The 67,122-nt window shown below is 42.6% G+C and overlaps 2 protein-coding genes across 9 annotated transcripts; both read right to left on the reverse strand.

The window, feature by feature from the left end:
- Positions 1-18,916: 18,916 nt before the first annotated feature.
- PRND (prion like protein doppel) lies at positions 18,917-19,453 on the reverse strand. Its single transcript, XM_059037669.1, has one exon. It carries the CDS (start codon positions 19,451-19,453, stop codon positions 18,917-18,919), a length of 537 nt encoding a protein of 178 aa, XP_058893652.1.
- A 17,003-nt stretch (positions 19,454-36,456) lies between these two features.
- On the reverse strand, positions 36,457-48,788 carry PRNP (prion protein (Kanno blood group)). 8 transcript variants are annotated; one of them, XM_059037665.2, is made up of 4 exons: positions 48,501-48,695; positions 45,733-45,831; positions 43,658-44,166; positions 36,457-38,924 (listed from the first exon to the last, which is right to left on the reverse strand). In XM_059037665.2, the coding sequence occupies exon 4, from the start codon at positions 38,912-38,914 to the stop codon at positions 38,135-38,137; it is 780 nt and encodes a 259-aa protein (XP_058893648.1). In that variant the 5' UTR covers positions 38,915-38,924; positions 43,658-44,166; positions 45,733-45,831; positions 48,501-48,695; the 3' UTR covers positions 36,457-38,134. The 8 variants fall into 8 exon arrangements, with proteins under 8 accessions (XP_058893648.1, XP_066869544.1, XP_066869545.1 ...); XM_067013443.1 differs by having other exon boundaries at positions 48,505-48,672; XM_067013444.1 differs by lacking the exon at positions 48,501-48,695 and adding an exon at positions 47,230-47,405.
- Positions 48,789-67,122: the final 18,334 nt, after the last annotated feature.

A 67,122-nucleotide genomic window follows, 5' to 3' on the forward strand; every position in this document is an offset into this window, starting at 1 on the left:
ATGACTGCTAAATGTGCAGATCTTAGAAGTTCTCATCAGAAGAAAAAAATGTAACTATGTGTGGTGATGGATGTTAACTAGACTCCTTATGGTGGTCATTTTGCAATAGGTACAAATATCAAATCATTATGGTGTACTCCTGAAACCAATATAATTGACATTTATTATTCACATGTATTATATGTCAATTACATCTCAAATTAAACATAAAAAAGAATTTCAAGGCAGTAACAGCAGAGCATTGAACCAAGCACAGGGCCCTTCTGATGGCTGCACAGTCCACATGCCCATGAAGCTGACCCTGATGACAGAGGTGTGCCCTGCTTATTCCATTTTCCCGGGATTTCTGAAGCTATTTCTCTGTTTTTGTTTTTTCTTGGAGATATAATCCACATAGTTTAAAATTCATCCTTTTAAAGTGTACATAAAGTTCAGTGGTTCATAGTATATTTGTGAAGCTATGCAACCATCACCACTATCTAATTCCAGAACATTTTCATCACCTTGAAAAGAAACCCCATGCCTACCAACAGTCACTCCTTATCCCTCCCTCCCCCAGCCCTTGGAAATCACTAATCTCCTTTCTGTCTCTATGCATTTGCATATTCTGGACATTTCATATAAATGGAATCATACAGTTATGTGGACTTTTGTGTCTGGTTTCTTTCACTTAGCATAATATTTTCAAGATTCATCCATTTTTCATCCCCCCCTTTCTTTTTTTTTTAATAGTGTTCTTTTTTGGGGGCTGTGTTGGATCTTTGTTGCTGTGCGCGGCAGGGGCTAGTTGTTCTCTAGTTGTGGTGAGCAGGGGTTACTCTTCGTTGTGTTGCACGGGCTTCTTATTGCAGTGGCTTCTGTTGCTTCAGAGCACAGGCTCTGGGTGCGTGGGCTTCAGCAGTTGTGGCCTGTGGGCTCAGTAGTTGTGGCTCGCAGGCTCTAGATATCAGGCTCAGTAATTGTGGCACATGGGCTTAGTTGTTCCGAGGCATGTGGGATCTTCCCGGACCAGGGCTCGAGCCCATGTCCCCTGCATTGGCAGGTGGATTCTTAACCACTGCGCCACCAAGGAAACCCTTCATTCAATTTTATGGCTAAATAATATTCCATTATAAGGAGAGACCACAATTTATGTATTATTCCTTTGTTTTAATGTTTCCTTTTGAAATGTGATCTCCACATGATACAGTGAGTACAGTCAAATGATTCATTTTGTAGTAATTATCCCATATTCGAAGACTCACATATTTCCTCCTTTATAACTTACAAGTAAAGTGCACACAACTTAAGTGTGCACTTGATTAGTTTTTACCTGTGTCTATACCTGAATAACTACTACCCAGATGCAGATATAGAGCATCTTTTCCTCCCATCAGGCTGTCTCAAGCCTCCTCCCAGGGACATCCCCCAATGCCTATTTCTATCATTTTAGATTAATTTTGCCTATCCTTGAACTTCATAGAAGTGGATCCATACAATATGTATTTTTTTTGCATCTGACTTCTTTTTCTCAGCAATAAGTCGGTGAGATTCATTTACATTGTATGTGGCAATAGTTCTTTTTGGTTGCTGTACCATCTAGCTATTCTACTATCAATGGACATTTGGGTTGTTTCCAGTTTGTAGCTACTGTGAATAAAACTTCCATGAACATTTTTGTCATTTGGTGACCATAGCCCTCACTTCTGTTGTGTATTTACCAAGAAGTGGAATTGCTGGGCCTTAAAACAGGTGCATGTTTAGCTTGAATAGATACAGTCAAGAGTCTTCCAAAGTGGGTTGTGCCAGTTCCACTGACAGTCTAGTTGCTCTACATCTTCATCAACATTCAGTAAGGTCAGTCATTCTAGTATGTTATAGTATCTCATCGTAGTTTTAATTTGTATTTCCCTGATGATGAATGAGACGGAACACCTTCCTATGTGGTTGTCGGCCATTGGATATCCACCTATCACTTTTTTTTTCACTCATCATTTTTGAGTCATATTTTTCTTTAGAGTCTGGCAAAGGGAAAATGCCTTTTTTTTTCTGAGTTTTCTTAAAAATTCACTCGTGTTAATTCATATTTAATTACACAAGTTTTATATGAATACATTTTCATTGTTTCCTCACATCCTTGCTAAGACTGCCTATCATCAGTCCTTTAAGCTGTTGAGGGAAATTATCTTATTGATAGTTTAATGTAATGTGAATTTCTGTGATTGTAAGTGAGATTAAGCATTTTTTCTTATGTTTATTGGCCACTGTATTTCTTCTGTGTGCCTTTTCATATCCTTTGTCAATTTTTCTGTTGGATTGTTTATCTTATCCTCATTGATTATGGAAGTTATTCCTACATTCCATATAGAAATCTGTTATGTTATATATTGCAAAGGCTTTCTCTTTTTCTGTTGCTTGTATTTTTCAAGACTTGATTGTCTACAACAGTTTTAGATTTACAGAAAAATTGAGAAGATAGTACAGAGAGTTCCCAATACCCCATATCCAATGTCATCTATTATTAACATCTTATATTATTAGTATGGTATTTTTATTACAATTAATGAAGCAATATTGAGGCATTATTTAGTTGTCTTTTGTTTTTTAGGCTTCTCTTGACAGTGACAGTTTCTCAGACTTTTCCTCTTTTTTGATGATCTTGACAGTTTTGAAGAGTACCGGTCAGATATTTTGTAGAATGTGCCTCTATTGAGTTTGTCTTGGTGTTTTTCTCATGATTAGACTGGAGTTATTATGAATTTTGGGGAGGAAGACCACAGAGGTAAAGTGTCATTTTCTTCACATCATATCAGTAGTACATACTATCAACATGTTTTATCAATGTTCATGTTGACTGTGATCACCTGGGTGAGGTGATGTTTGCCAGGTTTCACACACAACACATATTATGGAAAAAAACCTTGATAACTGAGTAAGGATGGGGTTAACTTGAATTTGTCTGTGGAAGTTCTGTGCTTAACTCCAGGGTTTATCTGGAGCAACAGTGGGCAAGAGACGGATTTTTTTTTTTTGGCTGTCGGGTCTTAGGTGCAGCATGTGGGATCTTCATTGCAGCGCTCGGGCTTCTCTCTAGTTATGGCATGTGGGTTTTCTCTCTCTAATTGTGGCACGCAGGCTCCAGGGCATGTGGGCTCTGTAGTTGTGGCACACGGGCTCCAGAGCGTGTGACCTCTGTACTTTGCAGCACACAGCCTCTCTCGTTGAGGTGCATGAGCTCAATAGTTGTGGCATGTGGGCTTAGTTGCCCCGTAGCTTGTGGGATCTTAGTTCCCTGACCAGGGATTGAACCCGCATGCCCTGCATTGGAAGGTGGATTCTTTACAACTGGACCACCAGGGAAGTCCTGATATGGATTTATTCTTATTGGTGATCTACAAAATGCTTTTTAAAGTCCAAAACTCCCCTGGAGTCATCTTGTACCAGCATGTCCACATTATTTCTTTGACATGTAGCGATTGGTGGTTTGCATTTGGTTTACATGTTTAACTAGCCTGATTTTAGCTATGTGACCAGTAGGTATAAAAGTCCCTCAGTAGACTTGTGCCTTGGTCCCTAAGACCAAGGTATGGCACACATATCAGGAAGAAAATGTTCATATGTGTTTTGAAATGAAAGATGAGATAGAAACATTTCTTTATGGTACTGATAATGCAATAAAGATCATGTATATGCTTTGGAGTGGCTTGCTTACATGATTTCAGCAACACATTCAGTAGTCAAAATAGTTCGAAGTTATGACTTTAGAGCCAAAATAATACGATTTTAAATTCTGTGGATTTGATGACAGGATTTTTTTAAAAAATTTTATTTTATATTGACTTACAATGTTGTGTTAGCTTCAGGTGTACAGCAAAGCTATTAAATTATACATATACATATATCTATTCTTTTTCAGATTCTTTTCCCATATAGGTTATTACAGAGTATTGAGTAGAGTTCCCTGTGCTATATATTATGTCCTTGTTGATTATCTATTTTATATATATTAGTGTGTATATGTTATTCCCAAAGTCTTAATTTATTCCCCCCCTCTCCCCACACTTTCCTCTTTGGTAACCATAAGTTTGTTTTCTAAGTCTGTGAGTCTGTTTCTGTTTTGTAGATAAGTTCATTTGTATCATTTTTTAAGATTTTACATATAAGTGATATCATACGATATTTGTCTTTCTCTGTCTGACTTACTTCACTTAGTATGATAATCTCTAGATCCATCCACGTATAACAGGATATCTTAAGAAAACTGCACTGTGATGCAAATGGTTAAATGTGGAGAATTTGACCCTTTCCCAACATTAGATAATTCTTTTTATTCATCAGAGAAATAAATCTATGGTACATTTAAAAGCATATTTAAAAAACAAGTCCAAATGCTCTAATAGAATACAAAGAACTACTTTCTAGAACTCAAGGCATCAGAGAGGATTAGAAACCCATTTGTTTCTGGGGCTGAGGAGTGGGGGAACTAGGGAGAGGTTAGTTAAAGTGCACAAATTTTCAGCTATATTATGAATAAGGTCTAAGGATCTAATATAAAGCATGGTGGGTATAGTTGATAACACTGTATTATACAATTGAAATTTGCTAAGAGAGTAGAACATTTTAAGTTCTCGCCAAAAAAAAAAAAAAGATAAATACATGAGGTGATGGTTGTATCAATTAACTAGATGGGGGGAATCCTTTCACAATGAATTCTTATATCAAGTTACCACTAGGGGGACTTCCTTGGTGGTGCAGTGGTTAAGAGTCCTCCTGCCAATTCAGGGGACATGGGTTCGAGCCCTGGTCTGGGAGGATCCCACATGCTGTGAAGCAACTAAGCCCGTGTGCCACAACTACTGAGCCTGCGTGACTAGAGCCCATGCTCCGCAACAAAGAGAAGCCATCGCAATGAGAATCCCGTGCACCGCAACGAAGAGTAGCCCCCGCTCGCCGCAACTAGAGAAAGCCCGCACGCAGCAATGAAGACCCAGCGCAGCCAAAAATAAATAAACAAATATATTTTTTAAAAAGGTCACCACTATGTACCCTTTAAATAGCTTACAATTTTATATGTCAATTATACCTCAAGCAAGCCGGAAAAAAACTTTTGCATGTGACAGGCAAAAAAAAAAAAAAAAAAAAATCTTGCTGACTCAGATCTGGTAAAATTGAGAAAAAGTTCTGTAATTTCTGGCCCTCATTTGATTCAAGTATTCAGAACTGACTGACAGAGTTTACTGCCTTTCTGAACAATCCAGGAAGAAGTGAATCAGGATTTTCTTTTTTTTCTTTTTTTTTTTTTTTAAGGATTTTCTAATTTAATAGGAATAATTGGTAAGAGAAGAATCCACCTGGACATGGGAACTGAGGAATGGCTCAATCCATCTTCAGAGGCAGAGAGAGACAACTCTCAGGGAAGGGCCTAGTTTGTGTGTTTCCGCACTGCCCCCTGCTGGCTGTTGCTGGAACATTGTTTCCTCCTGTGGCTCTAGGAAGACCTAGAATGCCATATTGTGGCTCTTGGGAGGCAGGGGGCTCCTCAAACCAAGTGTTGGGCTAGAGGCAGTTGGATCTGGCTGAGACCCTTCCATCAGGGAGAGCCTGGCTTGGGAGGCGGGTTTGAACAGCAGCAGAGGAACATGGGCATGTTATGTTTTTTAGAGCATGTCAAAGTTCTGGTGCTTTCAATACAAGAAGATAGATCTTAGTTGAAGGAAAGAGATTCAGGGCAGTGGAATTCAGGAATCAGACAGGTAGAGGGGCATTGAGGATCCCATTGTGAGGGTTCTAGTTCCTGCAGATAGTCTGACAAGACTGGGGTAGCAGCGGTGTAGAGGAACGCAAGGTGATCAAAACTTATCATTGGGTTTAGAGGCACTCACAGTCCACTATGAGAGATACACATGTAAATAAATAATTACATCACAAAACGACAGGAGATTAGTTATCTTACCCAGAATCTGAGGACAGGTCTCCTGGAGGTCTTGTCTGAGATTGTTCTGAGATGTGAGTAGGAATTCTGCAAAGGGTAAGGGAGGGCTTCAGAGGGCTGGGCAATATGATTGGATTGTGTTTGGGTTGTGGAAGGGGAGCTTAGAGAACAAGACAGGACTGGGTTATGAAGGACCTTGTGCACTTTGTTGAGGTGCCATGACCTTCTTCTGTGCAAAGCAGAATTCCCTCAAAGGGATTTGAATAGATTTGAAGGGCCCTCAAAAACGAAGAACAGGGCTTCCCTGGTGGCGCAGTGGTTGAGAGTCCGCCTGCCAATGCAGGGGATGCGGGTTCGTGCCCCGGTCCGGGAAGATCCCACATGCCGCGGAGCGGCTGGGCGCGTGAGCCGTGGCTGCTGAGCCTGCGCGTCTGGAGCCTGTGCTCCGCAACGGGAGAGGCCACAACAGTGAGAGGCCCACATACAGCGGAAAAAAAAAAAAAAAAACAACAACGAAGAACAGTAGATCCAAAACAGACTGTACAGATCACTTCATTCTGCTTTCCTTGAAGAATCTGAAGTGTTTACAGCCTGGATTGTTTCTGATACATCTGAAGGATGGTCTCAAAAACCTGCCATATCTCTTTTGAGCAATCTTATACTTTGCCTTTTTCATGTGCAGGTAAACCCTTGAGTACTTGGGCTTTTGTGTGAGTGGGAAGGCAAAGAAATTCATCCCAGATAGTTTTGAGCCACTTATATATTGTTGCTATGATACTGGCAGGAATATATGGAGTTCTTTTTTTTTTTTTTTCTTTGTGGTACGCGGGCCTCTCACTGTTGTGGCCTCTCCCGTTGTGGAGCACAGGCTCCGGACGCACAGGCTCAGTGGCCATGGCTCACGGGCCCAGCCGCTCCACGGCATATGGGATCTTTCCGGACCGGGACACGAACCCATGTCCCCTGCATCGGCAGGCGGATTCTCAACTACTGCGCCACCAGGGAAGCCCTGGAGTTCTTTTAAGCCATGATAGAATCTCCTAAGTGGGTGTGGGAGTAGTAGGAAGGAGGGAACTGGGCTTCCATGGGCAAGACAGTATGATTCATTCATTCATTTATTCATTTATTCGGCTGATGCACTCAGCTCTGTGCTAGGTGCTGTGTGGGATAAAAAAGAAGCAGAAATTCCAGTTCTTATCCCTGAGGAATCCATATTCAGCTTGGGAATACGTGGAAGAAGAAGACAATGTCAGCAAAATAAGACAGTACTGTCTGATCTGTAGAGAGGTGTTAAGGACATTTCAATGGGATACAGGAGATCTTTGTGGATTCACAGTGTTGCTAGTTTTGAAGTGATAGAAACAAATGGGTGGAGTGCAACTGGGGAAAATTCCATGCCTGAGGTAGGGTCAAGTACAGATGGATGATCTCATGTAGGAAGCCATCAGGATAAGCACCCCAAATCTAGGAGCTCTGAGACCATAGACAGAGAATCTTTGCTGGCATAGAAATTGCATAGCAGATCAACACTCACCCACAAGCCCAGAGATTCTGTTGCTTCTTGTCTTAGTCAGTTTGGGCTGCTAAAACAAAGTACCACAGACTGGGTGGTTTATAAAAAACAGAAATTTACTTCTCAGAGTTCTGGAGTCTGAGAAATCCAGGATAAAGGCACTGGCAGATTTTGTGTCTGGTGGTGTCATAGTCAATGCCTGGTTCCTAGATAGCTGTCTTCTCTCTGTGTCCTCACACGGAGAAGGATAGGAGGGAGTTGTCAGGGGTCTCTTTTATAAGGGTGAAGCCCTCATGACCTAATCACCTCTCAAAGGCCCCACTTCCTAATATTATCACATTGGGGGGTTAGGATTTTGGTATATGAATTTTGGGAGAGACACAAGCATTCAGTCTTTAGCACATCTCACTCCCCACCTCCAGGCACTTGGGCCTTGCAAATTTGGTCTGTATGAGACAGTAGACTCTGGAGCTGAGACAGTAGACTCTGGAGCTGAGACAGTAGACTCTGGACAGTAGACTCTGGACAGTAGACTCTGTATCTTTATTACCTTTAATACTCACTCAAGATGAGCTGATAAAGCACCTCTTTCCTGAAAGATCTCTATAATTAGAAGTTGAAGCTACTCATCATATGAGTAGATGATGTATATTCAAAGCTTAGATGTATTTTCTTTTGCTAAACAAGAACATCCTTCTCTCCAAACATTTGCCCTAGTTTTTATGTGATTATCCACTCACTTGTTGACGGACATTTAAGTTTTCTCCAGGTTTGGACTATTCTGAAGAGAGCTGCTAGGGACATTTGAAATATGCAAGTTTTTTATGAACATATGTTTTCATTTCTCCTAGGTATACTAGGAGTGGGCTTGCTGGGCCATATGTTGAACTATTAGAAACTACCAAACAGTTTCTCAAAGTGGATGAACCATTTTTCACCCCCACCAGCAGGGTAAGAAAGCTAGGAATGGATTTTGATGTGCCTCACTCATGTAATTCTGCAGGTCTCAGCACAAACATCAACCCTCAGTTTTCATACTCAAACCCCGTTTACTCATGCGTGACACTCATCACATGTGAAATTAATTAATCATATTCATTGTTTAAGTCTGTCTCCAATATTGATCTGCTCTAAGCTCCTTAACTGTGGTCTCCATCACTGTATCCCCAAGGCCTGGCACAGATGCCCAGCACACAAGAGCAGCTCAGTAAATGTTTCCTAACAGGTTGGCCAGTGGGGTGGAGTTTAGTGATCTGGCAGCTTAGCTGCCCTCCTTTTGGTTGGCACACAAGGTTCGTTGTGTCCTGTTCCCTGGTGATCATCCTGTTTCATTTCTCCCCTAATCACAGTGTAGTTTAGAGTTATACCAGGCTGTCTGTAGTGTTCACACTTGTCACCTCTTTCTAGACCTTAAAGCCCTTGGGCATATTATTTCTTACAGGAGCACCCTTCTGTGCTCCATTCTCTTACTTTCTAATGGACTCTACCTGAATCTCATTTCTAATGTCCCCAGGAGCAGAAAATTTGCTCTCCTTTAAGCCACATAGCAGCCTCCCTGGCCCCTTTGAGCCTATGATATTTCCCCACTACTGTGACTGTGAACATTCCAAAGCAATATATCTTAAGATTTGGGGGAATCTCATTATAACACAGGTTTCCCCCATAAAATTCAGTAAAGTTTAATTAGAAAGCATAAATGACCACACTTTAGGTCTTGAATATATACTCTGGGGTCAGCCACTTATAAAGCTAGTGAAATAAATTCTGCCCCTAAATGAACTAACTCTGTTGTATAATAGGACCAAGTGACATTAAGCACACATTTGCCTGAATCTGTAAAGCTGAGTGATCTGTTCAGACTGGCATCCCAGACATGAGAAGATGTCCCGGAGAGCATTTCTGAGGGCTCCAGCATCCCCCTTGGGAAGAGAAACATGTGAGGAAGGCAGTGAGGACAAGGGAGTCAGACAAGGGAGGACAGGCAGGATTCAAATGGAACACCTCAAACTCACCATGTGCCAGGCTTAACCTTCTTCCTTTTGCAGCCCTGGCTGCCTGAAGCCCATTACCTGCCCAGCAACTAGAGCCATCTCTCCATCTTTTTTCTTTTCTTTTTTAAAAAAAAATTTATTTATTTATTTGGCTGTGTCGGATCTTAGTTGTAGTACACAGGATCTTTCGTTGCAGCATGCGGGCTCTTCATTGCAGTGCACAGGCTTCTGTCTAGTTGTGGTGTGGCCTTAGTTGCCCCACGGCAACTGGGATCTTAGTTCCCCAACTAGGGATCGAACTGGCATCCCCTTCATTGCAAGATGGATTCTTAACCACTGGATTACCAGGGAAGTCCCTAGAGCCATCTTTCTAAATGCAAGCCTGATACAGTATTCAAGCCTGATACAGTATTCCTAACACCCTTCAGTGCTCCCCCTTACCTGAACTCTCCTCAAAGCGTGGTCCATGAACCAGTGGTGTTGCACTGGTGGGAGCTGATAGAGCTGCTGAATCTTGAGCCCACCCACCCCAAACCTGCTGAGGCAGAGTCTGCATTTAACCAAGATCCCCAGTAAAGCTTGAGAAGTGCTGCCCTGTAAGATGAGCAGAATAAAGGAACTTTGTTGGTCTTGCCCTTCTTGGTTTCTAGACTCATGGCATCACTCTCCACCATATGCCCCCACATCCCTGCTGGACTGAACAACTTGCAGCTCCTTGAATGTACCATGGTGTTTTTGGTTTTGGTTTTTGCAATAATACTGCCTCTTTCCTATCTTCTTCACCTTGGTACTCTTATTCATCTTTTCAGACTTGCCCTCTCTGGAAACATTTCTTGCTAGTGCCCATGCATAGCACACTACTTTCCCACACTGCTCAGTCATTATCCACTTCCCCATCAGACTGAGACCTGGAAGGCAGCAGTGGTGATTCATTCATTGTGGTATCTGCAGAGCCCCACGGATGGTCAAGCATGTGATAGAGAGTCAATAGAGATTTATTTCTAATTGATCCTGAACTCCAGTGGAGGCCCATGTGCCATCTCTTCTGCTCTGGCCTGGCTCTTCCCAAGCCCACAGACCACTGGGTGTCAATCTGCACGTGGGGAGAGAGATCTAGAGGGCAATCTTCAATCATCTACAGCCCTCAACTTGAAATGACTTCAGCCCTGATTTTAGAGGGCTATAAAATGGCATATGGAGTGAATTAACATGTGTAAAGGTTACAAAGTAAACAGTTAAATTGGTTGTGCTGGAACTAGTCACACACGACTATTGCACATCTCTTCCAGCTCTGCAGTCAGCTGGTAACTTGAGACTAGCCCAGTGTATTAATCATGTTTTTAAAAATTTCTCTATATTGTGATGTTCTGACATCATAAAAATACTTCTCTGGCTGGAGAGAGACTGCTCTCCCAGGGCCAGCCAGTTGTTAGAGATAGCAAAAGGCTCAGCTGAGAGCAGTGGAAGCTGATCTCTATCAGTCTTGTGCTTTAAAGGGCTGGGTATGAAAAAACTAGAGAGCTCCACTATAGCCCAAAGTCCACTGAAATTATTCAGGCTAGCCAGTCCTAAACTGTTTACCCTGCCTTACCCTTCCCGAGGAAACCCCAGTAAAAGCTTCTGACCTAAGCTCTCCCTTCTCTCCTGCTTCTGCTTCCTGACCAAAGTCTGGCATTCATTCTGTGACCCTGTGGTGGTGACAAGCCATGCCTCTCATTTCTAGGGAAAATGTGATCCATGACATTGACTTCTCCAAGCTGTCACTCATCTTTATAAATTAGGACCTGGGCACAGAACACGAGGTCATTATTGATAAAAGGTACAAACCAGTGCTCCCCGCAACTCCCAGAGAGCCGATATAGTAGTTTATCTGTGGTTATATGTGTATGTGTTTATGCCACCAGAAAGTAAAGACCCCAAAAGCAAGGATATTGCCTTACTTGCTCACCATTATAGCTCCAGCACAGAGTAGGCCAACACATAGTAGGAACTCAACAAATATTTGTTGAATGAAGGCATGGATAAAACCACAAAATGTCCAAGATAAAGCAAAGAAGGACATTAGCTGAAATGTTGAACATAAGTTAGGAGCTGAGCTAGTGCCCAGAGGAAAATTATCTGTAACTCTAAGTAAAAGCCATCTGCTAAGGCAGAGGGCCAGTGGCCTTGAAATATAGATGTGGGGACCGCACAGACAGGCTCAGGTCCTGCCCTGAGAGTCTGGCAGCTGGACTTATGGAAACTTCCATCTGCACAGGTCAGTCTCCTCTTAGTTGAGAAGGGGCAGTTTCGCAGACCACATTATGTTTGAAATTCCCAAAGGAACTTTTTAGAATCTGCTCTTATGACAATAAGCCCAGAAAAGCCCTATAACTTTGGATGGCTGGGGGCCCTCCCCACTTTGGCTATGCTATGTGGGCCAAAATCTGGGGGAAATCCAACAACCCTTTGCCTCCTGTTTGCCTTCACTTTTTTATCCAGGGGGACAGGTGATGATGTTGTTTGGCTTAGGCATGAGGAGGGACAAATGACTTTTATGAGATTCTAAAAGGGTTCTGGAACCAATTCCAGTGTGTGTTTTTGTGGGTGGGCAGATTTCCCCACACATCCAAGCAATTCTCTGACACCAACTGGGTGTCATACATAATTCAACTCAATTCTGACAGTATCTGCCTGGAGATAGAGTCAGATCCCACAAGTTAAGGGTTCAGTCCTACAAGACTGCCTGCTCCCCACCCTCATTTCAGATACCAATCCGAAGTCCAGGCTGTCATCTATGCTTCTAACTGACCTGAGGCAATAGATCTAGGGTTCCAACGACCCCTTCCTTGGGCTTGATTAATTTACCTAAGTGGCTCACAGAACTCGGAGAAACATTTTACTTACTAGATTACCAGTTTATTACAAAACAATATGACTCAAGAACAGCCAGATGGATGAGAGGGCAAGGCAAGGGATGGGGAAAGAGTGCAGAGCTTTCATGCCCTCTCTGAGTGCACCAGACTCCTTACATCTCCACATATTCACCAACAAGGAAGCTCCAAACCCATCCTTTGGGGTTTTTATGGAGAATTCATTACATAGGGAAGGTTGATTAAATCACTGGCATTTGGTAGTTGATTCAACCTCCAGGCCCCTCCTTTCCCCAGAAGTTAGGGGCTAGGACTGAAAGTTTCAAACCTCACTTCAAAGTTAGTTCCCCTGGCAACCAGCCCCCATTCTTAGGTGCTTTCCAAAAGTCACTACATTAACATAAATCCAGTAGTTGTGGAAAGGGGCTTGTCATTAATAACAAGACACCCATTTCACCTTTACGGCTTTGAAGTGATTTCAGGAACTGAGGAAAGACATCTAGTATTATGACAAAATTGTTCTAATCCCTTAGGCAATTCCAATGGTTTGGGGAACTGTGAACCAGGAACAAAGGATGAAGACCAAATATATATGAGAAATGGATTTGGCCATCTGAATGACCAGAATATGACCAAATATATTGATACAAAAGAGGCAGCAGGCCCCAAATGGAGTCACCTGTACTAAGCCCATGTCACCAAATTGAGACTTAGTACCTAAATTAATTACAATTTCAACCTCTCCTAGGAGTGTACTCTTAAACCAGTCAGTCTGGAATTACCTGGTCAGCACTAGTAAGGTAATCTGCCTGTTAGACCCCTGCTATCCCCTAAAGGAAGGTGACCTTGCCACAAACAATCCACTCTTTGCTAGTAACTTCCTTTTCCCACCCCCTTCTGTAAATAAATGTCTTCCATTTTGTACAGATCTTTGGAGCTCCTCTCTATCTGCTATATTGGATGCTGCCTGATTCAAATTAATTTTTGCTCAAATAAACTCAAAAATTTTAACATACCTCAGTTTATCTTTTAACAATATATTTCTTATAAACCACAATATTACAGATGCTATAAGGTCCTTCATTTTGTTCTTGATTGCTAAGTAAACTTGAGTCAAAACAGCCAGTTAAAAAAATTAGAAACCTGAATTATGGATTTGGAAATTCAAGGAGAAATTCAAGCGTTCAAGGAGAACACGACTGATATGGGTCCTGCCTAACCAGGACCTTACCCTGGACCCTTCCCTCTGCTTAGTCCTTGAACATCTCTCTCCTTGGTGTTGAACCTTGTTTCTTGAGCCCAAAGCCCTGTTGGATGCTGATGTCACCTCTGATGAGCCTGAGTGAGTAATTCTTCCCATGGATGGTGTCGACTGAAAAAAAAAGTACAATGTGAGAGCTGTGAGTTAAGTTTTATTTGGGGCAAAATGAGGACTATGGCCCAGGAGACAGCATCTCAGAGAGCTCTGAGGAACTGCTCCAAAGAGGTAGTGGGGGAGGTCAGTATACATGTGATTTTGGTGAAGGGGGTACGTGCAATCAAGCACAAATTTTGGCAGAAGTTTGCTGTTAGTCACGAGAAGCAGATGTCATTTTAGTGATTTGAGTTCTTTTCTAGATATGAGGAGATGGAAGAATTTGGGCTCATAAAATCTTCTGAAGATATGTAACTATCTCAAGGCCCGTTCTGCCAGTTTCTCCCAGAGCACACAGTGCCTCATTCCTGATCTCCTCCCTGAACTCCTTTCAGGGTGTGTTGAAGGTCAGCAACTGCAGTGGCTAGTGACTTAATCCTTGTAGAGGCAGATAGCAAGTGACAATTTTTAGTTGGCAATGGTCTTCTCCTAGCAGTCTCCCCAACCCCCCAAACCTCTCACCCTCACCCACCTCCATCTATCCAGGGAGACCAGCTGTGTTAGGTCCTCTGGCCCTGACCTGTTTCCAGCTTCCTTGAGTTCCTTTCTGGCCTTCTGCCAACTTCCTTGTATAATTTAAGGCCAAGCCTATTGGAGTTAAAACAATTTGTATTGTTTAAGACGGCAATGCTTTCCCACAGAAAGATTTGGGAATTCCAAGAGAAGACCAGGGGGAGGGTGGATGAATGGAGATAAGAAATTCAGACCAGACAGAGGGAAGCATCTTGGGGATGTAGTGGCACTTAGGTATTGGAGGATAAGCTTTTTTGGGGGGTCAGCTCTGGCCTGGGTGCAGCTGCCAGGAAGGTCCTTTTGGAAGTGGGGTGGTCAGTCTGAGGCCTCTCATGGGCCCAGGGGAAGGCTCCCATTTGCCAAGGGAAGCAGTTGAGTCTGTTTTTCTGGAGCAGGCTTTTGATGGGATGGGCTAAGAGATGTCTCAAAACCATAGCACCTTATTTCCATTTTGCAGGTGTCTGTTGTTCCCAGTAGCATGGAAGTTTTGCTCCCTTCTCTTCCACCCGGGAAGCTGGGTGTCCAACTCAAACGGGGTCTCCTACCAGCAGTGAGGATAAGAGAAGAACGAGCCCTGTGCTATGTCTGACTGCTTGGCCTTGGGGCAGAAAATGTGAACACACAGGTGCTGTCCTGAGCTGGGCTTGTCAGAGGTCTGCTCTTCAACTGAGCAGCATCTGAACGTTCAGCTGGGGAAACTGAAACTTGTCATGATGCCACATCTGTGTAAGTCTTCTTGATTACTCACCTGGCACGTGTGGTGTGCCCATGTGTTACCACTGCCTGCATATGGGCACGTAGGCCCCACTGTCAGCATTTCAGGGGAGACCCTAGCAGACTCCAGAATGTGCCACAGAGCAACACATTGGCATCTTAGGGCATCCCTGTCCAGCCACATACAGCACATGAAGAAAACGTAGAGATGAAAGATGTGACCAAACCGAAGGTGCAAAGTAAGGCCAAGGGTCCACTTTGGGCCACTGCCCAAAGCCAGTCACTTGTTATCAGAAAGCTTGAGGTAGAGAGTGTGGGCAGCTCAAGACAAACTCATGGCACTACCTGGGACACACCTCGTTAGGACCAGAGGGTGGGGTTTCTGAATATTGCTAGTCACATCCTAAGTCAGGTGGGGTGTGAGGGGCTCCAGGGGGATGCTGATTGTCTGCCCAGACAACTCAGAGGAAAGGAGAGGTGTGGGCTATTTACACTGTGTGCTCGATTCCTGCTTCTTCTGATTTTTATGACCTAGAGAGCATTCTTGCTGGAATGCAGATACTTGCATTTCTTATTTTACTGCAAATTAATAAAAATCTCAAGACCAGACATCACACTATGCCTCCCCTGACTGTTGGGGAGTGAGGAGTTGTGCAAGCATACCACTCTCTGAGCCGGAAGCCTGCACACGTTCCGCCTGCTTTCCAGATGTTTGGGGCCAAGGACCAGGTGTAGGATGGAAATTGCTAACAGCTTTAGAATTTTCAAATGGTCTTTATGGTCAGAAATTAGTTGGGAAGCTTTAGGCGTGTCATGCGCAAAGTAGAGAAGATGCTCAAGCACCATTTGTGGAAAAGGCAGTTGCTCTTACTTAAATGAAACGCTTACATGTTAGCACCATACATGGCAGGGGGAATGTGAGATGCTCCAGCTATGTAGGAACATAATCTAGTCATGTCTAGAAAAATTTAAATTATACACGGCTTTGTTCCAGAAATTTTCACGTGTAAATCTATTCCATGGAAATAAAAGTAACAGACTGCAAAGTTGTCTGTACAAGGACGTTTATTGTTTGCAGTGGTGAAAAACTAGAAACGACCTGAAGGTCCATCAACAAGGAAATGATTAAATCAATCCTGGTCTATTCCATGGTATGGAATATTATGCAGCATTCTAAAAGAACAGGTTAACTAACTAGGTAGCTGTTGCACTGGAGCAAGGGTCATGACTCAGCGTTAGAGAGGCAAATTGCAGAGGATTAAATGTGAGATGTATGATTACAGTATTTTTAAAAGGAGTAATCAAACAAAAAACTCTGTCCTACATATCTGAGCACAAGGAAAGGGTGGAGGCTACATCTCAGGCAGGAAGGAGGGTGGGTTGGGGAAGGCAGAGGGGGAGGGCAGAAACCCCAAATCATAGAAAATGAAAAAAGCATAGAGTAAAGTTGAGCAAAAATTTAGAATATACAAGCTCACTTACATTATTATTGCAAATATGTACATTTGTATATGCAAATGGTAAGGACTAGGAGGTTATAGGGCAAAATGAGAACACTGACAATCAGATGCTGGGACTGTGGGCAATGTTTTGTTTTGGATTTCTGTTGTAATTTTAGTATCACTTTTACAATAAATTTACATTTAAAAAATGAATGCTCAGAAAGGACAAGAAATCAATGGTTGGTGAAATTATTCACATTTAAAATGACTCTATCAAGAATAATTCAGAAATCCTTCGTAGTCTTGCCCATAGTAGGCACCTGACAACCCTTTGCTAAAGTGAAAACTAGACTCACAAAGCCTTGACTTGATCTCATAATTCATCAACATGAACAAGGATGTTCAAACACATACAGAGTCAATTAAAAGTTCCTTAAATAAATTTTGCTTTTGAATCACTATATACCAATTCACTACATGCCCACTTAAATCTGGTTTCTGGAACTATTAATGAAATGAGAAAAGATAGGAATTATAGAAAATGTACTACATCATGGCCTAAGTGTTTTCACATAAGTAATGAAGTTATTTTGCTTATGAGGCTATGTGTGCCCTTGTAATTAAACTCAGGAGAGCCGGGACTTGAAATGTCAACATCAGCCTATAAGTACTTGTTCTTTCTGTTTTTATTGCTATTGTTATTATTAAAAAATTGACATGTAGGAAATAACCTGTATGTGTTCTGGACTTTAGTCTTGGTCTCTGATCTAGAACTCACCAGGACTGTGGAAGATGAGCACCGTACTAGCAGCACGAGAGCCATGGAGGTGGGCGTTCCTCATGTGCTGTCAGGGGTGTGCGGCAGGTCCCCGCACACCCTGGGGAAAGTGCTCCACTGGGCTGCCTGGCCTCCAAGTCTTCCACCAGCTTTCTATGTTAAAACCTCCCAAATGTATCCTTGCAAAGAACACTGATTAGCAGTGGAGGCTCACAACATGAGGTACCATTATCAACACTCATGTTTTAAAATACTTAGGATAGATTGTCTGACAAGGCACATTTTTTCACCCTTACAGACAATTGATAATATTCAGTAACTTTTATCTCCAAATACGGTTCAACAACTGTTGGGGGTGGTCTCTGAGCATACTCCCAGAGGGCCTGTGGGGCATCTTTTAGAGCATTAGATTCCATTATTCTTATTTAAACTGTATTCATATTTTGTTATATATACATAGTTTAACTAATGACAAGTAGAGGTGTATCTGCTGTTGATTGTGGCATGCATGAATTCGTGTTCTTCCGAAAGACATAGTTTCTTTTTAACCTTTCTGTCAAGGCATTGTTTTTTTTTTTTTTTTTTTTTTTTTTTTTTTTTTGTGGTACGCGGGCCTCTCACTGCTGTGGCCTCTCCCGTTGCGGAGCGCAGGCTCCGGACGCACAGGCCCAGCGGCCATGGCCCACGGGCCCAGCCGCTCCGCGGCACGTGGGATCCTCCCGGACCGGGGCACGAACCCGCGCCCCCCGCACCGGCAGGCGGACTCCCAACCACTGCGCCACCAGGGAAGCCCGGCATTGTTTTTTTGAAGCTGTAAGTGATTCACAGAAATGATGGCTCCTTGCCTAAGTGGCAGTAAAAGAACGGCTAGAGTACCTGTATAAAGGGAGTATATTTAAAGATGCTCGTATGCATGTACCTAAAAACATGCACACAGGGTTGGGGGAACATTAGAAAGAAAACATGCTAATTAGAAATAGTTTCTTGAACACATGGACTATTTCAGAGGTGGGAATAGAAAATACTTATCCTTGAGAAAGAACATCTTTGTGCCATAGGCACATCCTGTGAGTAGATCTAGTCTACTCTGAAAATCAGTTTGGCAGTACTTCAAGAAAAGGAAATATGGGCTTACAAGGAAATATGGGCTTTTGTCCAGCTTTTATTTCTATTTTAGTTTAATTCCTTTATTATATCTTACTTTAATTAAACTAATTAATCAATTTCCATGTAATAAGGTATCAAATACATGGCCATCAGCATCAATCTTTTCATATTTCCAAAAGTGGGACTGTATAGAGCAGCAAATCTGGGGTTAGAGAAGCCAGGGTTGAATTATGGCTATGACACTTTCTAGCTACTTTACTACTTTACTTCTTGGAGCTTCAGTTTCCTCATCTATACAATGGGAATAACACCTACCTCTAAGAGTTGTTGAGAGAATTGTGGAGTGCTTGGCACAGTCCCTGGTGCATTCTTTAATCTGCTTACCAAACATTTATTGCATGATACGGTGTGCCAGACACTCCACCGGAGCTGAGAATGCAGTGATGAACAAGCCACCCTCAGGTAGAGCCTGGAGAGAATTGATGCCCACACATTTATAAAATACAAACAAGAACCTGAGTGAATACTTGGGAGTGTTCTTTGAAGTGCTGAAGAATCAATCACTGCTCTTTGGTACCTTCAGAACATGTAAGGGTTTGGGGCTTGCGGAGAAGAACTGGGATAACTCCCTCATGGTTTGCTCACCCACTCATCTCTGTGGCTACCAGCCTGCCTGCAAGCTTACTTCACAATAAACCAGATGAAAACCAGCAGGCAGAGCATCATGGGCTGGTCCAGAGTGACCCGAAGTCCTGCTCCCCTTTCCAACCAAAAATCACACTGCTTGATGGAGCAGAGCTCCCTGATCAGCTGCCACAGGACCCGCTGGTAAAGCTTGTTGTCTGGTTTCTCGCGGGACAGTTCCTCCTGGTTCACCGCCTGGGTGGCATTGATGCAGCTGGTGACAAACTTCTCCTTGGTGATGCTGGCCTCAGAGCAGCTGTTGTAATGGATCCCATCAGGGAACTGCCAATAGTTGGCCTCATAGTACCTATTGCCCTCAGCTCCGAAGTCAATATCCAGCTTTCGGCCTTGCTTGATGAAGGCCCCTGGGACAATCTCTGTAGTGTGGGCCTCCGTGACCTGGGAGGTACTTGGCAAGGCCTTCCGGTTCCACTTGATTCTGTGCTTTATGCCTCTCGCCTTGACAGAGGACAGCTGGCTGAAGAGCAGGACACAGACAATGGCCAACAAGCATCCACCCAGATGCTTCCTCATTGTGTCAGAATCTGCAACAGAAAAGGCTGGAACAGTTAACTTCCCCAGTGGGGTTCCCAGTCTCCCCTGCGCCCTCCCGCATGTAGGAGATTCTGTGAGAGGAATGGCATTCTTGCACCCTTTACATTTTTCTGGAAACATAATTGTTTTCCCAGGCTTGGGCTGCACAGGGTTAAGTCAGTTCAATACCAAGTTTCTTGCTTTTGCCTGGAATTACATCCATTCAGGACAGTGATCTTGGTTTTCTCAGACAGATCAGAAGCTGCAACAGGCAACTTGATTATTCATGGATATCCTTTCCAGTCTTACCCTGGGGACAGTGTGACCCCACTCTCCCCCCTCAACTAGTTCCTTATTGCACTTACTACATGCCAGCCACTGACATTGCCTAACGTAATTCTCACATGGGGTAGGTACATTATTACCCCCACTTTATAAAAGTTGTACTGGGATTCAGAAAAGTTAAGTAATTTGCCCAAGGCCGCACAATAGTGGGTGGAAGATTTGAATCCAGCTCTGTCTGATGCTGTTCCCATGTGCCCACTTGCCATGCCCCACTGTCCTTCTGGGTTGCTGGAGGGGATGGTGTTCGAATTTCGTGCTTTTGACTCACTGGCCATGAAAGGCAGCTCCAATAGCCCCTAAGCTAAGTGAAAAGCAGGGCCTGTGAGGAATTTCAGAGGAAATGAGATGACAGGGAAGACAAGAGGGCTTAGGGGAAGCACTGAGAGTCAAGGTGGCCCCAGGGCATCTGAAAGGCTGCTGATGACCTCAGGAAATATCCCTCCCCCTTTAGCCCCCCAGTCTGGTAGTTCATCACATCTGGTTCCTGAACTTACAATAGCTATTGTGGAAATCCACCTCTCAAGGTCAACTGTTCAAGGCACTCCAGCACCTGGACCTTTGTCCATGTGGATCAGGGATACAGGAAGGGTTACTACAGCAGAGCATGCTTAGACTATCTGTGTCCACGAGTACCAGAGCTGGTGGAGGTTGTAAAGTTAGCTTGCTTAGGCCCTAACACATCCTCCCTGCAGTATTCCTAAAAGTGATCAGTACTTCTCTGTTAAAATGTTCAACTCTAGTGTGACACTGGTTCTTATGCAGAAAAAGAGGCAAAATGCAACTTAAGTGCACACGCAGGCTCCTCTGGACTCCAGAAAAAAGACCTCTGCTGACTTCTCTTTACTTGTAGGCACTGCCCCAGGGTGGGTACAAGTGTGCCAGGCAGCAGCCTGAGCACCCAGGCTTCCAGCATCCACCCCCCACTTTCCCCCAATCACAGTGAGCTCAGACAAACTTTTTCCAAAGAGATCTAAGCGTGAAGCAAACATTCATTAATCTCCTAAACAGGGGCCACCCCCATGTCATCAGCCCATACCCCTTGGTAGGAGAATCTTAAATAACAATAATAATATAAATTGTGGGTGCATCAAATTAAAAAATAAAAGCATAGAAATCTTGAGAAAGAAATTAGTCTTCAGAGGCAAGGACTTAAAAGCAAAAGAAAAGCCCAGCCAGCCAACCCTAAACTAGCATTTTATTGTAGGTCCAAAACATAGGCAAGAACACCAGTGATGTCTGAACATTCTCACAAGTGTCCCCAGACGTGGGACCCATCCCAGGAGGTGAGAGTAAAGAAATCACTGCATAGTTTACAGTCTGATTAAAAATGAACAACCCTGGCCACAAAAATGGAATGCACACGCAAACTCTGCCCCCCGCATACCTTGGGATCTCTCTGGGAGTGCGGTGCACCTCTGGAGCCACAGGCGCACTGTCGTCTTGCACACCTCCTGCACACACTCCTGGGCCTGTCCAGCTATGTAACAACTGCAGGGGGAGGTGCATTCCTGTTGCTTTCCAAATATGGGAGCCCTTCCCTCCCTGGCATGACCAATCAGGGGTTCCCAAGTGCTTCTTTGCCTTGAGACAGATGGACCCTTTCATTACTCTTTACTAATAAACACCATGTGAAGAACTTGATGAAGTCCAGAAAGACTTGAGAGGTACCTTTTATTTATCTAAGTTATTTATTAAAAATATTTCATACTTACTATTTATAGTTGATTATAAAGGTTATAAATGAACAGCCAGATGAAGAGTTACATAGGGCAGGTCTGGAAGGATTCCAAGTACAGGAGTTCTCATGGAGTTTGGGGTACACAACTCTCCCCAAATGTGAGTGAATTCACCAACATGGAAGCTCTTTGAACCCCATGCCAGAAACTGGGAACAAACCAAATATAATAAAAAGATGCTCCTCTCACCTCTATCACTCAGGAAATGAAAAAGTTTTAGGAGCTCTGTGCCAGGAACTGGGGATGAAGATCAAATACATATTTCTTATTATATCACAGTGTCACAGCTGTACAGATGAGTGGCTGCATCTGTCCAAGGAATCTGGTTAAGGCTATTTTTAAAACTGATATTTGGAGAGGTGCCTTTTAGATTGAAATGAAAAATGTTAGAAGGAAAATATTTTTCCTTCAATATCTACAAGAGGGTGCTTTAAACAAGTCTTGCTGGATATGCATACTGTCCTGCACCTAAAGACCAGTTTCAGAAGCCAAGGGGCCTTTGCTGGGCAGCCTCTTTGGGAAGGGTCAGGTTGGGAAGAGGGCGAGAAACCAGCTGGACCCCATGACACACAGCCCAGACCCACAGGGAGTGAGGGACCAGTTTTCTTGGAGGAACTTCCATGGAAAAGCAGGGCTAATGTTGGGTGGAAGATAAATGAGAGGATTTGCCAGGACTTTGAGTTGCTGGGGCTGTGAGGAAATGCTTGAAACAATGAATTATTCAAAAGGCTGAGTTGAAGGTTTATGGAAACCCAGGGGACAGAGACAGAGGAAGACGAAACCCACACTGCTCAAAGAGGTGTGGGCTGAGAGCGGATTTTCTCAGAGTGCCTCCCTCTCTAGTGGTGCCCAAGCCTAGCTGGGAGGGAGCCAGAGGATCTGCCTTTCTTGGCATGAGAACGGGTGAATGGGTGAACGCACAGAAGGGACTAAGGTGTCCGTGTTACAATCATTATTGCAACGCCAAATCAAAAGTGAATTCTGGAGGTGAGATTGGAGTGAGATTTACCTGTAAATAGAATATCATCTTTACCCTGAATATGACCCTATCGATGGTTTCCAAATTCACTTCAAAGCCCTCTTTTAAACCACATTAAGTTGTTGCTTCTGGGATGGCCAGCAGATGACGCCAGAAGAGTTTACAAAGACTTTTCACCCTGGAGGAGGGAAACCCTAAATTGAATGCTGTCCCTGCACGGCTTCCTCTGCTCTAGGTGGATTTTTGGCCTCCACATGGGCCTTTCTTTCTCCGCTGCCTCTACTTTTAAAATTTACCTGAGTAAGATTTATTTCTTGGGCTTCCCTGGTGGCGCAGTGGTTGAGAATCCGCCTGCTGATGCAGGGGACACGGGTTTGTGCCCCGGTCCAGGAAGATCCCACAGGCTGCGGAGCAGCTGGGCCCGTGAGCCATGGCCACTGAGCCTGCGTGGAGCCTGTGCTCTGCAATGGGAGAGGCCACAACAGTGAGAGGCCCGCGTACCACAAAAAAAAAAAAAAAAAAAAAAAAAAAAAATTACCTGACTTTCCTCTCTTAAAAAAAAAACAAAACAAACAAACTTTTTTTTTTTTTTAACATCTTTATTGGAGTATAATTGTTTTACAATAGTGTGTTAGTTTTCCCTCTACAACAAACTAAATCAGTTATACATACACACATGCTCCCACATCTCCTCCCTCTTGAAAACAAACAAACTTTTTCATTTTCCTTCTAGAATCATAGACATTTTGGTTTTGTGAACATACACACACTATTAGTATTAGAAACTTAGTAGAAACTATTTGCAAAATGCAGAAGAGAGGAAGAAAAAGACTCAATATTTTGCTACCCCCAGAGATAAGGATCAGTACACGTTTGTTCAACATAATAGATGCTTAGGGTAATAATTATGTTTGGGATGTTTAGAGCTGGAAAGGACTCAGAATCCTCTAGTGCAGCTCCTTCACACTATAAGGTCATGGGGCCCAGATAGGCCCAAGGTCACACAGCCAGGAGGCTGTGCTGCCCCTGCAGATCCATTGCCCTGTTCTGTACTCTGTGTACTGTCCACCCTGCCTGTCCCCATCTGGTGCAATCACCTCCATGCCCCCTCCCCTCCAGGCCCTCTTCATTCCCCTTCTTTCTATGTCCTTCCAGAGGAGGCTTTGCCCACAGTGTAGTGGGAGGTTGGTTTAGAGCTGATGAGGCTGCAGATTCCTCCTGTTAGCAAACAAAAGACTGTTCTCAGAGGCACAGAAGAGTGTAGAGGGCTGTGAAATGTTTGAGAATATGGGAGGAGCTCTGGAAGCTGCAAACAACCAAGAAAACTGTTAACCATATGCAGAGAGTACAGAACTGCTCCAACCCTGCCTGGCACCTGGCTCTCTCCTGTAAAGATAAACAAACAGCCAAGGAAATAATGAGAGAACATTAGTTTCTTCAAATGAGTTGAGAGGCCAGAGATGAGTGAATTGTGTCTTCTGGCATCAATAATTATATTAGGAAAGTAACTGAATGTAGATGGTCTTTGAGACAACTGGGAGAATGAGACTGATTCCACAGTGTTGGGTGCTCCATGATGCAAAGGATTGTGACATATTTCTCTCCAACATGAATAATAGAAAATTATGTGGATTTTTAAAAAAGCAACAGGGAAATATTGAGTTCTAGAATGCATGAATGGATCATCATTATAGCAATTCCTTGTTTGATTAGATCTTGGACCTTTCTGAAAACATTTAGAAATAAATAAATTGATCCATAAAATAGGAGATGCCATGGCAAAACAACTGTATCCAGAAAGGTTAGTGTGTGGGAAGATCACCCACCATATCTTGGCTTCTTGAAGATTTATCAAGTGTCTGTTATGTGAGAGAGCATAGAGGTGAATAAGGCAGGTAATGTAGCTCATGGCCTAATGGTAGAGAAAGAATTGAAATGTGTTTTGGAATAAAATACTTACTAGATAGCTGTGTGGCTGTTTAAACAGCCTTACTCAATATTTTCTTTTTATTGAAGACTACTATACACACAGAAAGCTGAATATATCCTAAGTATACACCATTATGTAGTTTTACAAACTGAATACACCCATGTAACACACACCAAGATTAACAAGATGAACATGACAAAGCTCAAAGCCTCCTATCTCACCATCAGGTCACTGCCCCTCCCCTATACTGACCACTGTCCTGACTCCTTACACCACAGATTAGTTTTGCCTGCTTTTGTACTTCATATAAGTAGAATTACATAAAACACAATCTTTTGCATCTGTCTTGTTCAGATTACATGTGAGATTCACCCACATTGGGTGTAGTTGTAGCTTGTTCATTTCATTGTGAGACTTCTCCATTCCCCTGTTGGTGGGCGTTTGGGTGGCTTTGGCATGAAGAGCACTGCCATGAACATTCTTGCACGTGCCTTTTGGTGGACCTGTGATCACTTCTCTGTTGGATGCATACTCTGATAGGTAGACTTGCTGGGTCATAGCATATGCCTACGATAAGCTTTTATATTCTTAGAATTTTTATTATTGTCTTGTGCAAACCTTAAATATCACCTTCCTCTATGGCTTGCTCACTCTTCCCAAGCACAGTTAGGGGTCTTCATGTGGGTTCTCATAGCACTTGGCACATAGCCAGCTAGTCATCTGGAGCATTCCTTTGCTGTTCATATGTTCAGCTGGGCACCCAGAAGTTGAAGGACTGTGTTTCATCTGCATCTCTTTGCCCCACATCTAGCACAGTGCCTAGAATCCAGATGCATCTAGATTCCCTTTATCCCTTCCTTTATCAGTGGCCTGGTTGAGGACATGGTTGTCAGAGCTGCACATGGATCAAAGCTGCCAAGGTGGGCTGTGCGCCAGAGGGCAGGTTCAACACTCTAAATTGCAGCAGGTCCGGATATATAAAGGCAGCAAGAGGAAATTTAACAAGGATAAATGCAACAGTTCTATAATTTTAAAAAAAGGAAATCAAGGGCAGCATGGTGAAGACCTGTCATGGTGGTAGTTGAAACTCCATGGCAGACAGTTGTCTAGAAGAGCAGTATGAGGCACAGGGCGAGCAAACACTTGCAGAGCATAGGCTGCCCTAATCCAAATGTCATTTCCTCTGCAGTCTCTGCCCTTCCCTGCTCAGGCCACAGCTGGTGTTTGGAGCTGGGCTGTGGGGGATTGATTCAGGGCAGGGAGGTGGGAGGAGTGGGAGGGAGGGAGTGAGGGTTGAGAAGTGAGGAATTCCTTCGTGGCACATCAGGGATCACTGAAGGCAGTTAATCATCTTGGGAATCACTAAATGTTTGTGGAATAGGATGCTCATAAGTAAGAAGATAGAGAACCACTGAAGATTTAGAGCAGGGGTAACAGCATGAAGGCTTTGTTTTAAGTTGATCCAGAAAGGACTGGACTGGAGAAGGGCTGAAACTTCCACCCAAAGATTCTAAGAAGGGCAGAGGATGCCAGACTAAGCCACCATGTTGAAGTTCCTCATTCAGCCTCCCACCACTTTTCTCATGTTTTTGTAAAGCATAATAATTAAAGCATAACTTGATCTGTGGCTTGTCTTCTCTCCCTAATATGCAGGAAAATGTCCGAAAGGAGAAAGGCCTTCCCCAGAGTGAAGTTACCTGGAGCAGGCGAGAGGGGTCATGTACTGTGTCAGGGCAATGACACCTTCATTATCCACAGTGCCCTTCATTCTCAGGAGAGGCCCTGGTGATGCTGCAAAGGGAGCGAGTGTGAACTCGAGACCCAGGTTGTCATTCCCACGCTGCCATTCTCTGCCTCTGGTGGCTTCAGTTATCATCCGTCAGAGGAGACCTTAGCCTTCTCTGTCATGTAAGCAGCCCTTTGTCTCAGAAAACAAATGGAATCTTTGGGGCAGGTGGAAGTTCACACTGAGAGTCAGCTTTCACATCTGTGCAAAAGGTATCACTCTGCCCCATTCCCCCACCCCCCACCCCCAACTAGGGCTTATCAGACACTGCTTGGCACTGTTGGAATCACAGAATTCAATAAAAATCTTTTGCCTGAAATCTTATAAAGGGAAGTAAGCTAAGGTCTAAGAGCTGCTTTGAATGCACGGCCATGTGTTAATTATTGGCCTGCTAAAATTACTAATGAAGGATTTACTGCCATGAAGGCAACTAACAAAGGCTGAAGAGGTTGGTTCCAAAGGCTGGGTCTGTGATGACTTTCAGCCAGGAGAAAATCAAAGCACTATCAAGACAGTTCACATTTGGTGGAGAAATTAGTGGTCAAGCTGCAGAGCTTATCAAACTGGACAATGCAGGGAGAGGTCACTTCTTGATATTAATGGCTGTAGGGACCAGATTCACCGGAGATGGGAATGAGGGACCCAACATTGTAAAGAAAAGCATTTGCTGAAGTATAACATGAGTACAGAAAAATGTACATTCATAAGTGCAGGATTCAAAAAATTTTCACAAACTGAACAACCTTTTGTAACCAGCAGAACATTCTAAGCCCTTATGCCCACCCCTACCACCCACCCAAATGGTACCCACTGTTCTGACTTCCAATGCCCAAGCTAGTTTCACCTGCTTTTGTATTTTATACAAACGGAATCATGCAATATGTGCTCTTTTGTTGCTGATTTTTTTTTTGCTCATAATTATGTTTGTGACATTCATCAGTGTTGTTGCCTAGAAGTGATATTTTTCAATTCTCATTCCTGTATGATATGTGGTTATATAAGTAGGCCACAATTTATTTATCTCTTCACCTCTTGATGGATATTTGGGTTGCTCCTCACTTTGAGCTATTATGAATGCAGTTGCCTTGAAAATTCTTATGTACATCTCTTGGTGAACATAGCTCTCATTCCTGTTGGGCAAACCCTCAGGGACAGAGAGGCTGGGTCATCGAATAAGTGTCTTTTCAGTTTTAGTAGAAGCTGCCAAGCAATTTGCCAAAGTTGTTCAACCAATTTAGATGCATCTGCATAAGAGGTCTCCGGGGTTCCTCTTGCATCTGCTTCATGCCAGCCCCTCTGTACACGAGACTTCTTTTAATTCTTTGCACCATTGTAGGAAAGGTGCTCAATGGAGAAATTTTGTTGTGTTGTTTAAATAAACAGTAATAACAGTTTGGTAAGTTATAGTAGAGCTTAGAACAAAGTATAAAGGTTAGGGAAGATTAGGCCTAACTTCGTCCTGCTAGTTGTAGGGATTCTTAACCTGGAAGGGGGCTGTCCATGGATAGAATTTGGAAGATACATGAACTTAGGAAAAAACATCACATCTTTATTTCCACTAACCTCTACCTGAAATGTAGGCTTTCCTCCATGAAAAATGTAGGTAGCAGACACAGTAGCATTAGTTGTACCTGTGACCATAACCCACTAGAATCACAGATGTTTTCAGGTCACATTACAGGTAGGGTGGCCAACTGTCTCAGTTTGCCAGGGATTGAGGGGGCTCCCAGGACATGGGAATTTCAGTGCTAAAATGGGAAGTATGGGGCAAATCAGGACAAGTTGATCACCCTACTTCCAGGTTTAGCAAATCTCAAAATATCCCTTACACTTATCACTGTGAAGTCATTAGGCCCACTAGTAGAACTTATTTAGTGAGTTTTAGATATTTACATTTAATCAGTGTAAAAATGTTTTGATAACTCTATTTCAGCATAATTGGTTTCCTATGTAACCTCTGTATTTTATGCATTTAAAGCCATTATTCTGAGTAGGGTCATTATGCTTCATCAGACTCACAAAGTGGTCTGACAGGGATAGACATTTCAGCTGGGTCTTGATGTATAAACAGGAGTTTGTCAGGTGGAGGGGGGCAAGGAGGACATTTCAGGTGGAGGAAACGGCATGAGAAAAGGAATGGAGGCATCTTGGGAGTGCCTCTAAGGCACAATAAGGTAAGACTTCATGATGTGTTTGAATATACCTTTAAAAATTATTCTTGGGGAAGTGATGGTGGGAAGCTGTGATTGCCAGTATGAAACAGCCCCTTCGTTCAGTGTGTATGATGATAGGTACCAGGCAAGGGTAATCAGAGTGCAGAGGAAGTGGTGATCATTGCAGTGGAAGTCTGCAGATATAACTGTCTGGAAGGAAGACAATAAGACTAGTTTTTGGAGGGAAGTGAGGATGGGCAGGGGGTAGTGTCTTATTTCAGGTGCGCTAATGGAGGACCAGACTGCCACTGAGAGGGCTGTAGGGTTGAAGGCACAGAGAGGGACAGTTGATGTCTTTGGTGTTCTGCTGGATTTCTTTCACAAATGTTTCCGTCCTGCAATTTTTTTTCCATATGACTCAGCTTTATGGTCTATAGGAAGGGCTAGCACTGAACAATGCATTCTCCTTTCTAGCCCTGGATGATGGTCACTGCCAGGGGAACAACCTGCCCAGCACAGATATGTCTCTACTAGCAGTTCACACTCCATATCCACCTCTACAACAAGTGTCTTGACTTCAAGAGTTGACCAGGTCCTCTCACCCCTTCATTTTAGTTGCCATATGGAAACATTTAGAATTTCCCAACTGGACATGAACCAATGCTCCTCTTCCATCTTTTCTGATCTCCTGACCCCAAGTGGAAGTGACAAGTAGGTATGAAATGACACACAGGGAAGGAGGATCAGATATAAACTTGGGAGGGAAAACCAAATGGAAGGAGAGTCAATGGAGGGAAAACTAAAATATCACATGCATTATTCAGATGGGTTCTTAAATGATATAGCAAGGCCCCTGAACAGGGCAAACAGGTCAAGGTGAGTAAAACAGGGATGTAATGTGGGCAGCTCAGAAGCTAAGGTTCATATGAAGGCCTCCATTTCTCAAGGCCTGGTATTCACACTGCCCAGTCTTGCCAAAGACTTAGCTCATAGCACGAGAGGGTGTGTCCTTATTCATCTGTGTAACTTCCCTACTAGGTGGAGAGGAAACAGCTGGGGCTACCTCTGCTGGGCAGATTGAGAAGTCAAGAGGAATGCCATCATTGGGGAAAAGGGTAAAGTTTCTACCAGGTGGATGAAAGTTGTTGAAATAGTTTGTAGGAGGAGTAACTTTTAATTTAGTAGAAAAGGCAATCATCACAAAAACTGGTGCATGAAACAACTTCCAGGTCCTTCATTCATTTTTCAAAGACCATAGCTTTTTCTTGAGGAAATTTTAGTATTTAATGCTGAGTAAAGGGGGTCGAATTTTCTCCACATACAGGTAACAGATTTATTTCACCTGGTAACAATTTTTTCAACTCTTGACACCAGCAGGTCCTCTAGTATAACATATTGCAGCAGGGGCAAACAGGTTCAATCACTCTGTGGTTAACTATTGTGGTGCTCACCTTTTTAAAGACCAAGAACGTTGTATTACATCTTTCAGCTTTCATTGATTATTCGGTGGCCGGAAAAGGCTTTGGACCCAAGGCTATTAGGAGAATAACAAGTGGGCTGAAATGTTCTTATAACGATTAAATTTCAAACAAGTGCCCGAACCTCCGTCTACCCTCTCATCACTTCTATTCTTATGTAGGTAATTCTATGCTTAAAAAAAGTTTCATTGAGATATAATTCAAATACCATGGAATTCACCATTTCACACTGTACAATTCAGTGATATTAGTCTATTCACAAAGTTGTTCATTGTCACTATCTTATTCCAGAATATTTGTATCACACGAGAAGGAAACCCCACGTTCATTTGCAGTCACTTCTCATTCCCCCCTCTCTTCAATTGCTGCAACAAATAATCTACTTTCTCTCTCTATGGATTTGCCTATTCTGGATATTTCATATAAATGGAATCACACAATATTTATACTTTTGTGTCTGGCTTTTTTTCACTTAGCATCATGTTTTCAAAGTCCATTTACATTGCAGCATACATCAGAACTACATTCAGCCTTTTTATGGTTTATACCCATTGCCCTGGAGAACACAAATGCTCTTCCATTTGATATTGTGGTTTGACTATTGCAAACTAGGGGATGCTGAATAAAACAATGTTTCTGTTGTTCAAGTACTCTTCAGGTGATTTTGTCAGAAGCAAGTCGTGGATTTTCCATAAGCTGACTGGACAGAGCCAACAGCCCAACCTGGTTTATTTATTGAGTTCATCTCCTGGCACATTCTGAGGAATGTGGCCACCCCAGCTGTGGGAATCAAAGGAGCAGCAGAGCCACAGTGGGCCTCCTCCATGGGTGGCTTGAAAAATCATTCTCCTAAAATTCTCAAAGATAAGAATGGTCTCTGACATATTTACAGGGGAAATCTGGGCTTGACTGAGCATACCATCATTCATCAAAGGCCCAGAGATGTTTCTTGAGGAAACATTAGCCCTGTCTGATGGCCTTATCTGGAGGTGAGAAACCCTCCTTCTGGGCTAGTCTGGTCCACAGAAATAACCTTGGTATTTGCATGATGCCATGGAAATAACAAACCCATGATGTCTCATCACCTCCTGGAAGGCAGTGTAGAGAAAAGAGTGGCTGGAGAGAAAAGGCCTTCTTGGAGGGCTGGAATAAAAGGAGATTCAGAGACATGCAAGGGAATGGGGGAAATAAGGCTGGACAAAGAAAACAAGGTCTCCTTTCTTTTTTTTTTAAAATTATTATCTTTATTTGGGTATAACTGTTTTACAATAGTGTGTTAGTTTCTCCTTTACAACAAAGTGAATCAGTTATACATATACATATGTTCCCATATCTCTTCCCTCTTGCGTCACCCTCCCTCCCACCCTCCCTATCCCACCCCTCTAGGTGGTCACAAAGCACAGAGGTGAACTCCCTGTGCTGTGCGGCAGCTTCCCACTAGCTATCTAATTTACATTTGGTAGTGTGTATGTGTCCCTGCCACTCTCCCACATCGTCACAGCTTACCCTTCCCCCTCCCTATATCCTCAGGTCCATGCTCTAGTAGGTCTGTGTTTTATTCCCATCCTACCACTAATCTCTTCATGACATTTTTTTTTTCTTAGATTCCATATATATGTGTTAGCATACGGTATTTGTTTTTCTCCTTCTGACTTACTTCACTCTGTATGACAGACTCCAGGTCTATCCACCTCATTACAGATAACTCAGTTTCATTTCTTTTTATGGCTGAGTAATATTCCATTGTATATATTTGCCACATCTTCTTTATCCATTCAAAGGTCTCCTTTCTCATTGAGTTCCTGGTCTGTGAGTCCAGACAATGGCAAGATCACCTGGTGGGCCTGGAATCTGTGGGGTTCTCCCTGCATTTTGGAGTTGGGGCCTTGGGAAGATGAGCTGGAGCCATAAAGAAGCCTGAGTGGGTGCATTCCATGTGTGGACAGCTACTGTGAGCAGGGTGATGGGCAAGCCTAGCATTCAGAATTTGGCAGCATTGAGGGGATATCATCTTGCCAACTTTCTGTAGTACCCCCTGAATTATAGCTAACACTCCATCTTATGTTAATTAACTCATAATCAGTATAACTCTGTTTGCAGTGTATTTGTGTGTGGGAGGAACATTATCTGGCTTAGAGTTTTAGATCTTCATTAGTATGAGCCAAACTAAACAATTTTATTTGATTACAAAACTCTTCACTTTGTGTGAGCCATGGGGGCGTGGTGGCTGGATTTCAGGGGCTGTATCCAGAATGGAAGCATTTCTGTTTGCAATGGGCAGAAGGAGGTAAGCACCCTTGGCAATCCTAAGTGGATCGGTGGGCAGCGGCCCGGTCTGTTGAAGGCATAGAGTGATCCAGATAAGGGTATAGTGTGTGAATAAGGGGCACCCACAAGGCCCTCTTAGTCCTGGGACTGCCTTTGAGACACTGACATACTGACATACTGCTATGACATTTCTTGATAGGTGTTGAAGTCCTAGTCCCCAATACCAAAAAATTACTGTATTTGGAGTTAGGGCCTTTAAAGAGTTAATTTAAAGTTAAGTTAAAATGAAGGCGTTTTGTAAAGCAATTATACTCCAATAAAGATGTTAGAAAAAGAGAAAAATGACGCCGTTAGGGTAGGCCCTAATCACATTTGATGAGTGGTGTCCTTTTTTTAAAAAAAAAATTTATTTTATTTATTTATTTTTGGATGTGTTGGGTCTTCGTTTCTGTGCAAGGGCTTTCTCTAGTTGTGGCAAGTGGGTACCACTCTTCATCGCGGTGCAAGGGCGTCTCACTATCGCGGCCTCTCTTGTTGCAGAGCACAGACAGGCTCCAGACACGCAGGCTCAGTAGTTGTGGCTCACAGGCCTAGTTGCTCCGCGGCATGTGGGATCTTCCCAGACCAGGGCTCGAACCCGCACCCCCTGTATTAGCAGGCAGATTCTCAACCACTGTGCCACTAGGGAAGCCTGAGTGGTGTCCTTATAAAAAGAGATTAGGGGCTTCCCTGGTGGCGCAATGGTTGAGAGTCCGCCTGCCGATGCAGGGGACACGTGTTTGTGCCCCGGTCCAGGAGGATCCCACATGCCACGGAGCGGCTGGGCCCGTGAGCCCTAGCTGCTGAGCCTGTGCGTCTGGAGGCTGTGCTCTGCAACAGGAGAGGCCACAACAGTGAGAGGCCCGTGTACCACAAAGAAAAAAAAAGAGAGAGATTAGGACACAGAGACACACAGAGGGAAGACGGTGTGAAGACATAGGGAGAAGATGTCCATCTACAAGCCAAGGAGAGAGGCCTCAGAAAAAACAACCCTGATGACACCTTAACCTCAGACTTCCAGCTTCCAGAACAGTGAGAAAATAAATTTCTGTTGTTTAAGCCCCTCAGTTTGTGGTGTTTTTTTATGGCAGCCCTAGCAAACTAATCAAGATGGTATATTCAACAAGAAAGGCAATGAAACAAGGTCCTGTAAAGTTTTCTGAAATGATTGGGTTGAGTAAGGGTGTTAAAGGATGGAGTTACTGTAAACTGTTATCTTTACCCAATATAAAGATTAAGATAATGACCTTGCTTTTGTTTATTGTTTGTTTTTAGAGAAGGAGGGAAGAAAGATGCAGATTTTCCAGAACAGTTACTGAGAAAAAAGCCCCCAGCCCCAATCACCCTGGTGGCCTACAGTCTGGGGGCTCCAGCAGGAGGTGACTCATGCTCTAGGGCTTAGGGGACCATGGTTTGGTTAGAGAGGGCCACCAACCAATGGGCCCTGGCTGCAGGTCACCTCTGAAATAATACAAGGGAGGCATGTATGGGAGAGTGAGTGATGGAAGGTCTGTCTAGGGAAGGGGGCATTTTAGGCTGAGCTTGCTTTTAGGATTTCTGACCCTTCCTTCAGGTTCCCCTTGGAGTCAACTGAGTCCCCTCAAGCTGGAGCCCTGCAGAAGACCAGGGTGCACCCTGCACAGAGGCCATGGGTTGTGCACAGTGCCCGAGGCCTGGCACCTTTGGGCCAAACCCTTAAATATCATCACAAAACAAAGGCAAAGAGTTTCCACAATGTACTTTTGTGAATATACTATTTGTGTGACCTTGGACAAGTGACAGAATGTCTCTGGGTCTGAGACTTCCCGAAGGAGCAGCTAACTAACTCTGCTTGGCTCTGAGATAAGATAGAAGCTGACTTCACTGCTGCCTGCAGGTGGTTGATTCTTTTAAATCAGCCCAGGCAGGAGGATTGTGCTGTGAGAGCAGGAGAGGCAGCACTAAGAGCTAAATCAAGAGAAGGTAAAGACTCCATGCTGGCCACTCCCCACTCCCCCTGAGCCTTCAGCGCTTCTCCAAAGTCTTGGCCAGGGTTAGAAGAGATGACTTGGGCCTCTAGGCCCTTGTTTCTCAGTGTGTTCTTGGGACCAGCAGCATCACATCACCTGGGATCTTGCAGAAACACCAAATCTCTGAGCTCACATCAAACCTGTGGCCTCAGAACTGCATTTTGACAAGGTTCTCAGGTGATGTGTGTGCACATCAGAGTTTGAGAAGTGCTACATTTGCAGGGTGGGTACCATTCCAGGTTTAGCTGTCTCTCGCTGGTGGTGGGCCTCAGGACTCACCTGTGCTTCCAGCTTTTCAGGTAGCAGGTGTAAACCACCTCCTTACACCTCCACGGCCTTTCATCCTTAGAGCTCCCATCTTTCTCCTCCCCAGGGAGAGTCCCAGTCAGGTTTTTAGTCTCCCTAACAGCTCTGTATTTCAGGGCAGGCCGCCTTCTATTTCCTTTACATCTTCCTGTAGAGCAGTGGAGCTCCATGTGCAATCTCCACATCGACAGCAGCATTGCCAGGGAGTTTGTTAGAAATATACATTCTTGGGTCCTACCCTGCACTCCAGAATCAGAAACTCTGCAGTGGGGCCCAGCAACCTGTGTTGAACAAGCCTCCAGGAGGTGCCAATGCAGGATATAATGTGAGAACCCTGAGGGCCTTGTGTCAGTGAGGTTTCACAGAACCAGCATGGCACCATCTAGGAACTTGTGAGAAATGCAGAATCTTGGGCCCCAGTCAGGACTTGCAGATTGGTGAGCACATTCAAATTTGAGGAGCATTGCTCCAGGGCAAGAACAGAGCACCGGCTCTGGGGGAAAGGACAGCTGTACCAAGGCAGACGTGAAGCTTGTAGACTGCGTGTGTGCAGTGGAAGGCGTGGCTTCCTGGAGAACAGGGGTAGGCCTCACAGGAGTGGGGCAAAGAATGGAAATGTAAGCTTAATGCAGGAGGAGCTGAATCCTCCAGTTTTGAAGAGCCAGAGAGGAACTGACCTTTCTCAGGTGGAAATGAACTGTGTAGGTCAGTCGTGCTTAGACCAATGAAAGGTCAGGGCCTGAGCCTGGGGAAGCTCAGGTTCTTGCCAGATTAAGGCTCCCACTAGGGTGGGAAGCAGTACAGACCCAAAATCCCTTCCAAAGGCAGAGGACACTCATTTGGCTTTAATCCCAGAGAGAAAGGAAGGGAAACAAAGGTTGACACCTGACACTTCTCTGGAAGAACCCTCTGTGAGGGTTAGACTCAGTTATTTAAAATTGATTTAAAAATTTTTTTAGTAAAAATGTTTTAGTAAAAATTCCTTTAGCACAACTCAGAGTAGTTGGAAGTAACAGGAAGAAAACATGGTGGCTGAGAAAGATACAGATGTGTATTTGGCCCTCCAAATACCTATGCTTTTAATGATTGAAGCCTTCTCAGTGGGCTATTTTTGAGAAAGTATGATTGGCAGATAATGAATAGTTTACTTTTACATAATTAGAAATATGGTCAAAAGGGCTGAATGAAAAGTCCTAGAAATTTTTATGTTAATGATTAACTTTGAGTAATGCTTTTGAGTCTTTGTATATGTCATTTGTTTTAATAGTTTTGTGAATGATGGGATTTCACGATGTTGATTTTTATCTTTTCATTTTTAATGCAAAGTTGATCCTCTGTTTAAATATTGAAGGATACTGGCATTTGCTAATGTATTAATAAATATTATGATTTCAATCACTGTCATTTTTTATGATTATTTCCTGCTGTTGGTAAATTACAGATGCAGAAGAAAACCTCTGCGAAGGAAAACTGAGAGCTGGTACTTCACACTTGTGAGGAAAACATGAAGAATGAGTTGAAACCCTGTGACAAAGGAAAGTGGCCTATTGACCGTATGGTGCTGAATTTCAATCCAAAGAGTGATTGTTACCAGGCCTCACAGTTTATAAGCTGAGTTGGTGTTGAGGGCAGGGATGGGCATAAAGTAGATAATTTAGTTTAAGTCTCATCTTAATCAAGAAAATCCTCTATTTCAAAATCCAGGACCGAAAAAAGCTTCCAGAATTCAAGGACTGTTTTCCTCTGCTGCAGAAGTGACTTTGCAAGGTACTTCTGGAAAAAAATGAAAAGGCAGCAGAGAACAGCTGGCATGTGACTGGGAGTGAGGCTGAGGCAGGATCAGGAGTGGGTGTGTTAAACTTTGGCCACCACAGGCGATGAATGTGCCACTTTGCTTAGATTAACCCCCAAAATGAAGCTGCCAACATGGGGTGCACAATGGTGAAACACAACTGCAAACTTCATGGAAGATGCTCCTTTTAGCTCCTGTTTAATATTAGTCAGATATTAAACACTTATAAACTTTTAATACAACAAAGCAAGTACATGCAAAGTTACAAATATAGAAAATATAAAGCACATGCGTATTTCAAATACCACTCTGTATTCTTATACAAAACTATTCAGTGCACATCGTAAGCCTAAGGACCACACAAAAGGGTTTCCTTTAAGTGTTATTAAGTATTTAGTACCTTACAAAAACAGGTAATGCATTAGATAGTTCAGATATTAACAGCTCTAACCGAAATTTCTAAGTTTGTCATATGCAATATATATATGTATATATATATAAATTTTTTTTTTACATAGGATACCCACAAAGTGCAAGCCAGTAATAACAGTGCAGAATAGTAATGTTTTTCTGCTAGGTGAAAATATTGAACAACCCAGGGAATAATTTTACCTTACTTAAATAATGGTAGCAGAATTTCTTTTTCCACTTTGAATGGATCATATTCCTACTATCTCTAACCTTTTTTTTTTTTTGGAATGCCTCCCTATTCTTTGATTCAAAAGCCAATTCCAGAAACTAAGGACCTAATTCTATTTTTTGACAATTATGAGATAGCAGTAAAGAAATGAAAGCATTTCTTTTCTTTGTACACTAATTGTTTTCTTCATAACATAATCCTCTATATTTGCTGTTACACTCTTACCAGTCCAACACCAGCACTGGCCCAGGAAGGATTCAATCAAATGAATACCATGTTTTTTATAGTTGCAGTTTACTCTATGTTAAAATCTCCCGGCTTCATCCAATAAATCATTCTGCTTTCCAGGTAAACAAACAAAAGAGATTTGCTCTCAGTGTCCAGAAAGTAGTTTAATTAAAGTACCTTAATTATCTATAGTTTATATTACTAAGGAAAAGAATACCACATGAAGGTGCTTTAAACATCCAAAATGGGAGGCTGTCTCCTCTCCCATATGTTGGAAATTTTTAGTCTCAGAAGCCTTTCATATTATGTTAGTTATGTTCATTCTCTGTGAAAATGTCCTCTGCCCAGAAGTCTAGTGTTGCACGAATATCCATTCTTGATGCAATAGCTGCTGTGTAACCCGTACTGCAAAATGCAAAACATCCTTACAGTTCTCTGCAGACACAGGACACATGCTTTCCACCGGCTTGAGCCTGGGCCCACAAGCTAAGGATTTCTAGTTTTGTTTTTTGAATGAATATTATGTGGCCTCCTTCCAGATTTGGCAGAAATGCTGTCTGAACAGGGAAATGCAGTCAGGTTTTCTTAAAACAAATGAGGAAATTGCTATAAAATCACTGCTAAGATGGGGCATTAGTGTACTGAACTCTAGCTGGAGAAGGAGCTGGAGGTATTTAGGCAAAGGTATTTGAAGACTGCTTTGAGAATTGTTTTAGCCTCAATCTGTTGCACTAGACAAAAAATAAGCCTAGATCAACCAATGATTATTTGCTGTTACACTTTTACCAGCTCAACACTATTGTTGGCCTATGAAGGATTCAATCAAATGGGGCTTGAATAAATAGCATCTCAGATCTACTCTCCATTTCCCAGTGCTGTACAGGTGACAAACAGAGAAGCAAGAATGAGACACCACCACTAAAGGGCTGCAGGTAGATACCCCCTCCCCCAACCTGGTGAAGATTAAGATGATGAAAACAGGAAGGCCTTCCTCATCCCACTATGAGGAAAATGAGGAAAGAGATGAGGAGGATCACAGGAGGGGAGGAGAAGAGGATCACACTTGCCCCTCTTTGGTAATAAGCCTGGTATTCTCTCTGGTACTGGGTGATGCACATTTGCTCCACCACACGCTCCATCATCTTGATGTCCGTCTCAGTGAAGTTTTCCCCCTTGGTGGTGGTGGTAGTGACGGTGTGCTGCTTGACTGTGATGTTGACGCAGTCATGCACAAAGCTGTTCTGGTTGTTATACTGATCCACTGGCCTGTAGTATACCTGGTTGGGGTAACGGTACATGTTTTCACGATAGTAACGGTCCTCATAGTCACTGCCAAAATGTATAAGGGGCCTGCTCATGGCACTCCCCAGCATGTAGCCACCAAGGCCCCCTACCACCGCCCCAGCTGCAGCAGCTCCTGCCACATGCTTCATGTTGGTTTTCGGCTTACTGGGCTTCCACTGATTGTGGGTGCCACCACCGTGAGGCTGACCCCAGCCTCCACCACCATGGGGCTGTCCCCAGCCACCACCGTGGGGCTGACCCCAGCCACCACCGTGGGGCTGGCCCCAGCCACCACCGTGGGGCTGGCCCCAGCCTCCCCCTCCCTGGGGTGGATAGCGGTTGCCTCCAGGACTGCCCTGTCCTGGGTATCGGCTCCCCCCAGTGTTCCATCCTCCTCCAGGTTTTGGTCGCTTCTTGCAGAGGCCCATGTCACTCCACGTGGCCACAAAGAGAACCAGGATCCAATTGGCTATGTGGCTTTTCACCATGATGACTTATCTGTAAAATAAAGAGGGTGTCAGCGTTGTGTGTTTATGTTGAAAACACTTAACGTCTGCAGCATAATGACTGACTGCATAGCAGAGGCATCAGCTATTAATGTTCTTGGTCATAAATGTTCTTCACATTCCATGTCTGTTTTGCAACACTTACAGCAAAAGTAATTGTAGGTAAAGGGTTAACACAGCTCTTTCTCCTTCTCTCAGGACAAATCTGAACTTAAGATAATGTCTGGCTCTGTTTCCTAGAAACTTGATAAAGGTGGAATGCCAGCAACATTGCTTATGATAAAAATAACCTCTGGTTGATTCATTGTATCTAAACTGGAAGAAACTATAAACACCTGGTGGGTTTGCCATAGCTTTGAGCTTCTCTGAAGTAGTGATTTGGGCTGTTATGAGGGATATGAGCTCCTGAAACCTCCCAAGACCCTGGCATGGCCCCTACGGAAGTGATTCTAATGTCCAGTTAGGAACAGCCCCAGGTAAGTGCTGAAATCATTAAATCACTTTCTAAGTAGCTGGCTCATGTCCTCTTTCCTCCCGCAGGAATGTAAGCAGGAAATGTCTCTTTAATTTGCTACTGTCTCCTCAGGGCCTGTTAAGTGAAGAAATTAATATCCTCTGAACGTATAAACGCCAACAAGAATTTCCTCAAAGAAATTCTCAATACAATAAATTTTTGGAAACAGGAAATGTGCAAGATTGTGCAAGCCCACCTATAAATTCATTTTTCTCTCTATAGACAGGAACAAATGGGGCTGTTCAAAATGGGGTAAGGAAGGCTGTCTTCACAAGATTTGCAGTCACTCACTCACTGAATGAGTCTTAGTTCAGCATTTAATGGTTCGTGAGTGACTTATTTTCTCCTAATTTTTGGTAGAAAAGACACATATCTTATATGAAAGGACTAGCACAGCTTAGGAATAAACAAAGTATCCTGCATGATAACTTATGAACCTTTGCAGAATGTACATTCATCAATTAAAAACCTTTCAGATTGAAGATCTCATTTACCCTGGGTGCTTGGTTCCAAGGGCAGAGATTAAAGACATATAGTAGAATGATCATTAGTTTCTACTGTACCCCATGTCAAACCATATGCTCCAAAATACCATGTGCCACAAAACCAAAAATGGCATACGTTGTAATGCTGATAGTAGTCTTATCCCCAGCACTGGGACATCTTCATATAAAAATGGCATCTAATATTATAAAATCATTTTTCATAACCTTCAGAACTAAAGACTAAATTGGATAATATTCAGAGGAAGACTGATTAAACAAATTAATGAATTAACATCCTGTTTATGTTTCTACTATAATTATTGAAATGTCTTGGTGTAAATAAAAATATATTTGAAAGTTATAATCCCAGTTAAACTGCTCAGAATATGCCAATTAGAATTTTTGGAGGCTCTTTTGTGTAAGGTCAGAGGGACAGGGTCCTGGGATATGCTGACTGGCCTCAATCTCGCATCCACATCTCCTGGCACTCAGTCTTCTGCAGGTCTGCTTCCCTATCTATTTTCCATTTGCTAATGGCGCTCAGCTCTTGGTTTCCAGGCTGCTCACAATTCTGCTCAAACACCTCAGGGAATTGAACAAGGGGACTATCACCTTCTGGAAAGCTTGGTGTTTGATGTGGAAGATGAAAGACTGGAAGAATCGAGGTGGCACCCAGATTTCTGGATTGGGCAATTGTGTGGACAGAACACGGAAGGTGGAGCAAGTCTGGAGGGAGACAAATGTGGTGTGTGGCTTTGGCAATGCCATTATCAAGCTACAATGCCATTATCAAGCTGCCTACTGGGACAAGAGATACCCAGTAGGCAGTTAGCTTGGTGAGTCTGGAGCTGAAGAATGACCATGAACTGGAGATACAGGTAAAGGGCATAAGGGCCATGGGCATATGTTGCTGATCAGTACTTTAAAACTGAATATTCAAGTTGGATGATCATAAACTATATTAAGACAAGATCATTTTAAAATCAGTTGAGAACAACAATAGCAACATTTAATTATAAAAAGCATAAAAAATAACAACTACATTTTGAAGCAGAGAATCATTTCTAAGGATAAGGACTCAAAACTTAATGAGACCTTGGAGAATCTTTCTGTTTGTGATAAAATAAGGAAGATCTTATATTATTTAATCCAAACTTCTCACTCTACAAATTAGGCCACCAAGATTCAGAAAAGTCAAGTGACATATCTGTGATTACAGTATTAATTAGTGAAATTGCTAGGAATAGAGACTAGGTTTCTGAATGTCTGGCTGTGCTATGACACTTCATATAAGATGATCTCAGAGAACGGTCAGGTTGTGGCCTAACGCTCTGGCACATTTCAAGACATTAAGTATTTGACAACAGTCAATACCTATTTATCACTAAGAAAAATACTCTTAGTAGACTAGGAATAGGAGGTAACTTCCTTAACTTAATAAAGATTATATAACTAAAACAGCAAACACAATAAGTAAGTTTTGAATGTAGTCTCTTTAAGATTAGAAACAAGACAAGGATGTCCACTGCCACAGGACTGGAAGTCCTTCCAATGCCATATGCAAAGACAAAGAAGTAACTGGTGCAAGAATTCCAAGAAAAGAGCTCTAGCTGACATTATGTGGAATTACTGTGATCATAAACATAGAAAATTCAACAGACTCAACAGAGGTAACACGAGACAACTAGAGTTCAGCAAGGCTGTGGGATACAAGATTGGCCTACAAAAATCAGCAGCATTTCTCTATACCAGCAATAATCAACTAGAAAAAAATAAGATAGTAATAATTTCAATCCAAACTATAAAGTGTCTAGGATTGACTTAAGACTGGGGAAAAAAAAAATTGAACATTAGTAAAGAACAAAGAAGATGATCTGTAAACATGGAAAGGTCTTGGCTGGAACAACTTAGTACTATAAAGATGTCAATTACCCCCAAATGAACTTATAATAATAAAATGACAATCAAAATTCCACCTGGGCTTCCCTGGTGGCGCAGTGGTTGAGAGTCCGCCTGCCGATGCAGGGGACGCGGGTTCGTGCCCCGGCCTGGGAAGATCCCACATGCCGCGGAGCGGCTGGGCCCGTGAGCCATGGCCGCTGAGCCTGTGAGTCCGGAGCCTGTGCTCCACAACGGGAGAGGCCACAACAGTGAAAGGCCCGCGTACCACCAAAAAAAAAAAAAAAAAAAGAAGAGAAAAGAGGAGAGAATCTACTGTTATCAGACATTAAATCCTATTACAAAGCCATAGTAATAAATATGTAATAAATATGGTAACAGTCTAGAAAAGGACCTACAGATCAAAGGAAGCAGAACAGCAAGTTCAGATATAAACCCATGTATATATTCTTTAGTACGAACCTGATAAATGATAAATTGGACACCACAAATCAATGGAAAAAGAAAGGTTTAGCAGATGCTTCTGGGAAACTGGAGGAAAAGAAAACTAGGACCCTAACACCACATGCAAAAGCAGGCTCTAGAGACCTAACTGTGAAAGGTAAAAGTTTTATGAATTATAAATCTTTGTGGGATGGATTGCCTTTCTATTAAATTATAAAAACGGATGTTAGAATCAATGCATTAAACAAATATTTATGGAACAGCTAGTATGTGCCAGTTTTTAAAGAAATAGAAAACTTGACGATAAACCATAGGAGAAATGGAGAAAAAAGTTACTGTAAAATAGCCATTGATTAGTTTAATAAATATTTGTTGTCTTCTAAGGGTCTAGCATTGTGCTGTGGCTAAGGACACAGTGGTGAGTAAGATGTTTAGTTTGTGGGTTCAAAGACTAAAGAAGATAAGTGTCTGGAACCTGAAAGACAGTGGGACGCCATTAAAGGGTCTTAGGAGAATAACATCACAGGATGTTTTTCTTTTTTTTTTTAACAAAGTTCGCCCTGACTTTTGTGTAAGGAGAAAATTTGGGGGGCAAGAAGGGAAATGGTGAGACCACTTATAAAACGATTGAAGGACGATGGCGGTGTGGCCTGGGACTGTGCCAATGCAGTTGAGGAGCTGTGAAAAAATGGGATGTATTTTGCAGAAAGAACCAATTAAGCAGAAAGAGTAGATGGAGGAGTGAGAGTTGATCAGTTTGTGGCTTTCATAGCCAGGCAGATGGTGGTGATGCCATCTATTGAAATAGAGGAAACTGATGGAGGGCCATGCTTGTGAGAGAAAATAAAGTTTTAGTTTGGACATATTAACTTTGCTACATCTATGAGCCATTCAAGTGAGAGTATCAATTCAGGCAATTGTTATAAGAATCTGGAACTCAGTAGAGGTAAACATTTGGGCAGCTTCACCTGAGAAGTGCTGTTAATAGCCAAGGGAATAAAGGATCGAGATTCAAACTCCAGTATTCTGAGTGAAGGACTCACACTCTTAGCTATCCAACCTCCAGCAACATGGGTGCCAAAATCCAAAAGAAAATACCACCAAGCTGATTTTGATAGTTTAGTAAAAGAAGAATACACTGTGACCAATAAGGATTATTTAGGAATACCAGGATGGCTTAAAATCACGAAATCAATTAACCTATTAGTAGGTTAAGGAGAAAAAAACACAACTATTCTCTGATGTTGAAAAGTTTTCAATTAAAATCTACACACATTCCTGATTTTTTAAGGTTAAGCTGTTGAAAAAATTTCCATAGAACTATAAAGTAATCCCTTTCCATCATCAAGAACAGCTATCACAGACACACAGTCCACATCCTACCTTAACTGAAAGAGGAAAGGCATTCTCAATATAATGAACAAGACAAGAATGCAAGCAATTGCTGCTATTTTAGACTGTTATGGAGGTTCTAGCCAGGTATGATTTTCTTTTTTAAAAAATTTATTTATTTTATTTTTGGCTGTGTTGGGTCTTCATTGCTGTGTGTGGGCTTTCTCTAGTTGTGGCAAATGGGCTATTCTTCATTGCGGTGCACAGGCTTCTCATTGGGGTGGTTTCTCTTGCTGCGGAGCACGGGCTCTAGGTGCGCGGGCTTCAGTAGCTGTGGCACAAGGACTTCAGTAGTTGTGGCTTGCAGGTTCTAGAGCTCAGGCTCAGTAGTTGTGGCGCACGGGCTTAGTTGCTCTGCAGCATGTGGGAGCTTCCTGCACCAAGGCTCGAACCCGTGTCCCCTGCACTGGCAGGTAGATTCTTAACCACTGTGCCACCAGGGAAGTCCCAGGTATGATTTTCTATCTGGAAAATCCAGGAAAATCATCCAAAAATGTGTCCTAGAATAAATAAGTGAGCTTATTAAGGTGGCAGTTTTTGAAATCAACATATAGAAAAGAGTGAATACTCAAATCAGTTGTAATTATTTAGAAGATTTAGTGTGAAAAAAAAATCCCACTCATAGTGGCAACAAAATATTCCAAACATCTAAGATTTAACCTAAAAATAAACAGACATTTTAGGAAGAAAGCTGGAAGACTGGAAAAAAAGAGAAAGACAGACAATGTTTTTGGTTGGGAAAATCAAGACTGAAATATATACCAATTCACCTCCAAATAATCATAAAGTCAATGTAATTTCAGTCCTAATTTAAAGAGGATTTCAAAGAATATGATGAAATGATACTTAAAATTAAGAAGACTAAAGAAATTATTGAACAGGAAGAAAATCTAGGGTATACTTGGCCTGCCAGGTATCAGAACGCATTGCAAAACTAAAATAAATAAGATCATGTGGCATTAGTGCATGAGCAGACTGGCAGAGTGATGGAACTAGAGAGAAGGAACAAAAAAGTATCCATATATTATCCCATTCATCCTATTCCCATGGGGAATACATGGGACTGAGAATCAGAGCCAGGAGGAACTTGTCCAGTGGTCATGTGCCAGGGGCCAAACTTCTGATACTTAAAACATGTTACACCCTTGACACTTGACACTTAATTGGTTAAATTGGGAACTGGCACCAAATAGTCCTCCTACCCCCGACTGCCCCAGAAAAATTTCCTGTCTTTCCTGAGCTAAGTGGAACTCATGTGTCATATTTTAATCTTTTGAGGTCACTGCCCCTTAAAGAGCCTAATGCAAGCTACTCAAAAATTTTACAAACCGCTCTGGGGTGGGGGTTTTTCACTGGCACTGAGGCCTAGCCCTGGACTGAATAGGGCAAAGGGCCCGAACCTGATCCATCCTCAAAATTATGTGAACAGCTTGAAAAAAAAGCAACATTGCTAGAGCCTACCCCATACCCCACAAGAATATGGTTAGAAGAAAAAGGATGAACAAAGAGAAAAAATTCTCCCAAATGTAAGAGTTGCTACACATGCTATTCACTCAAGGATTATTTTGCTGCAGCCATCACAGCTTTAGATACAGGCAAGTTTTGAATGTTTCACATGCAGCAGTTCACAGCTGATAAACTGGCTGCCTTGGAAGAGGAAATAAGATCTGAAAAGAGAGAATGGAATAGGTAAATTTAAACTACAGCTTAGAAAAACTGTCACCTCATAAAACCTTTTGTCAATGCTAATTTGGTGCAGAAATGTTTGTGATGTTACTGCTTTTATGATACTATTTTTAAATAGTAAAAATATTTTTATTTACTATTTTAAATAGTATGGTTGCTTCCTTACATAACTCAGAATGATTCTAGAGAAAGCCCTTTCCCTGCAAAATCAAGTTGATTTTACAATAAAGGATGATATAATAGGTGTGGGTTACATATATAGATCCAAGTTGCCTCCAGAGAAAGGATTTGTGATCACAGCCTTTTGAGGCCCTTATCTTCTGTGACAGTTGGGAACTTTCAACCATCACAAGACCAAAGGAATTCCATAGGGTACGTACATCTGCTTTGGCTCAGCTAAGTTGGATTTGTGTCCCTGGGAAGACAGAATGCTTCGGCTTGGCTGAAACTGTTCAGTTTTCAAATATATTCAGGAGTCCCTAAAAAAACAACAACAAAAAACAAAAAAACAAAAAAACACAGAAAAGAAAAAACTAGAATTGATAAATAAGTCTAAGAACTGATTATTTAAAAGAAAAACCTAATATATAAATTACTAAACCACTAATAAATCTACTCAAGGAAAAAAATGAGATAATATTTGAAAAACAGAAATGAGGTCGGCTCAAAAAAGCAACAGCAAACATGACATTGAGCTCTCCCTCTCCCACACACAGAAAGCTGTGGGTCCATTTCCTTAAAAAAATTAACTATGAATTATTTTAAAGATGTTATTTAGAAAAGCAATATATCAACAAAAAAAGAAAATTAAAACAACCTGTATTTCTATTAAAACTTCATTTTTATTCAGATTTTTCACATATACATTAATAAACTGCATCTGAGTAAGTAGACGCAGTTTAGTAATCTGTACTTTGACTTGTCAGTTTTTTCCAATATATCGCAGACAGGCTCCAAAATCATGACTTTTGATGGTTACACAATGTTCCTTTCAGTTAATGTGTCATGATTTTCTTAGCTGCTGCCCTGCTGTTATACACTTAGGTTGCTTCTCCGTTGGGTCTAATTTTAGATCATTCTGAATGTGTGTGCATATGGCTTTTTTTTTTTCCTTTCCTGTTGTTTCTTCCATTGCAAGTAAATTCCCAGGAGTGGGGTTTCTGGGTCTTGGCTTAAATGCATCACCAGATTGCGTTTCACAAATTTCATACAGATTCACAATGTCCCCAAGTGCAGTGTGACTAGGAAAAGAATAAAGGTATACATACCAAAGGTCAGTTTTACACAGTTAATCTTGGCAAACTCCTGAAGTAGGTATAATTTCCTCTAGTTTATGAATGGACAAAAGGAGGATGAGGAAATTAGGTAACTGGTCCCAAAATGTGAAATGATTAGTTGCAGAGCCATCTTTCTAACCCCAAAGCCCTTTCACCTCCCAGGATAACTGAATATGCAAATTTCTAGGCAACCTTCCAGCAGTGGTTGCTGTTACTGTTGTTTTTGCTAATAGCTGCAAAATGATAATCCAGACTTACTTTAATTTGCATTGTATTCTATAAATGATTCATTTCACCGTTTATCTTTTATAATCTCGATATTTTCCTTTCACAAGTATGAAAAATTTGTGTCAGATAAAAAACATATACATATCACATCCTAGCTCTGCTTTCTTTCCCTTTCTGGTTAGTTCTTTTTCATTGTAAGAGCTCCTCAGTGTTTGGGTAGGTAAAATTGTTCCTTTTCATTGGTGATATATTTTTCCTTCTTCAAATCTGAGAGAGTTGTTGATTTTTCCAGAGGTCTGACATTTTTATTCAATTTTTTGTTCCTATTTTTTCTGATAATTTGATTTGTGAAAATCTTTAATTCTATTCTACCTGGATTTTCTTTGCAAGGAAAAGGGAAACACTTCAAATGTTCAGCATGCTGGGAACTGCTTATTAAACCTTGCTTGCTCTAAGTACAGGATAATAACTCGGCCATGAGATGAGGATAATCATGATCAGGGAGATGAAACTGCGTTGTGCTGTGTACGAATCTGGAAAAGAGGAAACTGAAAAACAGAAGGCAGTGGCTTTGAGATGGTGAGGGTGGATGTAATGGTGGTGGGCTTATGATTTCAAAAAATTCTATTTGCTACTGCTTATACAAATAGAAAAGGACTGCAAAAATGGACTTCTCCCCGTTGTTTAATAATCAAACATGAAGGTGCCACCCATACTAGCGGAGGAATGTGGTTCTCCGAGGGGCGCTGCCCGGCCCTGATCCCCGCTCTCGGAGTCCCCCTGACGGCCGAGTTCTCTCCTTCCAGAGGGACAGCTGATACAGCAAAAAGCAAAGCCTGTGGGTCCACCACACCTGAGCTCGCAGGAGACACTCTGCCGCCGGGACCTGGACGTCTCAGGCCCGGGAGTGAGGGCGGGGTCGCCCCAAGACTCCGCCCGCCGAGGCCGGAAGCCCGTGAGCCTGTGCCGGTCCCCGGGGGTGCCACAGACCCGCCCGCTGCTGCGTCCCAGGCACCGCCCGGCCGCGTGATGGCAGGCGGGGCCCCCTCTGGGGAGGAGGTCGGCGGCGGCGGCTGGGGGGGCCCCCAGACGCCCCGGGACTCCTCCCTGCCGAGGCCCTGGCCCGAGGTGGGCGCCCGCGTCCCCTGTGGGCATCGGGAGGGCCCGGACCCGCACCTCTCCCTGGTCCTCCTCGCTGAGCGCCCCAGCGGAGCCCCTTTGCGGCCCTCGTTGGGTTCCCCGCGCCCATTCCCCGGACCTGTGGCCCCCTTGCCGGCGCTACTCGCCCATCCCACTCCCGCCGTGGACGTACGTGGGAGAGGGCCAGACTCCTCGACACTACCCACATGCCTCCAGAGGGGCCCCGGCCAGCCGCGGCCCCCGCCCCCATTCCGAGTAAATGGAGCGCCTAACCAGAAGGGCAAAACCAAGCCACGGCGTCCGAAAACCAGCGAGCTCGCTGGGTAGGCCTGACGCGTTGCGCGCCCTCCGGAAGCCCCCCGCCCTCCTCACTGTCAAGGTCGGCCTCCCGCCCGGACCCGGCCGTGCGCCCTCGGGCCTCGGCCCCAAGGCAGGGATTTTGACTGCCGGCCTCTGCGCCCACGGCCCCAGCTGGGAGGTTAAAGGGCGATGCGGCTGTTTACCTGCCTCTGAGGGAGAGAAGAAGCTCGCAGCTCGGCGGCTGTCAATGACTGGCGGCGAGGGCCGGCGTCAGCGCTGGGCAGAGGAGGAGATGCGGAGGCGGGGCGGGGAGGCGGCTGCCCGCCCCCAGGGTTTACGCGCAGAGGCTCAGCCCTGCCATGCAGGCCCGGGAATCTGATTCCCTGGAAAAACGAGTTGGGATTCGCTTAGACGCTTGCGTCAACTAAAATCGCCTCCCCGGCTGGCTCGTCACTCCTTGAAGTTGCTTATTGACTATAAAAATCATCTTTAAAGGAAAATTCGGCGCAAAGCCCCAGCTCCACGTTACGTAATGGAGAACTCGAGAAAATGAAAGATTAGGGAATGAGAAAGCAATTTCTGGAACTTTGGTAACCAGAAATTTCTAAAGAGGAAGAAAATTCTGCTACCCTGGATTGAGCCCAGTTTGTGAATTTACACATATATCCTTAAAATTTGAGGCCTAGAAAGGACATTAGCCATCACCTGTTCCTTCATTTACTCAGTTCCTGCTCATTATATGCAAAAGAGATGATTTAGATTATATTCACAAATGAGGAAAATGCCCTCCATATAACCATATCACAAGTCCACTCTGGATATTACCTGAGGTTTCTTGTATAAAACATTGTGTTTTCTTGATCATTATTCCTGCCAAGAAATTAGGTAGGGGTTTGTCTCATGTGAAGGATGGCAAATTATAGAAGACAGGAGTTAGGGTTAGGGGGATCATATACATTATTACCCAAACCAATATTAATTAAGCCGGGTCAATAGGCATAAACCTGGGAAAAATGAGACATCTAGTTCCCTTGTTATGGGCAAGAGGCTCCACTAAGCTTGTAAGGAAAGAGGTTTAAAAATATTGAGACACCCATTGGAAACAGGATTTGGTTTAAATACTTGTATCCCAGGGCGGCTCACTCAAGTGGGAGGGGACAAGTGAGGGAGGGGAGAAGCCAGGAGGATTGTGTAGAGTGGAGCGATGTGAAACAGCACTGGGGTGATGTTCATATGAATGTGGGTGGAACAGTACTGGTGATGTTTATATGAATGTGGGTGGAACAGTCCTGGTGATGTTTATATGAATGTGGGTCTGAAAGGTCTGCTTGGGAAGGGTAAATGAGTGGTAAAACATGACCATGGGCTGGAGATGATTCAGTAACAGAACTGGATTGTGGCCAGTTAGAAATGAGTGTTAGGCAGCAATGCCAGGGCAGTTTTCTATCCAGTCAGTCTTACATAATGATTAGGTTGCCAGTGCTTTTAGAGGCTTACCTTCTTTCCTCAGAGATGGCTTATTGTGAGGTGAATTGGGGACAGTGAAGCATCTCTTTGAGTCTTGAGCTGGGGTGGGGCTGGGAGTGGCTGACCAGATCAGACTGGGCAAGGGGCTGACTTTCCCCTGTCAGGAGGACCCTGTAAAACTTGGTTAGAAGTTGCCAAAACTCAGCTTTTTTCTCAAAAGAATCCTATGTCTACTGGCTGAATGCTTTCCTGCCTCCCCACAACCAGGAAAATGCTCAAAAGGCAGAATACTTCTTGGGGGTTTGAGGGAACCGAATGGGATTGCCTTATGACCTATTCTGGCCATTACTGCTATGTAGCAACTACTCCAAAACTTAGAGGTTTAAAGCAATCACCGTTTTATTATGCCAATGGATTGTGTAGGCCAGAGAGTTGGACGGGCACAATGGGGATGTCTGAGGCTGCAGTTGGGAAGATTCAATGTCTGAGACTGGCTTGATAGCTGGGGGTTGGAATCAGTTGAAGGCTCTGTCACTTGCAAGGCTGGCATCTGGGCTGGAGGACTTGAAAATCAGGTGTACTGATTGATGAGTCTGGCTAAAGGTTTATCAGTTTTGTTTATGTTTCAAAACAAATGGTATTTAGTTTCATTGACCTTTTCTATTGTGTTTCCTTATTGATTTTCTGTCTGAATGATCTGTCCATTGATGTAAGTGGAGTGTTAAAGTCCCTCACTATTATTGTGTTACTGTCGATTTCTCCTTTTGTGGCTGTTAGCATTTGCCTTATATATTGAGGTGCTCCTATGTTGGATGCATATATATCTACAATTGTTATATCTTCTTCTTGGATCGATCCCTTGATCATTTCGTACTGTCCTTCTTTGTCTCTTGTAACAGTCTTTATTTTAAAGTCTACTTTGGGGCTTCCCAAACAGTGGTTAGGAACCTGCCTGCCAATGCAGGGACACGGTTTCAAGTCCAGGTTCGAGTCCTGGTCTGGGAAGATCACACATGCTGAGGAGCAACTAAGCCCGTGCTCCACAGCTACTGAGCCTGTGCTCTAGATTCTGCGTGCTACAACTACTGAAGCCTGTGCACTTAGAGCCCCTGCTCCACAACAAGAGAAGCCACTGCAATGAGAAGCCCGTGCACTGCAACAAAGAGCAGCCCCCACTCGCCACAACTAGAGAAAGCCTGTGTGCAGCAACGAAGACCCAACACAGCCAAAAATAAAAATAAATAAAGTCTATTTTGTCTGATATGAGTATTGTTACTCCAGCTTTTTTTTGATTTCCATTTGCATGGAATAACTATTTTCATTCCTTCACTGTCAGTCTGTGTCACTAGATCAGAAGTGGGTCTCTTATAAACAGCATATTTAGGGGTCTTGTTTTTGTATCCATTTAGCCAGTCTATGTCTCTTGGAACATTTAATCCTTTTACATTTGAGGTAATTACTGATATGTATTTTTTTTTAATTAATTTAATGTATTTATCTTTGGCTGCACTGTTCCTTCGTGGCTGCATGTGGGCTTTTTCTATTTGCGGCAAGCAAGGGCTATTCTTTGTTGCAGTGTGTGGGCTTCTCATTGTGGTGGCTTCTCTTGTTGTGGAGCATGGACTCTAGGCACAAGGGCTTCAGTAGTTGTGCGCATGGGCTTAGTTGCTCTGCTGCATGTGGGATCTTCCCGGACCAGAGCTCGAACCCGTGTCCCCTGCATTAGCAGGCAGATTCTCAACCACTGCGCCACCAGGGAAGCACAGATATGTATGTTCTTACTGCCATTTTGTTAATTGTTTTGGGTTTGTTTTCTTCCCTTCCTCTTTTGTTCTCTTCTCTTGTGATTTGATGACTATGTTTAGTGTTGTGTTTGGATTCCTTTTTATTTTTTGTGTGTATATCTATTGTAGATTTTTGGTTTGTGGTTACCATGAGGCTTTGATACAGCAGTCTATATATATACAGAATTGTTTTAAGTTGCTGATCTCTTAATTTCAAGTGCATTTCCAATATCCAGCATTTGTGCTCTCCTCTTCTCACGATTGCTTGTTTTGATATCATATTTGTGTGTGGATGATTTCCTACCTTTACTATATGTTTGCCTTTACCAATGAGCTTTCCCATTCATAATTTTCTTGTTTCTAGTTGTGGCTTTTTCTTTTCCACCTAGAGAAGTTCCTTTAGCATTTGTTGTAAAGCTGGTTTGGTGGTGCTGAATTCTTTTAGCTTTTGCTTGTCTGTAAAGCTTTTGATTTCTCCATCAAATCTGAATGAGAGCCTTGCTGGGTAGAGTATTCTTGGTTGTAGGTTTTTCCTTTTCATCACTTTAAATATATCATGCCACTCCCTTCTGACCTGCAGAGTTTCTGCTGAAAAATCAGCTGATAACCTTATGAGGATTCCCTTGTAGGTTATTTGTTGCTTTTTCCTTGCTGCTTTTATTATTCTCTCTTTATCTTTAATTTTTGTCATTTTGATTACCATGTGTCTTCCTCTTTGGGTTAATCCTGTATGGGACTCTGTGCTTCCTGGACTTGGGTGACTGTTTCTTCTTCCATATTAGGGAATTTTTCAGCCATTATCTCTTCAAATATTTTCTCATACCCTTTCTCTCTCTCTTCTCCTTCTGGTACCCCTATAATGCAAATGTTGGTGCATTTAGTGTTGTCTCAGAGGTCTCTTAAACTGTCCTCATTTCTTTTCATTCTTTTTTCTGTTCAGCAACAGTGATTTCCACCATCTGTCTTCCAGCTCACTGATCCATTCTGCTGTATCATTTAGTCTACTATTGATTCCTTGTAGTATATTTTTTATTTCAGTCATTGTATTCTTTATCTCTGTTTGGTTGTTCTTTATATTTTCTAACTCTTTTTTAAAAACTTCTAACTTCTTGCTCTGTGCATCCATTCTCCTTCTGAGTTCTTTGTTTAACTTTATGATCATTACTCTGAACACTTTCTTGGATAGATTGCTTATCTCCACTTCACTTAGTTCTTCTTCTGGGGTTTTATCTTGTTCCTTTGTCTCTGCTGCCTCATTTTTGTCTAAGTTACTTTTTGTATTTTTATTTATGTGGTAGGTTAGTTACGTTTCTCGACCTTGTAGAAGTGACCTTCTGTGGAAGATGTCGTATGCGGCTCAGCAGTGCACTCCCCTCTTCTCACCTAAGCTATATGTTCTAGGTGTTCCCCCAAGAGGACTGTGTGGGTCCTTCTGTTGTGTTGGGCTGAATATGTGGGTGGTCTGGTAGGTCTGGTTGGCCTCTAGTCCAGTTGGTTGCTTGGATACTGCTGGCTGCTATTTAGTGGGGCCTGGCCACAAGGCCACTGGTTGCTGAACCCTAGGAGGGCCCCAGAGCTACTGCTGGCTCACTGGTGGGTGGAGTCAGGATCCCAAAGACCATGGGGCTGTTGCCCACCCACTGGCAGGTGAAGCCAGGTCCTGGCCAGTGCCAGTTTACTGGCAGGCAGAGCTGGTTCCTGGAGTATGGCTGCAGGGCCTAGGGATCCCAAAGCTCGTTTCAGATCATTGCAGGAGGGCCAGCTCCTGAGACAGTTGGATATGGGTCCCGGAATGTCCTAAAGGTTGCGTTGGCTTGCTAGTGGTCAGGGCCAGGGCCCAGCTGGTCCCAGGGTAGGGTCTGGCTTGCTGTTGTTGGGCTTGGACCACAGGCTGTGTGATTGTAGCTTTCTGGCCCTTGGTGGGTGAGGCTGGTCTAGAGGCCAGTGCAGATTTCCTGGCAAGAAGGGCTGGTTCCTGCCACTAGTGAGTGGAGCTGGGTCCAGACCCTCTGGTGGGCAGGGTCATGTCTAAGTGTGTGTCTGGAGGTAGCTGTGGTCTCAGGAAGTCTTTAGGCAGACTATCTGCTGATGGGTGGGACTGTGTCCCCAACCAGTTAGTTGTTTGGCCTGAGGCATCCTAGCAATGCTGCTTACAGGCATTGGGTGGGGCCAGGTCTTGGTGCTAATGAGCCAAGATGGCAGCCATCTGCAGCAGTGTTCACAGATTTGGATGTTCCCTAATATGTCTGACACCAGTGTCTGTGTCCCCAGGGTAAGCTACAGTTGCCCCCTGCCTCTCCCGGAGACTCTCCAAGACCAGCAGGTAGGTCTGGCCCACGCTCCTATCAGATTACCTCTTTTGACCTGGGTACTGGTGTGCATGGGGCTTTGTGTGCAGCCTTTAAGAATGACGTCTCATTAAAAGGATCATACACCATGATCAAGTGGGATTTATCCCAGGGATGCAAGGATTCTTCAATATATGCAAATCAATGTGATACACCACACTAACAAATTGAGGAATAAAAGCCATATTATCATCTGAAAAGATGCAGAAAAAGCTTTTGACAAAATTCAACACCCATTTATGATAAAAACTCTCCAGAAAATAGGCATAGAGGGAACCTATCTCAACATAATAAAGGTCACATATGACAAACCCACAGCAAGCATCATACTCAGTGGTGAAAACCTGAAAGCATTTCCACTAAGATCAGGAAGAAGACAAGGATGTCCACTCTCACCACTCTTCTTCAACATAGTTTTGGAAGTCCTAGACACAGCAATCAGAGAAGAAAAACAAGTAAAAGGAATCCAAATCCAAATCAAAATCAAAAAGAAGAAGTAAAACTGTCACTGTTTACAGATGATATGATGCCACCAGAAAACTACTAGAACTAATCAGTGAACTTGGTAAGGTTGCAGGATACAAAATTAATGCACAGAAATCTCTGGCATTCCTACACACCAACAACGAAAAATCAAAAAGAGAAATTAAGGGAACACTCCCATTTACCACTGCAACAAAAAGAATAAAATACCTAGGAATAAACCTGCCTAAGGAGGTGAAAGACTTTTACTCAGAAAATTATAAAACACTGATGAAAGAAATCAAAGATGACATAAACAGATGGAGAAATATATCATGTTCTTGGATTGGAAGAATCAATATTGTGAGAATGATTATACTACCCAAAGCAATCTACAGATTCAATGCAATCTACAGATTCAATGCAATCCCTATCAAACTACCAATGACAATCTTCACAGAATTAGAGCAAAATATTTTACAATTTGTATGGAAACACAAAAGACCACGAATAGCCAAAGTAATCTTGAGAAAGAAAAATGGAGCTGGAGGAAACAAGCTCCCCAACTTCAAACTATACCAAAAAGCTACAGTAATCAAGACAGTATAGTACTGGCACAAAAACAGAAGTATAGATCCATGGTACAGGATAGAATGCCCAGAGATAAACCCATGCACATATGGATACCTAATTTATGACAAAGGAGGCAAGAACATACTATGGAGAAAGGACACCCTCTTCAATAAGTGGTGCTGGGAAAACTGGACAGCTGCATGTAAAAGAATGAAATTAGAACACTCCCTAACACCATACACAAAAATAAACTCCAAATGGATTAAAGACTTAAACGGAAGACCAGACACTATAAAACTCTTAGAGGAAAACATAGGAAAAACACTCTTTGACATAAATCACAGAAAGATCTTTTTTGACCTACCTCCTAGAGTAACGGAAATAAAAAGAAACATAAAAAAATGAGACTTAATTATACTTAAAAGCTTTTGCACAGCAAAGGAAACCGTAAACAAGACAAAAAGACAACCCTCAGAATGGAAGAAAATATTTGCAAATGAAACAACAGACAAGGGTTTAATCTCCAAAATATACAAACAGCTCATGGAGCTCAATATCAAAAAAAACACAAAAAACAAAAAACAAATGATCCAGTTAAAAAATGGGTGGAAGACCTAAATAGACATTTCACCAAGGAAGACATACAGATGGCCAAGAGGCACATGAAAAGATGCTCAACATCACTAATAGAGAAATGCAAATCAAAACTACAATGAGGTATCACCTCACACTGGCCGTTATCAAAAAAATCTAGAAACAATAAATGCTGGAAAGGGTGTGGTGAAAAATGAACCCTCCTACATTGTTGGTGGGAATGTAAATTGATACAACCACTATGGAAAACAGTATGGAGGTTCCTTAAAAAACTAAAAATAGAACCAACATAAGACCCAGCAATCCCACTACTGGGCATATACCCTGAGAAAACCATAATTCAAAAAGAGACATGTACCACAATGTTCTTTGCAGCACTTTTTGCAATATCCAATACATGGAACCAACCTAAATGTCCATCGACAGATGAATGGATAAAGAAGATGTGGCACATGTATGCAATGGAATATTACTCAGCCATAAAAAGAAACGAAATTGAGTTATTTGTAGTGAGGTGGATGGACCTAGAGTCTGTCATACAGAGTGAAGTAAGTCAGAAAGAGAAAAACAAATACCGTATGCTAATGCATATATATGGATTCTAAAAAAAAAAAATTGTACTGATGAACCTAGTTGCAGGGCAGGAATAAAGAGGTAGACATAGAAAATGGACTTGAGGACATGGGGTGGGAGGGAGTAGCTGGGGTGAAGGGAGAGTAGCTTCGACATATATATACTACCGAATGTAAAATAGTTGGCTGGTGGGAAGCAGCAGCACAGCACAGGGAGATCAGCTCGGTGCCTTGCAATGACCTAGAGGGGTGAGATAGGGAGGGAGTCTCAAGAGGCGGGGGATATGGGGACATGTGTATGCATGTGGCTGATTCACTTTGTTGTGCAACAGAAACTAACACAGTATTTTGAAGCAATTATACTCCAATAAAGGTCTATTAAAGAAAGAAAGAAAGAAAAAAGAATGAAGTCTCTATTTCCCGCAGTCCTGTGGGGCTCCTGCAATGTAGCCTTACTGGCCTTCAAAACCAAATGCTTTGGGGGCTTTTCTTCATGGTACTGGACCACGAGGCTGGGGAGACTGACATGAGCCTCAAAACTCTCACTCCTATGGAAGAACCTCTGCAAAATAATTATTCTCCCATTTGTGGGTCACCCACTCAGGGATATGTGATTTTATCACAGTTCTGCCCCTCCTGCCTGTCTCATTGTGGTTCCTTCTTTATGTCTGTAGTTGCAGAAGATCTTTTCTGGTAGGTTCGAGTCATTTCATCAATGATTATTCTGCAAATAGTTGTGATTTTGGTGTCCCTGTGAGAGGAGGTGAGCTCAGGGTCTTTCTACTCCACCATCTTCACTGCTTTCCCAAATTTCCTCAGTTTTTGTTTGTCTGAGGAAATATTTATTTCTCCTTCACTTTTGAAGGATGATTTCTCTGAATATAAAATTATATATTGACAATTTCTTTCAACACTTTGAATGTTTCAGTCTAATTTCTTTTTGCTTGTATGGTTTCTGATGAGAAGTCTGCTCTAATCTTTGTTCTATAGTGAGGTGTTCCTTTCCCCTGGAGACTATGCTACTATTAGGGATAATAAGAGTCTGGGTAGGTTTTAAGATGCCTACTCTTTTCTTCTCCCATCCAGGCTAGACAAGGATATTCCTCAGATTATCCCTGTGGGACCCTGGTGAGGTTCCTGGAGTGACAGTCCACATAATCATGGTCCACGCTTCCCCTGCCCATGGATGAAGGGACCAGCAGAGTGTCTCACTCTCACACAAGTCTGCACTCAGATTACTCTTGTTCATCAAACTGATGATTTAAGTGCTTCTACCAGCTCACTGATTCTAATGGCTTTTACTCCCAGAAAGCAAATCTTGGGATGCATCTCTCTCTCTCGAGTTCAGTATAGTGGCTTGCCATGTGACCTCAGTTCTCTGATGGTTCCAAGAAGAGTCAATTATCTTCCCTTTGTCCAGCTTTTTCCTGTATAGATGGGTTTAATGCCTTCTAGGCTCTTTACAGGTTGGAGCTTGGTGTTTGTTTGTTTTTTTCTTAAGGTTGATTGAACAGGGACTAATTGCTTACTATAAAGCTGGAGAACTTTGTGTGTATGCTTCTTAGACCGAAACCCCAGTGGGTGTGAGTTAAAATCCAAGCCCTAACCCCTAAAATCCAAGCCCTAACCCCAGTTTGTTCAGCCACGGATTCTATCTTCTTCCTTCTCTCATGTAAGGTGAGAGTTGGATTAAACCAGGGTTGTGGTTTTGCCGTGTGAGAGAGGAGCAGAGTTGATGGTGTATGCAAGGCAGCAAGTATGATGGTAAATCATAAAATCCATGCTTGGTAAGTAAGTAGAGGAGTGAGGGTTGGTGAAAAAGCAATAGAACCTGTTGTAGGTCCTGGTTTCACTTATGTAGTTATTTCTATTCTCAGAAATTATTAATGACTTCTTTATCTATTTAATAATTTCAATTGAAATGAACAACTATTTGGGGACCATCACTAGGCAGAGCACTGTGTTAGTTGATGTGGCACAAAAAATATACGTGTGCCATCCAGGGGAAGTAGACGTGTAACTCAAGGAGAATTGATTTGGGAATGAATCTAGACTCTTAAGTTGACCATTCAAAAGTCCCCACAATGGGATGATAAGACATTTTTTGGTTTTATCTCCCCTACTTCCCAGAACAATTCTAGTGTGAGTCCATCATTATTCCTTGAACTTGCTTTCCCTTTCTTCCTCCTCTGCACCTTTGTAATAGGGACAGGGCAGGTTTGCAGGCTTTGGCAGGCGGCCATTACCATTACCATTACCAGGCAACTGTTACCTGGAGACTGTTAGAGCGAGACTGCTAGCCCAGGAGTTACAGGTTCCATCTGGCCAAAGTTCAGGCTGGTCGTGGTTGTCTGGCAGAGAGTGAGGTAAGAGGCAGATCCTGGCCTTCTCCCCAGGGCTCTCCAGGCCCTCCGGCCTTGGGCTTGTGGGTGAACTGCGGGGCGGGGGGCAGGGAACAGGCTGGGGGCTGTGTCCTGTAGGGCTCCAGAGCCCTTGCCAAGGCTGTCCACTGGCCGGGCCCAGGCTTTGAGGCGGCAGTGAACCTCTCCCTCATCCCTGCCTCTGTGACCTAAAGGCAGCTGCAGTCTGCGGGACCTGGCCCCTGTTGTTTGGGCAACTTGAGGAGCCTGAGGGCCAGTTGGATCTTGGGCACCTGGCTCCCTCAGTGATGATGGCTGGTCAGGGTCTGGGGTCCTGACCCTGAGGGCATCACCACCTGAGATCTGCTTCTTCAGCTAGGCCTGGGCACTGGCAGGAGGAACCAGCTCGGGTGCTGGACGAATGCTCCTGGGCAGGGTAACTGGCCCCCACAGGGACCCCCTCCTCTTAGCCAGGACCTGGACCTTGGAGGGTGAAAGGTGTGCCTTGGGACCTTGCCCTATCTTGTCAGAACAGAGAATAACATTTGTTTGGTGGGGATTTACAGGAACATCATTACCTGACTGTGACCTGACCTCAAAAACAAAGGATCTAACACCAAGAAGTTTGCAACATCTAACCTCGCCCCTCCCTCACCTTTCCTATAAAAGGGCTTTGCTGAAATCTTTCAGGGAGTTTGACATTTTTAAGGCATGAATCACCCATCTCTTGCGTGGCCCTGCAATAAACTTTCTCTGTTTCGAACTCCGATGTTTTGGTATTGTTTGGCCTCACTGTGCGTCAGGCACAAGACCTGCATTCAGTAACACCTTAGCATGCTGGTGATATTCTCCCTGGAATGCCTACCTGTGTGCCTTCCCCCAGCAAAACTCACATGCCATCCTGAGTTCAAATGAGGACTCCAAGAAGCTTTTCTGATTTCTTTAGCAGGAAGTTGTCCCCTCTCCTCTGAACTGTTCATACAGCATCTGTCACACCCATAAACTTGTCTCACCTTTTCCAGCAGACAGCATGGATATTCTCCTATCTGTGTAGCAGTGTGCCTGCTCTCAGTATAAAGCAGTAAACCTTTAAGGAAAAGAGGAAAAACAAGCTTACAACCAAATGGTTAAAATCAGCCACTGCCTTGGATTTTCTTGTTGTCATGGACACTGTATTTTCTATTGTTGGTAACTCTGGTATCTATGGTGAGCCCACACTTAGAGCTAGACCCTAAGGAAGGCTAGAGATGGGATTGGAGGTGGCTCACTTCATATTTCAATGAAGAGGGGAAGGCAGGCATAGGGAAACAGATAAATTGGGAAAAGAATAAAAATAAACATGTGGTTTTCCAATGACTTTCCTCCTGCAACAAATACATTTTAAGTTGGGTTAAATCTTGTTTTATATCTATTCCATTTATTCCCCTGCAGTATAATTCCCTTCACCCTGTGACTCCCCCCTCATAACCTTACAATCCATGGTAGCTCTTAAAATAACTGATTGACTATGAAAAGTAGGGAAAAGTAATCTCAGCAATAAGGGGATAGAGATTTCAAGGGATGTGTACTATGTGTGGTATATATAGGACAACACTGAGGATGAGATTGAGGGTAAGCTCTCTGCTCCCCCTTCTAATAAGTGGATGACACCTGATGGAACCCTCTAACTCAAGTGATGAGACATGGAGGCAGGGGTGTTAAGGACAAATGAGAGGCTTTCAACACATGAGCTACATTTTGCTCAACATTGGCTTTAGCCAACATAAAGCAGCAGACTTAGGAAAGGTAGGGTATAGCCCCAGCTGTCATCTGGAATAGTCCACTACCTGGAGTTAGCCAAATTGTGATAGTCTCAACACAAGACCACTCTCACTTCTGACATCAACTGTAAATTTGCGGGTTCTCCCAAACCACCCTCAGGTTTGATAATTAATTAGACTCACAGAGCTCACTGAAAACTATTTTACTCATGGTTAGGGTTTATTACAGGGAAAGGATACAGATTAAAATCAGCGAAGGAAGGAAACACATAGGGCAGAGTCTGAGAGGTTCCACAGGTGAAGCTTCTGTTGTCCTCTTCCCATGGAGTCATGTTACCCTCTCCATGTTGATGTAGGACAATACAGAGTATTGCTAATCACAGAAGGTCACCAGAGCTCAGAGTCCAGAGTTTTTATTGGAACTTCATTAAGAAAGCAGAATTGATGGATTGATTGCCTACTTGGTTGAACTCAGTCTCCAGGTCAACTGATACCACATTGCCCCAAAGCACTCACTCCAAATCATATGGTTGGTCTTCTGGCATGGCCAGCCCCTACCCTAAAACTCTTGTGTGTGCTAAGCCCCACTTTCAGATTCAATGTGGTCAGCCCCTGCCTTAAACAAAGACACTTCTATTAAATATGGCAAAGATTACCCCCCTAAAGCCAAGACATAGGCCAGACTTCATTTTGCGGAAGGCCAAATTCTTTGCTACACAGCCACACAGCAAATTAGAAACAGTGAGTTAGTTCACAGGATGATAGTTTTGCCCAACAGAGAAGAACAGAGATAAAATTCCCTTTTTGGGAGAGCATGGTTCCGCTTTACTTTTCTTTCTTGCCAGGGTTGCTGAATTGTAAAACTGGTAATGCAAGTTTATATCAATTGGCCTTCTAGCCTAAGAACTGATTGAGCTAAAGATACTAATAGCAAAGAGGCCTATAGTGAGGCAAAATGTTTTCCTTATCCACAATCCAAACACTAAGATTAGATTGATTTTTCTTTGTTTAAAAATTAGTAAAAAGAAACAAACTAACGTGGCAGCTAAGAAAATATTTTATTACTGAGATGGAGAATCAAGATACAAAGGGCAGAGTTCTTTGGGGAGATATCTAATTCAAGAAGAAAGAGCATGTTCCAGAAAACAACTGCAATGCATTCTCGATATAATTAAGGTATGTACTCAAAGTCAGAGATGAATGAAGCATGATAGTATAGCAGAGGTGATGAGGTAGGTGGCTGATGAGCAATCATAAATGGGGGTTAAAAGAAAAGGAAGAGTTTAGTTACAAAATTTAAATCTTCAAAAGATCAGTAGAGTGGAATCAAACCTGTATAAAATCAAATCAGTGATAGGAAGAGAAAACTTGAGAAGTTTCCCAGAATATAGAGGAAAAGATGTAAGATGAAAAAGATGAGAGAAAAAATAGTAGACACTGAGGAGGGAGGAAGGAGCCCCAGCATCAGATAATTGGTGATTGTGAAGATTAGATGCAAAACACAGACATATCAGGGGATAAAAAGAAGAAACTTTTCTTGAACTGAAGAAAAAACCTAGCAGAAGAAAACAATAATCTTTAAGATTATGTGTCCACCCTCCAAGATGGCCCCTAAAGATCCCTGCCTGCTGGTATTCACATTAAATTAGGGTAGGTCTGTGTGACCAATGAAACATGGCAGAAGTGATAGTCTGTCGCTTCCAAGATTAGTTTATAAAGACACTGTAGCTCTGTTTTGGCAGTTCTTTCTGTTGGATCACTCTCTCTTGAGGAATCAAGCTACCATGTCATGTGCAGCTTTATGGGGAGGCCCATAAGGGGAGGAACTGAGGTCCTCCTATCAACAGCCATGTGATGACCCTCCTGCTCTAGCCAGTCTTCAGGTGACTACAGCCCCCAACAACATATGGACTGCAACCTCACGAGAGATACTGTGATAGACCCATCCAGCTAAGCTGTTCCAGATTCTTGGAGAGAAAATGTTTTTTGTTTTAAGCTGCTAAATTTTGGGGGTAATTTGTTATGGAGCAATAGGTAAATAATGCAACCAGCCATAAAGTAGAGGTGGGAGATTGAAGGGAGTTTAGGAAATAACTGGCAAGAGAGAGAAAATCCAAGTGAGTAGAACATATCTAAATGCTAATGGGAGAATTCAGTAGACAAGGAGAAAGCGTGGGGATACTGTATGGAGAAGCGGATATGTAATAGAATGAGGTTCCTGAGATGGAGGGTGGGGTGGGATGCAGGGGGCTGGTATAAGGATTGATTTTCAATAAGAGCAGGAGCATTTTTAAGGTACTCACAATCAAATGCTCATTTGCCTGCCCATTTAGGCATTTGAGTTTGAGATCCTATGAGAGAGGCAAAAGTCTAACAAGCTTAATTGAGAAAATACAAATATATAACGTTAATAACAAAAAAGGGAATATTATGGGAAATATGAACGAGATTAAAACCGTTGTAAGCAAAATGATATACCATTCTAAACTGAAGAATTCAGGTGAGGTTTTCTCCTAAGACAGTTATTAATTATTAATAGCCAGAATTGTTTCATAGAATAGAAAAGTCAGAATAATAAACGTGGGAGAAATGGAAACAGCTGCCAGAGAATCACATCAAGAAAGGTGTTGGACATGTATGATTTCACAGATTATTTCATTTAAACTCTAAAGTTGTGTTGTCCAGTACAATAAGCGACAAGTCCCATGTAACTATTTAAATTTAAATTAACCATTTAAAATTAAGTACAATTTAAAATTCAGTTTCTCAGTTGCACTAGCCTCTTTTCAAGTGCTAAATAGGCAAATGTGGCTAGTGACTGCCATATTGGACAGCACTGATAGAGAACATTTCCATCATCACAAAAAGTTTTATGGGCCAGTGTTGCTCTAAAGGAATAGATAATTTTTGTCTGATAATTTTTGTTTCCAGGAACATAAAGAGGCCATGAGTCTTCCAATTTATTTTGTGAAACTATAATAACTTTGATGCCAAACACTGCCAAGATGACATCACAAAAGTTAGAAACCCATCTTGTATATGAATAGAAGCAGGCATTCTGAATAAACCTCTGGTACTTCAAATCTAGGTACTCATTCAGGAATAATCCAACACTGACATTCTGGAAGTATAGTACAAGGATTTTATAATAATAGGAAATTCATTAATATAATTTAACACATCAGTAGAGAAAAGGAGAAAAACATAATTGTCTTTATAAATACAAAAGAAGTATTTGATGAAAATTAAACAGTCATTCCTAAATAAACTGAGACAAGAAAGAACTTTGTTCAGTATGTTAATGCATAACCTTCTTAGACATCAATATCTTCCCAAACCTCATCCCAAACAGCCCAACCTATATTTAATGATAAAATACCATAGGTATTCCAATTACAATGAGGAATAAGGCAAAACCAAGTCTGCTCTCATTTCTATAATTTAATATTGCTCTAGAAGTTTCAGTATATAATAATAAAAGAGTAAGAGGTATAAATAAAGGAAAGGAAGAGAGAAATTTTATAATAAATTTTTAAGACAATGTGGATATTTACCTAGGAAAGTCCAAGAGAATCAATTACAAAATAATATGAAAGTTCAGTGTGATAGTTAATTTTATGTGTCAACTTGACTCACCTAAGGGATGCCCAGGGAACTGGTCAAACGTTAATTCTGGGTGTGTCTGTGAGGGTGTTTCTGGAAGAGATTAGCATTTGATTCAGTACACTGAGTAAAGAGGTTTGCCCTCATCAATGTGGGGGCATTATCTAATCTGTTGAGGGCCCCAGCGAGACAAAAAGGCAAAGGAAGAGTGAATTCTTTCTCTGTTCTTGAGCTAGGAATTTCAACCTCTCTTGCTATCAGAGCTTCTGGTTCTTGGGTCTTTGGACCCTAGGACTTAATATCAGGCTGGATCTCCAGACTCCCAACTAGAGCTGATTACACTGTTGGCTTTCTTGGTTCTCCAGCGTACACATGGCAGACTGTGGGACTGCTTGGCCTCCCTAGCTGTGTTAGCCAATTCCTATAATTAAATCTCCTCTTATATATCTCTCTATATATCCTATTGATTCTGTTTTTCTGGGAACCCCTGATTTATACATTCAGTAAGGCATGAGAAAAGTAAGCTGGCCCCTGATAACCAAGTACAGACCTCACAGCCAGGCCGTGGTGTTTTCCCATTGAACAGAAACAGATTATTTCATTCAGACAAGGCCAGTCTGTGACCCTGATGGATCAAGACAAAACCTAAATCTCTCCATAATCATGTTGGAACCCAGACAAAAACATGAACATTGTCTAAAACATGAAAATAACCAATAGCCAACGTCCAGGATAAGAGACATGACTCTGCTTCTTTACCTCAGTTCATTCCCCCTGCCTACTAGACAAGAATGATTCAGATACCTAATCACAGAATTGTCTCTGTTTCCTGACAGTATCCAATCCAGAGCAAAGCCCTGCTTCCTGAGCCCTCCCCCAAATCACCTCACATAAGTCCCAATCCTGTCAGTCCTTTATAACATCCTCCTACTGAGATGCCCATGGTTCTCTTTGCTGTGCATTTTCCCTTGTTTTAATGAACAATAAACCCAATTTGTTTAACTACAGGTGTGTTCCTGGGGGTCTTCAGCTGATGGACATTGGCAGGTGACTATTAAAAAACACAGGTACATATAGTTACACAAGATGTTATCATTGGGATATCTCTGTATTATTTCCTACAACTGCATGTGAATTTATAATTATCTAAAAAAATTTTATTTAAAAAGAATTTTTAAAAAACTGTACAACAATAACAGCAGTTAACAGCATCAACAACCATAAACCTTCCTATATCCTCCAATAACCAGTAAGGAAAACTCAATAGATAAAGAACACACACAGAAGTTTATGCATTTTTTTAAGTCCTGAAAGGAAATACAACTAAGTATTAACTATGGTTACCTCCTAGTTTGTAGAACATGGAGTGATTTTCTTTTTTTAATTGATATATTCTCCATACTTTCAATGATGAACATACAGCATTTTAACAGCCAGGTTGTTATTTTCTGAAAGGAGTGACTAACAGGAGATAGTTGAAATTCTAAAATGAGATCCCTGTGTTTGGAAATCATAAGGGTATAGAAAGTAGGCTGCAGAACTGAAAGAATTTTCAGCATTTTCCAGCTCACAGGGAGCTCATGCCTGCTCCCAAATGGGACGGAACAGGGGAGGTGGCAGATGAGGGCACAAGTAAAGCTGATGTCTGAGATGCGACAACTCTTCCCACTTGTTCTGACAACACAGATGCTCCTTTCTTCTTCTCGGCCAGCAAAAGCATCACATGGAGTGTTCAGGCCTCTTAGATCCTGGCCTTAAGTGTGACCATTGACAATGTTGAATTTTACCCAAGTCCTATATTCCTGGAAAACTATGATAGTTAAGAAATCCTCCCACCCCTTTGTGTGTGGTAAACAAAAGGTGCTTACTGCAAAGAACCACCCTTCCCCATAAAATTTAGACAGGACTCATAGATGCCTCCCTTCCACCCTGTTTACCTAAAGGCCCCTTTAATTTTCCATTCTTTGCCTCATAAACAATTGGCTAAACTGCTTGCTCCCACTAATTGGAACAAAATGCTTGTTTACCAAACTCTGGTTAAGTTTCTCTCCTTTCCCCAGGTGTTTGAACTTTGGTCCACCCTCAGACTGAGCTGAGACACAGCCCATCCTCAACAGCCCCTCCTGAGTATAGGCTGGCATGAGGGTAAAATATTCTCTAACCTACAACCTAGCCACTCCCTTTCACCCTTTGTCCCCTTATGGTTCTTTCTAGATTGTTTACTCCTCCCTGTAAAAGAGGGAGGGACACCTGCCTAAACGCTGGGACACTTGCGGACTTTATGGTCAAAGTTAATCCCTACTGCAATAGTCCCTTCCCTTCCTTTACAATAAATGTGTTGCATAAGATCTCTCCTTACTAAGTACAGATTCCTTTTTTACTTAACTCCATATAAATATGAAAGAAAATAATACAAAAGTGAAACACCAAATTCCACTTAGGTGTAAGGATGGGAGTCAATATGAACATCCACTCACAGGAAGAAGTTCCAGAACCCAAATTTTAGTTGAAAATAAGGCACCTACATGGATGGAACCAATAAAAGCAACAACCCAGGGTGGAGAGATGTAGGAATGTGGTATGAAAATTGCCACATTGCAAGCCAAAGAGAAAAGGGTGTCAGCTCCAAAACCTGACTGTAAGTATTGCTGGGAAATATTATAAAGCATGAAGAATAAAAAGATGATCCATTCTATATAATCTTAAATCTAGAGAAAAAGTGTTGTAGGAGACAAGCTTTGTTGTTGCAAAATCTGTGTAGGATTTTCTTGGTTTGCCAGTTTTCCTGAGAGAACATTTTTTGCATGTGGTTTTTCTTCCAACGCCACATTTTCAAGCTTATATTGTTCTGGTGAACAGAAACAAGACTCTGATTTGGTTTGACACTTTATGCAGAGCAGAATGTCAGCTCTCTGAAAAAAATAATGTTCCACCTGTAGGAGGATTATTAAAAGGCATAAAACTTTATAACCATTAAGCAAAAACAGGCTGATAGTTATGTTTATTAAGGATAATTATAGCATTTAACCTTGAGGGCATGAATTGGTCAAGTGGGTAATTTAATCTGGCAGACATCAAAATTATGTTTAAATAGTACAGAAAGGAGACAAAGCATGCAGAGATGATTGTGGGATGAGCTCAAAAACCTTTTGAACACATTTTGAACACCTTTCGAAGTCTTGTAACTATTTCCTTTTCTTATTTCTCTCCCTACTTTGAGTCAGTTTCATCTGTAGATTGTGTCTTTTGGGGAAATTAGGGACTGTTTTCACTCAAGTGAGATTATAATCACTTCAGTTTAT

Source organism: Kogia breviceps, chromosome 14, assembly GCF_026419965.1.
Source record: "Kogia breviceps isolate mKogBre1 chromosome 14, mKogBre1 haplotype 1, whole genome shotgun sequence".
Classification (NCBI taxonomy): Eukaryota; Metazoa; Chordata; class Mammalia; order Artiodactyla; family Physeteridae; genus Kogia; species Kogia breviceps.

Excerpts from the sequence above, each read along its gene's own strand:
- PRND (XM_059037669.1), bottom strand. The coding sequence starts at position 19,453 with ATGAGGAAGCATCTGGGTGGATGCTTGTTGGCCATTGTCTGTGTCCTG.
- PRNP (XM_059037664.2), bottom strand. The coding sequence starts at position 38,914 with ATGGTGAAAAGCCACATAGCCAATTGGATCCTGGTTCTCTTTGTGGCC.